This window comes from Mesoplodon densirostris, chromosome 16 (genome assembly GCF_025265405.1).
Source record: "Mesoplodon densirostris isolate mMesDen1 chromosome 16, mMesDen1 primary haplotype, whole genome shotgun sequence".
Classification (NCBI taxonomy): domain Eukaryota; kingdom Metazoa; phylum Chordata; class Mammalia; order Artiodactyla; family Ziphiidae; genus Mesoplodon; species Mesoplodon densirostris.
Window position 1 is genome coordinate 44,044,993 of NC_082676.1, and position 69,418 is coordinate 44,114,410.

The window sequence follows — 69,418 nt, forward strand, 5'->3', positions numbered from 1 at the left end:
CGGGGAGTCTTACCCACTGGACCACCAGGGAAGTCCCTATGTCTTTCTTAGATTGACTACTGATTAAATTTTGGTGACACTTTCCATGGCAGCATTGATGAAGTTTTTGGCACTCAGTGTCCAGCAGTGTGAACTGTCTCTGCACAGCTGGCCCACAGAATGGTTTGTTTCTGGCGGTACCAGAGATCCTGCGAGCTACCTAAGATTCACAATTGCGTATCTTTTTAAAGCTAGTTAAAGGGAGTTCTGCTCTTTGCAAAGAACTGTGACTAATACACATACTGAGCTCCTGTTACGTGCCAGACTCTAGGCTGGCACAATCCTCTGTTGCTTTACCTAAACTTCATAAAGATCATTTAAGGTACAAATTATTATACAGTTTACACCTGAAAAAACCTGAGATTCAAAAGGACACAATTCATTCTACAAATATTTATTAAAGGCCTACTGTGTGCCAGCCACTGGGAATAGAGTATTGAACAAAATAGTGCCCCACAACTATAAAAAGAATGGCATATTGTATTTTAAATGTCCCCTTACCAAAATAAGAGGCACAGTACAGCAGCTGTCTGGAGAGAAAGACCTCCATCCAGGCAGGCCTCGTTTTAAATATAGAAACCCCCTAAAAATAGCCACCCACGTTACAGACTCAACAGGTGATTGGCGGGAACAGAGGGGAGGAGAACCGAGGCCTCAGTGAAGGAGAAGGAAAGGACGGTGCCGTTTGTCCCCAGCTTCTCTCACCGACATGGCTTTGCCTCTGGGGTCCTTGGGTCGCGGCTTGGCCAGTGCAGCCAAGGGAGACCACGGAGGGACAGGAGGTGAGTTGCAGCCAGGACCTGACCCTGCGGCTTCCTGACCTTGTCCATCTGTCCCCCACTCCTGCCTCTAGGACGTTCCAGGGTCCTGGCGACGCCGCCCCCTCCCGCCCAGTCCGTCTCTCTCTCAGCCCTGCCTTTCCCCGCTGCAGCCCGCACCTGGCGCCTCCTGACCTTCGCGCTGGCGCTCCCGAGCGTGGCCCTCTGCACCCTCAACTCCTGGCTCCACTCGGGCCACCGTGAGCGCCCAGAGTTCATCCCCTACCATCACCTCCGGATCCGCACCAAGGTACACTGGCCCGCGCGGGCGCGAGCGAGGGGGTGCGGGGGACCCCCAGGCTGACGCCTCACTCCCCCCTCCCTCTCTCCACAGCCCTACTCCTGGGGAGACGGCAACCACACTCTTTTCCACAATCCCCGGGTCAACCCTCTGCCCACGGGCTACGAAAAGCCTTGAGTTCTTGGCCGATGCCCCCAGACACAATAAAAGTGTGGAAGCTGCGTGTGGCCGCGGGCTCCGTGGGGACCACGGGGCGGGGCGTCCATGGCTAGAGCTGGGCTCGCGCGCAAAGTGCAGTGGGCGCTCCACGTGCTCTTCCGGAGACCTTGACTTGGTAGGGACTCGAGGGAACAGTCTCGATGGACAGGTAGGAGAGGGCCCCTCCCCTCTCACCTATTAATAATTAGGGCTGTAGGCTGTAAAGGGCTTTAACATACACTGACTTCTCACAGTAACTCTGGGAACAAGATCTAAGTTTGGTTCCACCTTCTCCAGAGGAGGAATTTGAGATTCTCAGAGATTAAGTGACTTAAATTCAGGCAGCTCGTCGGAGGCCCGGTGGAGACTCAGGGCTGCAGATCCTGGGGTACCACTCTTTTCCTGACACACATTCAGGGCCTCTGTGATTTCCCGCTGTCTAGAGACAATTGTGATTTCAAACACAGGATCTACAGCCCTCTGTGTAGATCTTCATGACCTAATTCTGGATTTGGAATATTTTGGTCATTCTCTATGACCACCTTTAATGGGTCTTCTGTATTAGTTGGGGGAAATTAGATGCTCCCTTTCTGGAAGCCTGGTTCTCCTAGTTTTGGGGGACCCCATTCACAGGGGATGTTGGTTCAGACAAGCTCTGGACATTTCATTCACCTCCTAGGACAGTCAGCTCACTTGCCATTGCCAAGGAGCCTGATGCCTAAGCTGAAACCCATGACCAACACACACACACACACACACACAGGGAGAGAGAGAGAGAGAGAGAGAGAGAGCTTATTTTGCCCTCCTCTCCTAAAACTACTCACAGCACCATTAAGAAAAGATGCTCACAGGCCCCAGTCACCTGAGAAAGAGAGAGCATTTTCTGTACCCACAAGCCACCCCTCCCCCCTTACTAGAACAGCATTCAGGTCCCTAGATTAGAGCTCTTTCATACAAGGAAATTGTGTTATAAACATCCTCATTTAATGTGACAGTTATTATACATATGAGAATTCATGCTGGCATCATGCCCGCTTCTGTAAAAAGTGGGTCATCACTGAAGAAGTCTGGTAGATATGTAAAAATATAAAAACCTTTCAATGCCTTGGGAAGATGACTTAGCACCTGGCAAGTTGCTCAGGCCAGTCCAGATCTACACGGAAGTTATTCCCATGGAAGTCAGCCCATGGGGGTAGAGATAAATGGGAAAGTGGATTCTTAGGACAAAGGTTGATTGGGGGCCTCACAGCTGAGATACTCCCCATTGAATGTGGCACTGTCTTCAGTGTTGTCACCCATCATTTCTTTGTATTGACGTTTGAAGAAGCCACACTATGAGGGGAAATAAATCAGAAAATCTGGATCAGAGGGCAGGGTAGGAAGTTGGGAGTAGGAAGAAGCTGAGACAGAAGAAGGAAACCAAACTGACTTGTATTTGTGTGCCAGAACACTTATGTGAACAACATATATCACATACTGAGTGTCTTCTCTGTGCCCAGCTCAGTAGCTGTACACATCATCCATAGCAGAAAAGCAAAGATTCTGCATACCCTGGCCTCATGTTTGTCTCATTTCAGTCACTCTATGATGTAGGCATTATTTCATTTCGAAAATGATGAAAGAGCCTCAGAGAGGTTGAGCAACTTGCCTGACATTATACAGCAAGTAAGAGCCAAAATGTGTACCCGGACCTGCCTGGCTTCACTGTCTGAGTTTTTCCTGCTATACCATCCTGTCTGTGGGAGGGCCAGGGCTGGATGCTGGTGGTGTCAAGAGTGAGATGAAAGCACTCACCTTGTACAGTGTAGCTGTGATGAGAGCCAGAAGCAGCAGTCCTCCCACAGAGCTGCCCACAATGAGGGGGATAGGGTTATAGACCTCATACTCTTCTAGCACCATCTCCACCTGATTTGGGGATCAGAAAGTATCAGGCCTCTTGCTGTTCCAGACTCCTCCCAGTTTCCCAATCTTTAACTCCCTCCCTTTCTTCATCAGGCTCTGCTCCAAGGGGTGAGATACAGAAGCACTCATGGGCTTAGGAACAGTTGCCTGCCTAGGGACCTCCATCCTTCCTCCCTCCAGGCTTGCAAGCCCCCCACCCAGCATCACAGATTTAGCATCAGGAGCCCTCTGATCAGCCTGGTCACTGCCTACCACATGGTCACTACCTGGGCTCTCAAAAATGCCTCCTGTCCTTGAAGCTGGGAATACACGGATCTGTTGAAAATGATTTCAGCCACACTCACGACCAATGTCTTCTTCTGCAAAGTCTGCAAAAAAGAAGGGGAGGGCTGGGAACTAGCTCTGGGGAGGGCTCGGGGTTAGAGAAACACCCTGGCTTGAGGTGAGCACAGACACATCAGGCCCCACCTGAGTCTGGGAAGGGACACACCTGGCTGGCCCAACCAAAGCTGAGGTTGCCCTTCAGAATAAAGTCAAGTTCCTCCTGGACGTGGAAGGAGGGGATGTCACAGTGGAACCTCAGGCAGTCAGCAATGGAGCAGTCCTGGGGACAGGAGAGGAATGAAACTGAGGAGGGTCTTCACTTAAGGAGGAACCACAAGAGAAAATGAAATCTATCATATTTGGGGTGGGGAATAGATGGACAATCACAGAACGTAAACATGGTGATACAGCTAACAGTACATTTCCCTGGATCCCCCAGCTCCTAGCTCATTCAACGGTGCTGGGATCTTTCTCACCAGCACGAGACTGCTTGGAATCTGGGTCTGGAAGTCAGGTTGCTGGGGAGGTTCCCTCTCTGACACACAGGGGAGACTCTAGGAAGAGAGAGGAATGCCATAGAATGATCCACAGTCCACTGGTGAGAGGGTGTGAGGCACCGTGCGATCAGACCCTGGAGAGTGACAGAAGGCAGGCAGGCACCTGTGAAGGGGCCACCATAGCCACGTCCCACACAGCCACACCTTTCAGCAGGACTGGGACCCAGAAATGAATGCTGATGGCCAGATCTCTCTGACTCAGGTTATTCACCTGCAGAAAATAGAGACAAAACATTACTGTGGTCCCTGGAGCATCCCAAATCCCCCTCCCCCTTTCCTGGCTTCAGCCCTCGACTCCTCTCCATCCTTGCCCACCAGCTTCCTACGTTCACATGGGAGGGACAGACGTGGATATTCCCTGGCCTCTCACACGATATCGATGCTCGGCTTCTTTTCTGCTCTTCTGGTCAGAAGCTGAAAATTTGAAGTACTTGGTGGATTCTTCCTGCCTGGAGAGAGAGAGGGCTTGTTGGTGAAAAACACACCTGGGACCATCCTCAGTTGCACACCAGCCTGCTGCTGAGGCCTCTGTTGGGCCCAGCAGATGACCCAGGGGAGAGATGATGGTCCCCCTGTGACTGTGCAGCCTCAGCTTCAGCTCCTCTCCTTCGTGGCCTTTTCCCTCATCCTGCAGAACTGCTAGCTTGTCCCTTGAGACCCCGGCCCTTTCCTCTCCCCATGACTTTGCTCAAGCTCTTTTTTTTCCTGCTTGGAATGTCCTTACCCACTCCCCTTCTGGAAATTTTCACTTAAAGTCCCAACCTGAACATGACCTCTCATGATGGCTGAACATTTCCCATGGGAAAAAGCCGTTCCCATTGCTTTCTCTACTAGGTACACGGTTGGCCTCCCATAATGCTTGCAGAGGCAGCTGCCAGAGCAAATAAACCTAAGGGGACTTGAGGGAACCAAGGCCTGGAGATGGGGTGCAAGCCCTTCCATAATGGGAATGAAGAAAATAGATCCAGCTCTCCTGGGACAGTTAAGTAATTGGGAGGAAAGATGGTGTGTGGACACAAGCCCACAGAGTGGACATAAATGTCCCAGGCTGCAGGTGGCTTTCTTTCCATCCATCCATCCATCCGTCCATCCATCCATGGCCTCCTTTAGTCAACATTCATCATCTGCCAGGCTGTGTGCTTGACTCTAGAGATTCAACTGTTAATAAACCATAATCCCTGTCTTCCCAGGGTTTAACATCTAAGGGCTCAGTGGAATCAGGCAAACAAGCAGAGGGACCTGCAGGTTTCACCAGTAACTAGTAGTACAGAAGCCAGGCCAGCCCTACAGAAACTCCATGGGCCCCGCAGTTTTCCCACCAATGTGATTGTCAGCTTGGTGATTAAGCATATAGGCCAGACCACCTGGGTTCACATCTCAGGTCCACCGCTTCCTACCTGAGTAACTTAAGGCAAATTCCTTAACCTCTCTGGTCCCCTGTAGTTTTTTCCTCTTGAAAACGGAGATGCTAACAATAATTCCTGTAACAGACTTGTGATGAGGTTTGTAGCAGTGCCATGAATATTAAAATCTATTTTTCCACTTAGTATACTAGCCTTCCTCGCTGCTCCCCATCCTACCCCTTTCTCTCTCTGCTTCAGTTTTCCCACCTTAAAATCTTCCAGTTCTAAACCTCTTTTCAAATTTGAGTAAATCACTCAGCTTCTCCAATCCTTGGAGAAGCATGTAGTATATGGCCATGGGCACAGCTCTGGAGCCAAACCACCTGGGTTTGATTCCTTGTTCTGCCACTTACCAGCTGAATGACAGGGGTAAAAACCTCTGGACTTCCTTGTTGGCAAAAAGGTGTATAACAATAACTATATCGGGACTTCCCTGGTGGTGCAGTGGTTAAGAATCCGCCTGCCAGTGCAGGGGACACGGGTTCGAGCCCTGGTCCAGGAGGATCCCACATGCCGCGGAGCAGTTAAGCCCGTGCACCACAACTACTGAGCCAGCGCTCTAGAGCCTGCGAGCCACCACTACTGAGCCCACGTGCCACAGCTACTGAAGCCCGCGTGCCTGGGCCCTGTGCTCCGCAACATTAGAAGCCACCGCAGTAAGAAGCCCGCGCTCTGCAACGAAGAGTAGCCCCCGCTCGCCGCAACTAGAGGGAGCCCGTGTGCAGCAACGAAGACCCAACACAGCCAAAAATAAATAAATAAATTTACAATATCACAGAGCTAATAGAGTGGTTAAATAAATGTAAATACCTGTAAAGTGCTTAAAACAAGGCCTGGCATATCGTATGACTGTAAGCTCTTATTGTAAATTTCAGTGTTTTCCCACGGATAGAAGGGGAAATTCACACATGGAATTTGGAAGGGCAATGACACTGCCTGAACCCCCTCTCTAGTTCCCCTAAAAATTAGCACAGCAGCAGCAGCAGCAAACTCTGTCCCATGGCAATATTATAAGCTTCTGATCAACTCTAAAGCCTCTGGAATTTAGCCAGGTGGGTGGGGCTCCTTGTCCTGCTCCCAGCCTGGCCCCTTCCCCAACCTTTAGAACCCAGAGCAGCAGCCCTACAGTTGCCTTTCCTGTAGCCTGCTGAGCCCTGGGCTCTTAAAAACCGTCCCAACAGTTTCTCACATCTCTGCTCTCCTCTGACTTTTGTGAAAACCTGACCTTCTCTTCACTCTGTGTGGTGACAGACCATATCCTGTTGGGCACAAGCTCCCCACTTCAGAGTGCTCAGAAAAGCCTCAGTCTTAATCTAGTAGCTTCAATTCAGCGTATTCGTGTTTAGCACAAAGGCTGGAATTGGCTTCATGTTAAAGAAGCCTGTATCTTGGAGAGAGAGAAGAGGATACACAGTGGTGACAAGGTATGTGTGTCCCACCAGCAGGTCAGTTCGTCAGAGAAGAACCAAGAATTGTGGGATATGGTGCTATGGTATAAATATATGGCTGGTCACAAGAATCGCCATGTGGGGAATCAGAGTGGCTAGCTTAGATACCCATCCTCAAAAGAGCAGGCTGGCCTGCAGGGGGAGGTACTAGGCTTGGGGGAAGGTCCAAGGGGAGGGCCAGGGATTAAGTACCTGCTGATCACTGTGTAGACAGCATATTTCACTGGGAGCTCCAGCTGGAAGGTAGTGTTGTTGGATGTAGGCTTATTATTTTCACTGGAGGGAGAGAGGGGTGACTGGTTGGGAAGGAATCCAGGAGAGGAGTTTCTGGCTGGGGCATGAAAAAGGAGAGGAAGGGACACACCATATGTGGCCGGGGCTCACCTGTTTGCATTGGCCCTCAAAAGCAACTTGTCTCCCAGGGTGGCCTTGTAGGAGACATCAAATGTGACTATGAAGGTGGCCTGAGGGAGGAAGAAAGAAGGGTTGGGGATAGGGAAGGCCATGGTGGAGTGAGGGAAGGAAATGGGCCAGGACGAGGGAGAAGAGTGATGAGGATTGGGGGAAGCTCTGACCTTAGTGCCCTCTTGGAAGATGGGGTGGTTGATGCTACAGCTGCTGCTCCTCAGGCCCTCATTCCCAGTGGGCACTGCCTCACATGCCAGGCGCAGGGGACGCTGATGGGGTTGCTTCCAGAGGAGGAGAATGAATTTTTAAAAATTTACCCACATGTATATATGGGCTTGATGTATAAGAGTGGTGGCATTGCAAAGCAGTAGGGGAAATGACAAGTTTTAAGTAAATGGTCCTGGGAAAATTGGCCCATACGAAACAAACAAACAAACAAATACTGGATCCCTACCTCACTCCATACATTAGAATAAATCCTGACTGGATTAAAGACTCAAATGTGAAAAGGCAAAATTAGAAATATTTTAGAAGATAATATAAGGGAATGTCTTTATATATAACCTTGGAGTAGGGATATATTTCTTAAACATGATACACACATAAAACACAAATACAAAGGAAAATTTTGATAAAAATCAACCACAACCAAATTTAGACCATCTATTTATTAAAAGACGCTATAAAGAGACTGAAAAGACAAGCAGTAGGAATGGAAAAGATATTTGAACACATATAACTGGAAGAGGACGAGTAACCAGAATATGCAAAGAGATCTTACAACTCAAAGAGAAAAAATGGACAACTCAGTAGAAAATTAAGAAAAAGAGTTGGACAGGCACTTCCTAAAAGAAGAAATCCAAACAACCAAGAAGTCCAAATGAAGAGTTGCTCAACCTCATTAGAGAAATACAAATTAAAACTGCAAGAAATATCGTTACTCACCCACCAGATCAACAAAAATTTAAAAGTCTGACAATGCCAAGTGTTGGGGTAGATGTAAAGCCACAGGAACTCTCATACGTTGCTGATGGAAGTGTAAATAGGTGAAAATGGTTTGGTTTTACTTAGTAAAATTGAAGATACACACAGCCAATGATCCAACAATTCCACATGTGGTATATACTTTCCAAATATTATGTGTAGGGGCACCAGGATACATGTTCAAGAATAGTCATGGCCAAAATCAAAACAACTCAAATGACCATCGATCATCGGATGGGTAAATAAATTGTGATTTAGTCATGCAAAGGGATTCTAAATAGCAGTGAAAATATTCCATAGCCACAAGCAACAACATGGATGAATTTCACAAGCATAATATTGAAGAAAAGAAGAAAGACACAAAACATACAACATTGTTATCACTTATATTTGGAATCTAAAAAATGAAACAAATGAATGAATATAACAAAACAGAAACAGACTCACAGATCTAGAGAATAAACTAGTGGTTACCAGTGGGGAGAAGAAGCGGGGCAGGAGCAAGATACAGGTCGTGGTTTAAGAGGTACAAACTACTGTGTATAAAATAAATAACATACAAGGATATATTATACAGCACAGGGAATATAGCCAATATTTTATAATAATTTTAAATGGAGTATAATGTATAAAATATTGAATCACTATGTCGTACACCTGAAACTAATATAAGATTGTAAATCAACTATAATTTAAAACTTGCAGGAAAAAAGGAGCATACAACATGTCTCCATTCATATAAAGTTCAAATATTGGCAAAACCCAACAGCATTATCTAGAGATGTATTTATGGGTGGTAAAACTATAAAGAAATACAAGGAATTGATCATTGCAAAGTCAGAATAGTGATTACCTTTGGGAAGAGTGTGAGATTAGGATGAGGAAAGGCACATAGTGAAAGGGCTTCTGGAGGTGCTAGCAGTGCTTTATTTCTTGACCTGGATGTTAACTGCATAGACTTTTGCTTAATAGTTAGTCATTAAACTATACATATGCCTTATGCACTTGTGTGTGTGTGTGTGTTTATATTTCATTATAGAAGAAATTAAGAGGAATCTATTATAACCCAGAGCAGGAGAAAGGTCCCAGCCACTAGAGCCCAAGGGAGCTGTTTACCTGGATTCTTAACACTCGTCGATAGGACAGCCCTGCTGGATAGTAGAAGCTGATCACAGTTCCATAGGAATCCTCACCCTCATTCCACACGGTCACTGTCACATTGAGCTCCAGGGAGCTCCCCACCACCAGGGTCTGCAGGCTGAACGAGGAAGGACAAGAGTGGGACAGAGACTCAAGGAAGTAGATTGGAATTGAATCAGGGGTAGGGCCAGGGCTGTGGGAACTCATGAGCTACAGGCTGATAACCTTCCAATCAAAAGCATTTCTTTGTTAGAAGGAGAGCCAAAGGGAAACATAAGGACTTCTTATCCTATGAGGATGGGAGACCCAAAAGCTTGAGTGTCTGGCTATGAAAGTAGATAGAGCTCACTCACCCTGAGAAGCTGAGGCTGACACTCAGGTCCCCTTCGCAGAGGTGATCTTGCCCACAGTTCTTCTCAAAGGGGAGCTGCAGCAAAACAGAATATTCTCTTCCCATCCATGTCTTAATCCATCTCCAATCCCCTCATTAGGAGCACTCATCGACATTGAGTATTAGCACCCACCCTGCACCCAGCACCTGTGCTAAACACTGGCAAGTAGGGTAATGAGGGAGGGGCAGTTAGAATATAAAGGGAAGATAGGACAAGATCCTTGGCTTCAAGGAACAGAAAGCTTAGCTGAGGAGTCAAATCCAACTCACACTGGAACAACCATTCAACAAACATTATAGGTTGTCAATAATGGGACAGGTTCTGGGTCAGGAAAGGTGGGAACTACAGGTGAATTAGACATGGTTCTTGCACTCAAGGAACCTTCAATACCAAAGGAGCCACAGAAGTAGACACAGATTGCTATGAGTCCACTCACCTGATATTTGGCATGACATCACCATGACACAACAGGAGGCCAGAGAAGAGGTGACAGATGCTGAGTGTAGTGTTCAAAAGAGAGGGAGATCAGACTGGGGCTTTGGGGACTAGAGGAGATCTTTGAGGTGGGGAGAAGGCAACGTTTTCCAAAGAAGAAATATGGCATGTGGGAAGGATATAAAAATCAACTGCCAAACAGTGTCTTAATCTGTTTATTATGTGCCCTTACTAGGAATGCTATGAGCAGTTCCAGGTACCTATGATCACTTGACAGTGCCTCCTCTGAAAGAATAAGGGAATTGTAATGTGAAAATGGAAGGAAGGAAGGAAAGAAGGAAGGAAGGGAGGAGGGAAGGAAGGGAAGGAAAGAAGGAAGGAGGGAAAGAAGGAAGGAAGGGAAGGAAGGAAGGAAGGAAGGAAGGAGGGAAAGAAGGAAGGAAGGGAAGGAAGGAAGGGAAGGAAGGAAGGAAGGGAAGGAAGGAAGGAAGGGAAGGAAGGAAGGGAGGAAAGGAAGGAAGGAGGGAAAGAAGGAAGGAAGGGAAGGAAGGAAGGAAGGAAGGGAAGGAAGGAAGGAAGGGAGGGAGGAAGGAAGGAAGGAAGGAAGGAAGAAAGGAAGATGACATGGACAAAGGCACAGAGATAGAAATGAGAAAAGTTGGGAAGGGTCTGCAGAATGAGAACCAGAGTTTATGTTGGGGTGAAGTGGATAACCAGCTGGGATGTGTGTAGGAATCCAAGCTGGGCAGGGCTGTGGGAACTGGGTGGAAGCATTTTAGATTTGAAGTGGTTGCTGGGAGCCACCATAGGCTCTTAAGCACATGGAGACACAGTGAAAGTCAGCACATCCCCGGGACTTCATTGGAAGACTCACAGAAGCAGTGAAGCGGTCCTGCGAGTCCACAGCCAGCACAGGGCGTAGGTTCTGAGATGAGGAGATGGGCTCCCCAACCAGGGAGAAGTTGAGTCGCAGGATGATGGGGTTCGCCACGTCCTCCACACAGTCCTGAGGGAGAAGGGGCATTCAAGAACTCGCTCTCCTCCTTACTTGCTACTACTACTCGAGCTTCTCCTCCACTGCATCCATGCCCCGCTGTCCAGACAGCACCCCATCCACGCTGTGGAGCCAGGTTCCCCAGGCCCAACTTTCCCCTCTCCAGCTGCAGGCTCCCACCCTTCCCATCTCACTCAGCAGGGAGTGGAGATGCCAGAGGCTAGCCTTGGACTCCTTCCTCCCTCTCCCTTTCCCAGAACCCAACGTCCTCACTGGTAGAAGCAGCTTCATGGTGTCACAGTGCTCTCCCAGCCCTAGGGTTTTTCTTCGGGTCAAAGTCCAGTTCTTGGTCTCACCAAAAATGGCACGAGAAATCAGACGACCTGGGTCCAATGCCAGATCGTACACGACAGAGCTTCGGACGTCACCTGAAGCAGAAGGGGGAATGGAAGACAGAAAGTGAGAGAAGCGCAAATGTTCTGTTTTCATTGTTTCATGCAATAAAGACTTGCTGAGCACTTTCTGTGGGCCATGAACTGTACCAGGTGCTGGGGATACGTGTGGGGAAGGTGGAGAATTATGGTCCCTGCCCTCATAAGCTCACAGCCTAGAAACAGAGACCAGTACGTAGGACATAACATCACAGCGAGATCCATGCAAGGGTGGGATCCTCAGTGGTACCCAGGAGGGCTTGTTAACTCAGACTGGGGGTCAGAGATGCTTTTCCTGGATGGGCCTTGTCTGAGCTCCGACCTGGAGGATGAACAGGAGTCAGGTGAAAAGCAGGGAGGGGAAAATCCCAGACTCTGGGAATAGTGGCTAAGACCAGAAGGGAGAGGGAGGTTGGCACATTAATTAAAAAGGAGTTCCCTGGAGGTCCAGTGGTTAGGACTCTGCACTTTCTCTGCTGAGGGCCTGGGTTCAATTCCTGATGGGGGAAGTGAGATCCCGCAAGCCATGTGGCCAGGCCAAAAAAAAAAAAAAATGTGTATGGCGTAGGGGGGAAGGGGACAAGGTGAGGCTAGAAAGGCAGAGAGGGACCAAATCATAGGGTCATTGTGGGCAAAACTTCTGGTCTTTATAAATGCAAGAAGGGGGTGGTTGAGGGGTGTTAAGCAGTGTTTAGGACCAATCGCTGTAGTTCCCTGTGGAGAGTGGAGGGGGCGTGCAAGAATAGCCCTGGGCACATCTCAGAGTGGGTGGGAAGGAGAAGCCATGTCCTTGAGGAAGGCGGTGGAGAGGGCAGACCTCAGATGTGTCCTGGAGACAGAACCTAGAGGCCCAGGTGTGGGAAGAGAGAGGGAGGAGGATAGCTGGGTGGACATGGAGGTGAGATTTGGGTTCCTGAGCTCATTCCGTCCTGAGGATATAGGGCTGGGGGCCTCTCGGGGACAGTGAGGGTCTGGGTCTACCAGGAGGAAACTCACCTAGCTGGTCCTGTGAGCTTTTGTGGATAGTAAGACAGACTGTGGCGTCCCCAGCTTCCAGGGCGGTGGGCAGCTCTTCCCAGCACTGGTACACAGACTTTGTCACCTCCGGCGGCGTGAATCTCATAGCCACCTCCACATTCAGCACCGGCAAGCTCCTGAGGGTGCATGAGGGGCTGAGGATGGGCCTCTGGCCCCCAGAAGGAGAACAAGGGAGGGGGCAGCTTAGTGAATCAGACACAAGGGGCAGGCAAGGGGGGAGTAAGGGAGTTGTCACCTGAGCAGCAGCACGTGTCCCTGGGCCCCAATGGCCAGGTCCACCAGTCCATCCTGGGTGAGGTCCTGACCTCCGCTCAGTGAACGCCCAAAATATTGGAGCCTGGGAGAGAGCTGGGAGCCTGCAATCCGCTGGTCAGGGAAGGACAAAAGAAGTGCAAGTCAAGGAAAGGGGATTGGAAAGGTTGGAGAAGATTTGGAAAGGACACTGAGTAGAGAAGTTGAAGAGCGGGGAGGAGTGGAGAGCAAGCAAAGTGAGGATCCCACAGTCCACAGGCAGAGAGGGGAACACTTTTGGTCCAATGAGGACCACGAAGGTGCAGGTTAATGACAAAATCAAAGCATAATGATGGGAGCATAATAGATTCATTTATTCATCGTTTACACGTTGATTCATAAATTACGTATGTTCATTCATAAATATTTGAGGAATGGAGTGCTTAGTGCTCTCACTGAGTTATCTTTACAAGAAGCCAATAGAATTTGCTCATCCTTTCATAGAAGGAAACCAAGGCTCACAGAGGCTAAATCGGTCACTTGCCTGAGGCCACGCAGCTCACAGGGCTGGTCAGGCATTTGACCTGGGGCCTGTGCTCTCTTAACTACTAAGCTGCCCACACAGTTTGAAGTCTGGAGTCAAAGGAGAGAAAAGAGAATTTGTGCTTAGCTGGGCCTGGGGGAATTAAACCACTAAAAGGAGGAAGGGAATGGTCACTGCCGAGGCCAGTGACAGGTGGCGGCATCAGGTGAATTGACGACAGGGGGGAGGGGGAGGAGGTGAACAGAAGAGGCTGAAGGCAGAGGGGCCTCACCTGGCTGTGGGCGGGGCTGATCCCCAGTCCCGAGGTTCCGTGAAACAGGTAGACAGCACCCCGGTTCTCCTGCTCTCCCGGGGCCCCGATGGCCACGTCCGTCAGCCTGTCCCCGTTCACATCCCCCAGAACCGTCAGAGCTGCCCCAAAGCGGCCCCAGGGGTGGCCTTGCTCCCCTCGCAGGACAGCACCACACTGCCACTTAGCCCTCTGCAGAACAAAAACAGTGTCAGGTCCCACCCCAGGCGACCCCTCCACACCCAGACCCCACCCAGCCCGGGTCTCATCAGCCACTCACCCCGCGGGGAAAGGGGCACACGGACACCTGGCCCCCCCGGCTCTGCTCATAGTAATGGGGGGCCCCGATGAGGACCAGGTCGGAGTTGCCATCTCTGTCCACGTCCACGGAGCTGAGGGAGCCCCCGAAGTAGGAGCCGATCTGGAGGGCAGAGCGTGGAGTCATCCTGCCTACCCCTGCACCCGCTCTGGGCCAGGTCCCGCCTCCCCCCAGATACCAGCCCCTCCCTGCTGGGCCCCGCATCCCCTTCATCTCCCTCTCTGCCCCTGGAGAGCCTCCTCCACACCCAACCTGTGTCCCTGTGACTTCAGCCTTCGGCCTCCATTGCCCGGACACCTGGGTGAAGATGACAACCTTCCCGGTGTGCTGATGGCGGGGGGCCCCCAGGACCAGGCTGTGTACCCCCTTCCAAACGGCCAGCTCTGTGGAGTAACCTAGGGGGACCAGGCCTCAGCACAGAGGCTTCCACTCCCCACCCACGGGCCCCTGCTCTTCCCAGGCAGCCCGTCTCCCGCCCGGCCCTCCGACCACAGCCTTGCCTCACCCAGGTAAGAGTCACTCATGTCCGCGTGCTCCTGAGACATGTTGATGAAGGTGGGGCTCCTATTTGGGGGGTACAGGAAGGCACCTCCAGACCAGCTGAAGCTCCCCACAGCCCCCAGAACTGGTCCATCCTGGGAGGAAAGGATTCCAGGGCTGAGCAGGTGGGAAGAAGAAGAGGATAGCCTATTCCGAAGCAATGGCTGCCAATGGTTCCACCCATCGTGTGGAATTCTCTTTGCTCTCCCCTAGCTCTCACCAGCAGCCTCCGTGTCCCTGATTCCTACATCTCTCAGTCCGTCCCCACTGCCGCCATCACGGTCACCCCAGCGCCTCTCACCCACTGCCCTTCCTGCCTCCTAGCTTGCTTTCCTCTGTTTCATCTACTGCCCCAGAGTTGGGTTTCTTCCAACCCAAACGTGCAGCCACCATCCTGCTGACAAACCAAGGTGGCTCACTGTCCCCAAGCTCCTGAGGGTGGCATTTAGGATCCTTCCCAATCGAGCCTGTGGAGTGACACTCTGTTCCAAAATACACCAAGCCTCTGGCCTGGACACTCCTGTCTCCTCTTTCTGGGACGCAGCTCATCTCTCTGGAAGAGTCAACCTCTAAGCCACCTCTGCGAGGTCTTCCTTGGCTCCCTCAGGGAGCGATTGGCATTTCCTCCTCTGAATGCCTATTGCCTTTTCAAACTTCTGATTATGGCTAATTTAGGACATATACAAAAGTCGAAAGAAATGTATAATGAACCCATAAGAACCCGTGACCCAGCGTCAGTGATTAACTCATGACAAACCTTGTTCCACGTCTACGTCCCCCTCAATTGCCCTCAAAATTATTCTGAAGCAAATCCCTCTGGATATTTTGAACACACATCTACTTTCAGACAATTGTGTGTCTATATTGTCACTTCTTTGGTCTGCATGGGCTGGTCTTTCCCATCTCTCCCACCCTCTCTCCATGCTGCCCCTAGCTCACTCTGCTCCAGCTGTGCTGGCCCTTCTATCTCTCTAGTGCAGTAACCTTGTTCCTGACTCAGGACCTTTGCACTTGCTTTTTCCTCTACCTGGAGCAATCTGTCACCGTATGTTTCCAGGCCTCACCCTTTCTCATCATTCAGCTTCAGCTGTTACTCCTTAGGCCTCCTCTGACACCTCTCTTTCTCTATCCCAATGCTTAGCACAATCTGAAAGTCTTTCATTTGTTTGTTGTTTGTCACCTCCTCCCACTAGTTATGCGATCCAGGAGAGCAGGAACCTCCCCTATCCTGTTCTCTGTACCTACATACACTGCCTGTGTGTCTCTCCTGGACTAGGTGGTGAGCTTGAGGACAAGGTCTGCGTTCTTGTTTATTCTGGTTCCCAGCTCCCAACACAGGGCTGGTGCCTGATACTCGTTAATCAAGCACACACTCCACTCACCGTTGTGAGGATGGAACTGAAGCCTTCTTGAGACATCTCGTGCTGGAAGGAGCTACTTTTCTTTGACTGCGTTCCTGTGGGGAAACAGGTCAGTCAGGCTCCCGGAGACCTTGAGACCATGAAGATTCAGAGCAGAAAGAGGAGAATGAGGTCTGGGGCTTGGGTTCTGGGGAACAATTTGGGGTGAGGTATGAGCCGGGATGAACCTTCAGGACTGAGGGGCACAACTGGGTCACGACTCTTTCAATTCCGAGACCCAAGGTCACTTCCCATTTACCCTCGACTGCAAAGATCTTCTCCTGCAGCTGCTTCTGGATGTTGCTGAGTGCCACAAAGTTGTCCACCTTGAACACGTGGTCCTCCGAAGGCACTGAGCCAATGATGTTCAGCTCCTGCCTGGCAGTGGGATCCTGGAAAGCATCTCCCACCTGTGGCAGAGAGGCAGCTGAGGAGGAGGAGCCCGCCAGCCCTTCTGCCTGGGGGAGGTGCAGGCTGAGTCTGGGGGAGCCATGAGGAAGGGGACGTACCCCAATGGCATAGCGGATGATGTTGGCTCTGTCTGCCTGGGGGATGACATCGCTGTATTTCAGGGGGTCTTTATATTTCTGCCCATCTGTGATGACAATGAGGATCTTCTTGGCAGTTTTACGGGCCCCATTCTTACTGTGAAATAGTTCTTTCCTATCGAGGAAGAAAAGGTGGGGTGACTCTACTGAGATTCTGGGAGGAAATCATTTGCAGCACTAGAAGCTCCTCTGGAAAGACTGGGGAGTCCTGGCACCCTGAGACTCAGGTATGTTAAGACATGGATACATACTGACAATAATTAGTGAGACTGAGAACAAAGGTACTCATATTCCTTGTTGCTAAAGTTCCATCCACTACAGAACCTCATTCCCAGGAGGCAACAAGGCAAGTTACTTCACCTCTCTGTGCCTTTGCTTCTCTCCATGCAAGATGAGAGCAATAATTGTGCCATAGCTGGTCTCCAAAGATGGCCCCCAGTGAGCCACCCGTATTGAACCTGGCCTGTGACTCCCTTTAATCAGCAGCATGCAGCAGAAGTGACCCTGTGCCAGTTATGGGCCTAAGAAACCTTGGTAGCTTTTGCACTTTGCAGAGCCCTGAGCCGCCATGAGAGAAGTCTAGTCAACCTGTTAGAGGCACCCCATGGAGCAGCCACATGAAGAGAGAGGCCCAGCCATCCCAGCTGAGCCCAGCCTTCCAGCCAATCCTGCCAAGGCAGCAGCCATGTGAATGAAGCTCTCATAGTCCAGCCTCAGATGCCACATGGCCACAACCACATGAGAGACCCCACCTGAGAAGAGCTGAGCCCCAGGATCATAAAAAGTAGTAACAAAAGGGGTGTCATTTAAGCCACTAAATTTGGGAGTGGTTTGTCAGGCAGCAGTAAATAACTGAGACAAATAGTATCAGGTTATTCTGAGGGTCAAATGAGGTGAAGCTTTTCCAACAGTGACTGGCCTATAGGTAAGCATTAATTCTATGGTAGCTATTACGAATGATTAAAAATTAAACATATGATTAAATGATTAAAAATGTAACATATATGTTCATGAAGTTCTACAAACTCAGAATAAACACACACACACCCATATGCACCAAATAACATACACATGCCAAATATAATACTGAAGCAACCTAAATGTCTCGTGTTAGGGAAGGGGTTTAGCAAATCATGACCCAGCCCCTTGGTGGAAAACTACACAGCCATTTCAAAGGAAAACAATAAAAGCTGTAAAGAAGCATGGAACAGGTTTATGTAACAGATGGAAAAAAATGGCAGTATGAAAATAGTTTCTGCCCTGATTGTGACTATATAAAATATGTCTAAATAAAGACAAGGATGGAAATGACACTGTGCTTTTTTTTTTTTTTTTTGCGGTACGCGGGCCTCTCACTGCTGTGGCCTCTCCCATTGCAGAGCACAGGCTCCGGACGCGCAGGCTCAGCGGCCATGGCTCACGGGCCCAGCCGCTCTGCGGCATGTGAGATCCTCCCGGACCAGGGCACGAACTCGTGTCCCCTGCATTGGCAGGCGGACTCTCAACCACCACGCCACCAGGGAAGCCCGACACTGTGCTTTTTGAGAGTAGGATTTATTTATTCATTTGTACTTATTCTTTCTTGTTGCCAAAATACTGTGAGATGGTTGGCTAGAGAAACTGTAGGTAATGCTTCTTTTTTTTTTTTCCAAAACTTTCCTTAGTGTTATTGCCTTTTTGTCTTTTTTGTAATGAAACTTCTAAAAGGAAAAAACAAAAACAAAAACACAGCAACAACCCAGTCAGTGGCAGAGCTGGGCTTGGCTCTAGGGAGCAGGGAGGTGATGGGAGAGGATGGATGTTGATGAGAACCACCCCATCGCCCACTGCTGGGAGGAGCTTTAGGGACTGGGAAAGATGCCCCTCCTGTGTGACTTTCAACTCAAGGGACAGAGGTTTTCTTCCTGGTTGTCCAGTCCCAACAGGTCAGTGTTCAAGGCAGAAAAGCCACCCAAAAGTAAAGAGAGTGCCTTTGGACAGATCATCCCTTTTTCAATATTTCTCCAGCACCATCCCCAGGGCAGTGCCCAAAGGTGTGCAGGAAGTCAAGGATCCCAGACATTCTACCCAGTGTTTTCCAATGGGAACCACACATTCCACTGTGGTCCCACCACCTAAGCCATTTTCTTCCTGGACCACCTAGCCCCCAGTGCTGGGCAGGCACATGGTACATAGAGACTTGAATGGATGAGGGATGAGAGGATGCAGGGATGAAGGGAGCTGAGTGGAGAGAAAGGCACAAAGAAGACACTTGGCAATAATTCCTGAGTCCCTTCCAGGAAGGTAAAGAGGAGCTGCACCGTTTTTTGGAGAAAATCCCCAACCATTTCTCTCGCACTTCTTGTGCGGAAACACCTCACTCATGTTATCTCGCTTAATCCTTATAACCAAGTTGTGAGTTTTTCCTCATTGGACAGTTTCCTGAGACTTAGAAAGAGTCAGTAACTCCAAGGGTGGCCCAGGTAGCTAGCGGAGAGCCAGGATGGGAACCGAGAAGCAAAGCCCAGGTGGGCTCAGGGTCCAGCCAAGCCAAAGCCAGGCAAAGGGGAAACACGCTGCAGAGGAGTCCCGCCCTAGATCAGGGGATCACAATGAGCGATTGGACCAGAAACACTCCAGGGAGGACTCTGCCAGCAGCCCCCTCGCTCCCCTGTGAGCCCCTTTTCCCAGAGCCTCCCTCAGCCTCTAAGAAGGGCTGTGCAGACCCAGCAGGTGGTAGCAGTGAGGTAGCAGGTCATTCCCAGGCAGCATGGGGCGGAGCTTACACCACTGTCTGGATGCCTGTGGCTGTGAACGTCAGGCCACTCAGTTGGACGATGGGATCCACCAGGCTCTGAGGGCTCCGGCTGGTCTGAAATTGGCTGAAGGTGAAGTGGGTCCTCAGAAGGTTTGAGTATTGCATCAGCGAGAACTGTGAAGGCCAAGAAGAGGGCCCTGGGGCTCAGGAGTTGTTTTTTAAGAAGTTTTTTATTTTGGAATAATTTTGTATTTACAAACCATGTTCCATGTGGTTTTGAGGCCCGACAAATATATACTGAGACCCAGAAAAAAATAAATGGCCCCAAAAGAAAACTGGAAAATCAAAACCAAATAATGTTTCTTTCATAGTTTACAAAGAATAGCCTTGCCAACCACAGTATTTGTTAAACTTAGATTTTTTTTAAAAAATTTATAATAATGAAATCAATTTGTAGGTTATATTTCCTTGCTTCTCAAGAATTTATATATATATATGTATATATATATATGTATATATATATATATATACGTACACACACACACACACTGATTACTGGGAAATAAAATAAGATAAAGAAATTGTGAGTTACATGGAAAACATAATAAAGAAATCATCATTTGACCAAGTTACCTTCAGTCAAATTTCACAGTAAGATGATTTGATAATCCTTTCAATGTATTTAAACGGCAAAAACATTGTATTTCCTGTGGCATGTGGGGACATAGTACATGTGATGGGGGTACCTCCTCAGGTTAGGGCTCAAATCGGCCCTGCACTGGGACCATACCTTGACCTTGGACCCTGGCCTCCTCATGGCACAAGTCCACTGAGCCAGCCCCCAGCGATGCCAGGGCCCCTCCCAGGTTGGCCTTCCCAAAGGTAGACCCTCCCTGATCCCAATCCCCAGGCCTCAGGGGCCCAGCCTTCACCAGTGTGTCAGTGGCCTTGAACTGGTCCATCACAGCTCTGACAAAGTTCTTCATCCGTTTAAAGTCATTTCGGTCAATGCTGCCAGAGCCATCAATCAGGAAAACAACGTCTATCTCTTGATTTGGACACTCTGCAGAGAGAGAGGGAGGAATCAGAAATGCATGGGCAGGTCCCAGCCACTTCCTGGGATCCAGAAACCCTTTCTGCTCCACAGAGCCAGGGGGCCATCCTTGGCGTAGGGATGCCAAGGCCCCCTGGCCCACCCAGTTTCTGACACCCTCCACTGAGGAGGTCCAAATCTGTTGCCCAAGCCCCTTCTCCCTTCAGCAGAATCCCTGTTGCTCCCCTCCTTCCACAAGGCCTACAAAAGGGGAGGAAGAAGTAGAGGGTGGGGCCCGGGTGGGTTCCTCACTCATTTAGTCAACAAATATTTATTGAATACACCACCAGGGATACTGTGGGGCACAGTGGAAGGCAATTTAGCGAAGTGGTTCAGAATGTGCATCCTGGAGCCAGCATGCCTGGGCTCGAATCCCACTTCTGCCCACCTCTTAGTGGTGAATGCAGGCAAGTTACATAACTTCACTGGGCTTCAGTTTTCCCCATCTGTAAAATGGGTAATAGTAGTGCCTACCACATGGGATTATTGCAAAGATAAAAAGAATGAATATGTACATAAAGTACTTAAGACAGGGCCTGGCACCCCATAAGGGGTAGCTGTTATCACCATCATCACCACATGCCAGGCATTGTTCTAGGCCCAAGGACACACCTGCAGCGGGTGCTAAAATGTGCCACCAAGACCTGTCCCCCATCAGGATGGAGGTACTCATTCCCAGCTGCAGGAAGTTGGCTGTTGATGGCTCCCAGCAGAGTTCCTCCCTAAGTGTCACCCGACTCAAAAGGGAGGTGCTGGGGCTTCCCTGGTGGCACAGTGGTTGAGAGTCCGCCTGCCGATGCAGGGGACACAGGTTCGTGCCCCGGTCCGGGAAGATCCCACATGCCGCAGAGCGGCTAGGCCCGTGAGCCATGGCCGCTGAGCCTGCACGTCCGGAGCCTGTGCTCTGCAGCAGGAGGGACCACAACGCTGAGAGGCCCGCCTACTGCAAAAAAAAAAAAAAAAAAAAAAAAAAAGGAGGTGCCTTGCCCAAGGTCACCTCCTGCTCCTGCGGGCAACACATATCTGACCATGCTCTGAGCTCTCCGTGGGGCAGCTGAGGCCTCTCACAGTGCATCCTCTCCATCTGCCAAGTCCTGCTTCCCTCACACTCTCATAAGGGTTGCTCCCGAGAACATTCCCAGGTGAGCCTCAGAGTCTATCTCTGGGGAAGTCTGATTAAAGACCATAGCTTTAAAAAAGATCTCGTCCCTGCCCTTGTGGAGTCCACACCATAATGGAAAGACACATCATACGTAAATGAACAAATAAAACATTTCAGGTTGTCCCCAGACTTACGTAGGGGCTTGTGGCCTGCATGCAAAGCCCGGTTGATGCCTCCACCGGCACCCCACATCCTGTGTTGGTCCCAGGGTGCTGGGAGATCAGACCACCACAGCTCTGAGGTGTGATGCTGAGCCATGGTACCCTGCCTCAGGGCACTGAAGCAAAAATGCCTTCTCCCATCTCCTCACTCCTCACCCATCCCCCCTACTCAACCAACATCACCAATGCCCAGAAGAAATGGAAGATCACTTCCCTCCCTGCTTCCTTGAAGACCAGGAAATCCAGCCACCGACACAGCAGGCTGAGAAGCCCTCAGGTGCTCCCCTTCTCACCCTTGATCTGTCCCCAACAGCTGGCGTTCCCTGCCACCACGTCTTATACTTGGGCCCACATTTTTAGCTGCATCACAAAACCACCCTCACATGCTCTCTCAGACTAGGCCTGGGGCCAGCACCCTCGCAATGTTACTTCTGTTTCTTGCTTCTTTTATTGCATCCACTGGGCTTCCCAAAGCAGGCAGCTGGCTGTAGCTGAATGGCCTTCTGAAAAAGAACTGAGCCAATCAGGCAAGGTTGGCTCAAGCTCTGGGCTCCGCCACTTCCTAAAGTGGAAACTCACCTCTCTGAGCCTCAGTTTTCTCTATAAAATGGGGATCATCCTGGCCTCCACAGGGATCTTGAGAGGATGCTATAAGGTGATGCACACCCGGAACCCAGTACGCAGTACTGCCTGGCACACAGTCCTGCCAAATCTATTCAAACCTGCCTCGTCTGGACCAGTTTTACACATCTGTGTCCCATTTTGATCAGGCATCCCACCTCATGAGCCCCAGAAACATCTAGGAAAAGACATTTACCATCTAGTAAATGTCTGGCTGCACAGACATCCCAGGTGGGGTATGGTACCCACAAGAGTCTTTTCCACTCTCTCTGTCCCCTCTATAGACTCTGCTCTCACAATTTGGTCTGGGGGCTCTTTCTGCTGCTGTTTTACTTTCTGCTAAAAGCCCACCAAGGCTGGCATCATGGTTTCTCTGGTCTAAATCATGCCTTGAGTGGTCCCTGGATCTCATTTGGGGCCCATTATTCTCTCTGATGCCAAGATGGGGCAGTTTATCTGTATCTTCCTCCTAGACGGAATACATGGTCTTCAGCTAGAAAATCAGTCATAATGGCGATCACATACATGTGCCAGAAAGGAGTCTAAGCACTTTATGTGTATTAAATTTTTTAATCCTAATAGCCACCTCGATTATTAAGCTCCATTTTACCAATGAGGAAACTAAGGCCCAGGGAAAGAAGCCACTTGCCCAAGGACACAGAAGATGAACTTGTAAAGACAGACTTTCAGAGAGAAGCCACGGCAAGGCCTCCAGTCACCATTCTCTGTGGATGACATCAGTGCTGCAAAACTGTGCCTCACACTCCCCATGGCCAGGTCATTTGCTCCCCTTGGAAGGGGAAGAGTGAGTCTGGGGGGGTCCTGGCAGTTCAGCAGTGAATGACCCAGGACTGCTTCCCTCTTGGATTCTTGGATCTATCGTCCTCACCACACACTTTCACCCCCCCAAGGCCCTTCCTCTGGAAACCAGGAGGCATCCCTGTACCTGTTGGCAAATGTAGGGTCCTCATGCCTCCTGCAAGAGCTGGACTCCCTCCTGCCCCATCAGAGCCATTACCGCTTGGCTGGCTTAGGGCTCCTGCCATGAGCTACCCCTCCTGCCAGGCCAGACCATGCTCCCAGCCCCTCCTGTGCTTGCCGAGGCCTCTGGGAAGGGGCCTGCACACAGGAGGCCCAAGAGGCCGAGACCCAGGCTTCATGCTCTGCACGCATGAGCAGTGCCAGCACGTGCTCCACACGGAACTGCTATCTCTAGGGGACCTACCTGGCAGGGTGGCGGGGACTGTCTGGATGATCTGCAGGTGGGAGCCCAGCAGGAGGCAAACGCCTTTTGCATACATGTTCTCCCCACAGGCTCTGTGCATGGTCGGGCCGCAGGCCTGGGGACAGAGGCCTGTGTGGGCGAGGGGGCCCCCAGAACAGTTCCCCTCCTTCTCGCCTAGCCCCAGCCTCCTCTGGCCCCTGTTCTTCCCTTGAGACCCTCCTGGCACCCAGAAACACTCACCAGCAGCCAGGAGAGATCGGTGGAGGCCACCAGGGACAGGCCCAAGGACGTGTTCACGGCCTCTGGGGGTGCTGAGAGGTCAGACACACAGGGTCACACTCAAGGGCACACCCTCGTTTGGGGGGACAGTCTGAGCAGGAGGCTGAGGAGGGGGCGGTCTGGTGTAGGAGGGTTGAAGGCCCTGATTCCTGGGGCGAGTCACTCACTATTCAGCAAGATGGGCTGACACAAGCCGGTGGCAGCCAGGCAGTCGTACAAACGTCCTGTTTTGTTGACTGCGACCACCTCCAGGGGGGCTCCCACCACGAGTCTGGAGGCACAACCAGGACAGACAGTCACAGGAGGGGTTGGGGCACAAGGCGCTTCGGGTGAAGAAGTGTCACGGGGAAGTGAGACTTCATGAGGGGAGCTCTTGGCTTCTGCCACGTGTGAGGCTATTAAAAATCAGGGCCCGAGTCTAACCCACGTATGCTGAAAGGCCGTGCTGGGCTTTTTGTTTATTTATTTGTGTATGTGTGTGTGTATACATAAATATATGTGTGTTTGTGTATACAAATGGTTTGGGGGGTTGTGTGTGTGTGTGTGTTTTAACATTCACCCAAAATAATACTATTCAGAACAAAAACAGCATTTCCTAACCACAGGTCAGTGCAATTTTTTCCCTTGGAGCCATCATTCTGAGCCACCCAAGAAATAGGTCGCCTCAAATAGAAAAAATGGAAAAATGTCCCGAAGCTTTTGAAACCAAATAGATAATTCTGTAATTAAATGGACAATTTAAATATAAGATAAACAATTTAAATTGGACCATTTTAAGCAGCTGTATCAGAAGCCACATCTATATCTGCAGTCATATAAATGCAACCATTTATTTGCAAAATTCCTTGAAAGGAGAGAATTTTTTAATTTGGAAAAATGTTCTCACTACCAACAACCTCGCTACTCAGATGAGGAAACTAGACAAATACTAGTGTACTTTAACTAATTAGCCAAGCAAGTCTTGTTAAATTGTCATTTAAAGATTCCTTCTAGAGAGCCATTTCTTTATGGAAACCTGAAATCCCTGTTTGTCTAAGGCTTGAGGATGAAACTGAATCAGATGGCTGGAGATGTAGCCGTTTGGGACCTGCTGGCACAAATGCGTGAATAAACTTTTAGTCTTAGACTATTTATCTGCATGTTTTTCTTCACCTCATTCCTTAGACGTGGGCTCACTCTTCTCGTATTTGGGTAACAACTCAGCAGAAACGAGGAAAAACAGTAACTTTGTAGCAATCAGAATATCATCCAATATATATGATTTACTTTACTGTAAATACTGGTGAACAGCGGTCAATCAAGAGTTTTATATTCATTTAAAAAAAAAAATAGGGCCCCAACACAAATTGGTGGTGATGGTAAGTGGGACAGAGGTTCTCTCTGGATTTGTTCAGTGTTGTGTGATCAGGAGAGTCCCAAGGGAACCCAGGCGAGAGGGGCCTGGAGAGGTTCTACATCTTGATCTAGGTGGTGTTTACCTGGGTACACACATAAGAAAAATTCATTGAGTTGGATTTTGGATTTGTGCATTTCAGTCTCTGTGTTATATTTCAACACAAACGAACAAAGAAAAAATAAAACTCTGGCGCCTGGCACTTGCTTCCACATTCCCAGCCTGCCAGCAGGGTGAGGAAGGAGGAGGGATGTACATTTAGAACTCAGTGACTTCTGTGTGCTCCCTCTTGGCCAAGTGAACTGTCCTGTGCTCTCAGGCTCATTGCCAATGCCACCTCCTCTGTGAAGTCTTCCTGGAATTCCCTCCTGGGTTTGAGGTCTCCCTTTTTCTGCCTCCCAGACTTTGGTTATGCTTGCATCACACTGTGACTTCAACTCCTTGGGTCCCTGTCTCTGGGACCCAAGAATGTGCACTTCTGGAGGCAGGGCAGGTACATAATTTGCTGGTCCCAGTGCAAAATAAAACTGCGGGGTCTCTTGTTCTTGGAAAGTTTTTCCCCCTTTCTTCTGCAGTGCCTCCCTCTCTGCCTGTCCTGGTGTTTCCTATTTGCTATTTGGTGTCACACTCCTTCATGCACGGGGATCCTCACAGGGCCAGCACAGACCCTTAAGGACTGGGCAGGCTGGGCACGGCTGACCCTGTCCTTGCCCAGCTCATGCCAGGGGTCAGTAGTCAGTGGTGTCATGTACAGGCTTCTCGCCCATGCTGCCCTTCCTCCAGGGAACCTCCTGGGCTGCCACATGCAGCCACCTGCCTGCAGGCCAAGGGGGTGGAGCTGGGGAAGTGGGCGGAGCCTACCTAGATCTGCCAAACTGGACCACGCTCTGCCCAAAGCTGGCTCCATCCTCTTGGAAGACCATGGGCTCCTCCACATCCAAGTTGAATCCATGATAAGAAGCCAGGACTGAGGAATTCGGGCAGGGGAGGTGAAAGGGACAGTCAGAGAAGCCCCTTCTCCTCTGGACCCCTGACTTCTTGGGGTCTTGATACCCACCCCACATAGCCTTGGTTCCCCACCTGCCCAGGAGAAGGGCATTCTTTCCTTCTTTGTTTCCTGGTTGCCTTCTGTGTGGTTCCCATCTCTCACCCTCCATCAAAAATAGTCAAATCACAGTGCAACGGGCAACCATCCAGAGAAATGTCCCCTCATGGACACTTCAAATACATCCACAATCTGAAATTAGGCCAGTCACCTCCTGATAGCTTAGATCAGGAATGTTCTTTAAAGATAAAGTGACCGTACATTTACTGTCTAAACTGGGATCTTCTGAGAGTGGAAGGGGCACCATTAATAATTACACCAGGGATATTGGGACTGCCCCCAGGTCATCCACTTAAAAACTGTCGTGCCCCATCTTCTCGTTACGCAGAGACCCTAAGATCCAGATTGGGGAACAGACTTAGAATTCTGAGATTAATTATTTGTCATTATGTGTTCTCCATGTCCCCGTCCCTGGTGCCAAGCTCTAGGAGGGCAAGGACTACTACATCTCTCTTGTCTTGGTGCCTGGGACAGTGCCTGGCCCTTAGCAGGTGACTTTAGTATTTGAACTGCACAGCAAGTCACTGGCACAGCCAGGAATCTAATTCACTCTCACCAACCTTGACTCATCAACGTCCCCCTTCCCAAAGGCTAAGCTAGAAAGCCTCAGGGAAGACCCCCTACATTTCAAGAGCTTTTTCCTGCAAGCAATTGCGGCGGTGGGGGGGGGGCGGTTTGGAAAAAGCCCTCCCCATTCCTCCACATTCCTCCTAGAAGGCCCAGCTGTCTCTGGATTGAGGAGTTGACTCCAACCCCAAGAGTAGGGAAGCTTTAAGGAGGTCAGGCACCAGGCCAGGCAGTGACAGGGAGGGTCCAGACACCTGAACCCTGGGGTTCTGGGAAGAGGCTAGATGTTTAGGATGCTGGGACCCTGCTGCAGCCACACGCAGGGGAGCCTCACATCCTATGTCTTCCTCACAAAGGGTGATTCTGTTCCTGAAAGTGGCCCCTGTGATCTGACAAGTAACAGGATACCAAGGCACTCAGACCCAGGTGCCTCAGAAGCCGGGCAGGTGACATCAAAGAGTGAAGTTGGGGATGGTGGTATGAGCACCAGGGAATCAAGTGGGGTAGTCATTCCCAGGCTCAGGTACCCAGAGCAGCCAGACCTTCTCATTTCTCAAGAAAAGCTGGAAATCGGGATTTGGGGGTGAAATCTGATTTTCAACTGACACCCAAGTGATTTTTTAAATGACACACGAATGTGGTCCTGATACTGTTGTCAACTTCTGGACTGTTCTCTTGGCAGCAGTGGGACAGCCTGCCTGAAATCAAGACTTGGGGGACATGCAGGGCCAAGGAGGTGCTGTCCAAAGTCTTCCGCTGCCTCATGGCTTCCCCTCCCAGGGGCGCTGGGGCAGACTCCCTTCACTCACAGCACCCACTCCAGGGCGCGCACGGGAGGGAGGGGGGCCATGGGAAAGGTGGAGAGCAGCTCATCCTCCACCCAAGCGTAACTCATGAGCCCACTTCCCTCAGCTTTGCTCAGCTCCCGCCCCTCCCCAGATTTCAGGCCATTCCTCCCTCCAAGCCAGACTGGATACCAGGCCTCTCCCCTTCCCTCAGCTCCTCCTGAGAGCTGAACAAGACCCCACCACAGGGCTTCTCCCAGCCTTGAGGAACCCCACTCACCAGCCAGGAGCAGCACAACTCCAAAGGCCATCCCCGAGCAGTGCATCAGAGAAAAAGAGGGCCAGGCAGCAGAGCACTGAAGGGTGCTCCGAGTCTCAGGGAGAGTTAAAATAATGACTCAGGGCTTGACGTGGCAGGAGGAAGGCTCAGTGAGGAAGTACTTGGTTAATTATAGAAAGTCAGGGGCCAGAGGCCAAAGGCACCTTGGTGAAAAGCCCCCATACTCTCCCACCACCACCATCTCCGGGGGTCTGACTTCCTTCTCCAGGGCCTGGCTATCCCAGAAGACTACCCTCCCCCAGCCCTTGAGACCTACTTGATGCCCAGGGTCCTTCTAGCTCTCTGGGGCCTCAGGAGTCAGGCTGCATATGAGAGGAAGGGGCAGAACAGAGAGGTGGAGAGGCCTCACTGCGTAGACATGAACCTGGACAGGAGCACACCACCGCCTCAGAGGGCACTTGTCGGGGGCAGGGCATGGGTGAGCGTGTTGTTTAAAGAATGGACAACCAAGCTGGTAAATTCATACACTGAACTTACCAGTCAGCAATAAAAGAGAACAGACTACAGATAGGGGTAACAACATGGATGAATTTCAACTTTGTCATAAGTGAAAGACGCCAGGCACCAGATTGCATAATATATGAGTCCTTTCATATGAACAGGTGAAATTAATCTGCGAAGGTAGAAAGCAGAAGAGTGATGGCCTCTGGCAGGGAGGGAACTTGTAAAGTGTTAAATTTAACATTCAACACACTTAATATTTTAACACTTGTTAAATCGGGGAAGGGTAAATAAATGGGTGGTTGTTATTTATTCTCTGTAATTTTCTGTGTATGTGTGTTTGTGTGTGTGCGTGTGTTTGAAGTATAGTTGACTTACAATGTTGTGTTAGTTTCAGGTGTAAAGCAAAGTGATTCAGTTATACATATACATATATTTTTTCATATTCTTTTCCCTTATAGGTTATTACAAAATATTGGCTATAGTTCCCTGTGCTATACAGTAGGTCCTTGTTGGTTATCTACTTTATATATAGTAGGGTGTATATGTTAATCCCAAACTCCTAATTTATCGCTTTCCCCCCTTTCCCCTTTGGTAACCATATCTGTGTGTTTTAAATATTCCACAGTTATGCATAAATGAATGTCTCTCAAAAGCATGAAAAAAGGTCCAACGTATAAAAGCCAAGGAATAGACTTAGAAAGCTAGAATTTGTGACAAAAATCCCTAACTATGGCATACTATGTTAAATATATATGTGACAGGCATTTGAAACACTTAAAATGTAGATTCAATGTCAAGCACAGTGGTCCCCCCCACCCTTGGTTTTGATTTCCACGAAAATATGAAATAAAAACTTTCAGAAATAATTCATATGTTTTAAATTGTGCACCTTTCTGAGTAACGTGACGGGCTCTCCCACCATCTAATCCAGCCCACGCAGGACGTGAAGCATCGCTTTGTCCAGTGTATCTTGCCTGTTAGTCACTTAGTAGCCGGCTCAGCTATCAGGTTGACTGTTGAGGTATTCCAGTGCTTGTGTTCAAGTGACCTTTATTTTACTTAATAATGGCCCCAATGCAAGAGCAGTGACACTGGCAATTCAGATGTGCCAAAGGGAAGCTGTAAAGTGCTTCCTTTAAGTGAAAAGGTGAAAGTTCTCGACTGACTAAGGAAAGAAAACAAATCGTATGCTGAGGCTGCTAAGATCTACAATAAGAAATTGTGAAGAAGGAAAAAGAAATTTGTGTTAGTTTTGCTGTTGCACCGCCAACTGCAAAAGTTACAGCCACAGGGTGTGTTAAGTGCTTAGTTAAGATGGAAAAGGCATTTACATTTTTTTCCAACTATATTTTCTTTATAAAAGCTAGGTTTCAAATAAAATGACTCTGAAGGGCTTAAAGGTAAGAAATTGATAAGTGCAAACAAAGAATGTAAGTTCTGCTACCCTAAGACAAAGCATTAAAATGGTACAAAAATAATCATGAAGATGAAAAGTATAAGCCACAATAAAGAGATTACATTCATTTTTGTGGGATAAATTACATCACAGTAAACATTAATCACTGGGGAAAAAAGGCATTAAATTTTAATAATAAGATTCTGGGAGAGAGAGAGAGAGACCACATTCACATAACTTTTATTACAGTAAACTGTTAAGATTGTTCTATTTTATTATTAGTTACTGTTGTTAATCTCTCTTTTTTGATGGCAATAAAATATGATATTTCATTTACATTGCATGATAAATGGTTAACATCCTTAGTCATAAATGAGTTCTTAGAACCAGTAACAAAGACACTGATATTCCAAATGAAATAACACAAGTGACTAGTGAGGATTAGCATATATGAAGATGACTGAGCTGAACAATAACAGAAGAAAAGCAATTTCTCTGTAACATCATATTACCAAAGATTAAAAATCTAACATTTTGTCCAGTTTTAGGAAAGAGACCCACATAAACTCTGGGGGAAAAGATTGATGAGGTCCCATCTATATAGTAGGGAGAAATGTTGTTAATCTCTTACTGGGCCTAATTTACAATTTAAACTTTATCATACTTATGTAAGTATAGAAAAAAAAACATATATATAGGACTCAGAACCATCCGAGGTTTCAGGCGTCCACTGGGGGTCTTGGAAAACACCCCCCACAGATACGGGGACTCCTGCATAGACAATATGAAATAGTTTTCTAAACAAAAATTTTAGCTTCATTTACTTGAGCTGACATTTAACAGACAGAAGAAATTAGACTCTGAGAAGGGCATCTGGTGATACCCAGTAGGAAATGCAGCTGAAGATTGTGATTGCTGACTTTGAGGCTGACTTACCTACTTCCTGCAAAGACTGTTGAGGCCAAGTTGAGCAATAGCTTTCTTCCTCTTGTTCTAAGGGGTCAGTAGCAAAGAGTACCCCGTCATCAGTTCTGTGCATCTGGGAACTTCTCTCTGTGTTTGGAACCACAAGATGATTTTTTGACGATTCTACTTAATCCAAAAATTTAAAGCTCTCTTCATTTTCTCCATCTTCACCACACCTCATCTTTTAGAAACACTCTTGAATGATATCACATTTTATACGTAATCTTTACTTTCAGACTTCTCTTCACAAGCAAGGCTTGAGGCTAACTAACTTTTGGCTGTTTCAGCAACTGTAAAATTTCCAACTTTGCCTCAGTTGTATTATCACTTGTATCCACACAAGTTTTTTGTTTTCCACTCAGTTTTGAAGAACACTAAGGGCGAATGGCAAAAAGATATTCAAATATTTGTGAAAACCACGTGTTGCCATGACAGTGTCTTTCTGCCAGGCAGGATGTTGAAGATACCAAGATAGTGAGAGATAAAGGTAATTATGTTAATGAGGCAACTTTTGGAAAGCAACTAAATATGGGGGCTGGTGGCCAGGAGAGCCAACCACGTGATTAGGGGTTTGGCACTTTCAGCCCCACCCTTTAACCTCTTTTTTTTTTTTTTTAATTAATTAATTTATTTTTTATTTTTTAATTTTTTGCTTTATAACAAATTTAATCAGTTATACATATACATATGTTCCCATATCCCCTCCCTTTTGAGTCTCCCTCCCACCCTCCCTATCCCACCCCTCCAGGCAGTCACAAAGCACCGAGCTGATCTCCCTGTGCTATGCAGCTGCTTCCCACTAGCTATCTACCTTACGTTTGGTAGTGTATATATGTCCATGCCGCTCTTTCACTTTGTCACAGCTTACCCTTCCCCCTCCCCATATCCTCAAGTCCATTCTCTAGTAGGTCTGTGTCTGTATTCCTGTCTTACCCCTATGTTCTTCATGACATTTTTTTTCTTAAATTCCATATATATGTGTCAGCATACAGTATTTGTCTTTCTCTTTCTGACTTACTTCACTCTGTATGACAGACTCTAGGTCCATCCACCTCATTACAAATAGCTCAATTTCATTTCTTTTTATGGCTGAGTAATATTCCATTGTATATATGTGCCACATCTTCTTTACCCATTCATCCGATGATGGACACTTAGGTTGTTTCCATCTCCAGGCTATTGTAAATAGGGCTGCTATGAACATTTTGGTACATGTCTCTTCTTGAATTATGGTTTTCTCAGGGTATATGCCCAGTAGTGGGATTGCTGAGTCATATGGTAGTTCTATTTGTAGTTTTTTAAGGAACCTCCATACCGTTCTCCATAGTGGCTGTACCAATTCACATTCCCACCAGCAGTGCAAGAGTGTTCCCTTTTTTCCACACCCTCTCCAGCATTTATTGTTTCTAGATTTCTTGATGATGGCCATTCTGACTGGTGTGAGATGATATCTCATTGTAGTTTTGATTTGCATTTCTCTAATGAGTAAAGATGTTGAGCATCCTTTCATGTGTTTGTTGGCAGTCTGTATATCTTCTGTGGAGAAATGTCTATTTAGGTCTTCTGCCCATTTTTGGATTGGGTTGTTTGTTTTTTTGTTATTGAGCTGCATGAGCTGCTTATAAATTTTGGAGATTAATCCTTTGTCAGTTGCTTCATTTGCAAATATTTTCTCCCATTCTGAGGGTTGTCTTTTGGTCTTGTTTATGGTTTCCTTGGCTGTGCAAAAGCTTTTAAGTTTCATTAGGTCCCATGTGTTTATTTTTGTCTTTATTTCCATTTCTCTAGGAGGTGGGTCAAAAAAGGATCTTGCTGTGATTTATGTCATAGAGTGTTCTGCCTATGTTTTCCTCTAAGAGTTTGATAGTGTCTGGCCTTACATTTAGGTCTTTAATCCATTTTGAGCTTATTTTTGTGTATGGTGTTAGGGAGTGATCTAATCTCATACTTTTACATGTCCCTATCCAGTTTTCCCAGCACCACTTATTGAAGAGACTGTCCTTTCTCCACTGTACATTCCTGCCTCCTTTATCAAAGATAAGGTGACCATATGTGTGTGGGTTTATCTCTGGGCTTTCTATCCTGTTCCATTGATCTATCTTTCTGTTTTTGTGCCAGTACCATACTGTCTTGATTACTGTAGCTTTGTAGTATAGTCTGAAGTCAGGGAGCCTGATTCCTCCAGCTCCATTTTTTGTTCTCAAGATTGCTTTGGCTATTCGGGGTCTTTTGTGTTTCCATACAAATTGCGAAATTTTTTGCTCTAGTTCTGTGAAAAATGCCAGGGGTAGTTTGATAGGGATTGCATTGAATCTGTAGATTGCTTTGGGTAGTAGAGTCATTTTCACAATGTTGATTCTTCCAATCCAAGAACATGGTACATCTCTCCATCTATTTGTATCATCTTTAATTTCTTTCATCAGTGTCTCATAATTTTCTGCATACAGGTCTTTTGTCTCCTTAGGTAGGTTTATTCCTAGATATTTTATTCTTTTTGTTGCAATGGTAAATGGGAGTGTTTCCTTGATTTCACTTTCAGATTTTTCATCATTAGTATATAGGAATGCCAGAGATTTCTGTGCATTAATTTTGTATCCTGCTACTTTACCAAATTCATTGATTAGCTCTATTAGTTTTCTGGTAGCATCTTTAGGATTCTCTATGTATAGTATCATGTCATCTGCAAACAGTGACAGTTTTACTTTTGGAAAGCAACTAAATATGGGGGCTGGTGGCCAGGAGAGCCAACCACGTGATTAGGGGTTTGGCACTTTCAGCCCCACCCTTCAACCTCTTGAGGGGGAGAAGGGCTGGAGATTGAGTCCAATCACTAATGGCCATGATTTAATCAATCATGGTTACCAAGGGGGGGAAGGGGGAATGGGATGAATTGGGAGATTGGAATTGACATATATACCCTATTGATACTATGTATAAAATAGATAACAAATGAGAACCTAATGTATAGCACAGGGAACTCTACTCAGTGCTCTGTGGTGACCTAAATGGGAAGGAAATCTAAAAAAGAGGGGGAAAATAAATAAATAAATAAGAGGGGATATATGTATATGTATAACTGATTCACTTTGCTGTACAACAAAAACTAACACAACATTGTAAAGCAACTATACTCCAATAAAAATTAATTTCAAAAATGATGCCTATGTAATTAAGCCTCCATAAAACCCCAAATGGATGGGGTTTGGAGAGCAGAGTGGCCCTTTCAGAAAAGTCATGCCCTTTCCCCACACCTTACATCTCTTCCATCTACCTGTCTCTGAGTTCTATCCTTTTATAATAAACTGGCAATCTAGTAAGTAAAATGTTTCTCTGAGTTCTGTGAGCTGGAGCAAATTAATGGAACCAAAGGAAAGGTGTCGTTGAAACCTCCAATCAATAGACAGTCAGAAGCACAGGTGATAACCTGGGCTTGCAGTCGGTGTCTGAAGTGGGGGTGGGAGGCGGTCTTGTAGAACTGTGCCCTTAACCTGTGGGATCTGATGCTATCTCCAGATAGATAGTGTCGGAATTGAGTTGAACTGTAGGACACCCAGCTGGTGTCAGAAAATTCCTTGGTGGTGGGGAAAATCTCAAACACAATCCATTGCTTGGAATTGGGATGTTCAACATCATTAATTGGTGTCAGGAGTGGGGTAAGCTAGAAAGGCCCTGGCTCATGGCAACAGGTGGTTTAAGAAGAAAAAGGTAAAAGGGCAAGGAAAGACAAACCCTTGATCCCTGGATGGCATTCATCCTATGAAACTACAACTATGCTGCAATCTATTACTAAAGGTAAAATTTACTAAATAAAGTTTAGAAATAATAGTAGCCCAACTCCCAGGGAGTTGGCTATTGAATCTATAAGGAAATGCAAAATAATAAGCATGCTAAACATACAGTCCCTTGATGATTATTATCCATAATAGATAAAATGAAATTAAAAGAAAGTGTGGGTTGGGCCTTGATGCTAAACCAACCTCAGATTTAGGTGAGTCTGAGCTATGGCCACTAGCCTCAAAGACATACCTAAAGGAAAAAACTGTGCAGGATGTTAAGAACAACAGGCCCGGGGAATTCCCTGGGAATTCCCTGGCGGTCCAGTAGTTAAGATTCTGTGCATTTACTGCAGGGGGCGCAGGGTCGATCCCTGGTTGGGGAACTAAGATCCCATCTGTATCTCCCAGGCCATTGCTAAATGGGGGGTAACATTTCAGACTGCTGGATTTGTCATCAAAAACTCTGATCTGTCCATTATGCTAGAGAACCCCTGGTCCCTTTCCCTGTCTCTGGTTAACAACACAAGCTTGGAGAACTTTGCATCCAGGCTTTATGCAAAGAAAAGGACACAAAACAAGGGTCATAAAAAATTAAAAATTGAATTAAAAATAATTGTCTACATACCCCTAACATTTTGTTGGCCTTCATAACTGTCACGTTTCCAGTTCTGAGCCATAGATTCAAATGGAAATTATCAGGAGGCATTCATGATTCAAAATTAGCTCCCTTTACTAGATTTCTACTTCCCTGGTTATGCATAAGTGCAAATGAGGAACCTCTCCTTAACTATTGAAAATATTACAGAATCTGCTGCAATAGCAATAGCTGCCCAACAAAAATCCTTATACTCTCTGGCCAAAGTTGTAGAGGGTTTTTTTCCCCAAAGTTGTTCTTGATAATAGGGTAGCCCTTGATTACCTTTTAGCTGAGGAATGAAGTATGTGTTCCATGGCCAACACCACCTGTTGCACCTGGATTGACACTTCTGGGAAAGTTGACACTAAATTACATAAGATCACTGAGCAAGCCACTTGGCTTAAAAAGATGACTCCTTCAGCAGGGTCATCTTTGACTTATTTGATTTTGATTGGTTTGGGTCTTAGGAACCATAGTCCAAAGTGCACTCCAGACACTGGGGATTGTCCTGCTTATTTATAATCTTAACACTCTCCGAGGTGCATTGTATTCTCTCAAAAGCTTTAAATGCATGGTTACAGCTGCTAACCACCAAGCAAATGATCTCCCTAAGACTGAGACATCTAAAAAAGAAGAAAGAGAATGACTGACTTAAAGATTGTAAACTTGAAGCTGTGACCTGTAAATATCACAGGGATTAAGCAAAACTGTTATGACCTATGGACACTACACAAAGGACTGACAAAAATTGGAGAACTTCAGAGCAGTAGCTGAGAGTGGCACTAATGCCTTAAAATTTTTATCACATCTTTCAGCTAAGCATAGAGTCTGATCAAAAGGGGAGAATCATTAAAAAGGAACAATAGGCCCAAAATGGAGTCGCTTGTGCTAAGCCCCACATCCGCAAACCAAGACTTAACACCTAACCTAATTGCAGTTTCAACATTTCCCAGGAGTGTGGTTTTAACCAGTCGGTCTGGAATTTTCTGGTCAGCACCAGTGAAGTGCCACATGGGCCCTTCCCATCCCCCAGAGGAAGACGACATAATCCACTCTCTGCCTAGAAAAGCCTTCCTTTTAGTACAGCTCCTCAGAGCTCCTCTCTACTTGCTAGATGGGATGTTGCCCAAATCATGAATGGTTCAGTAAAGACAATTAGATCTTTAAAACATTCAGTTGAGGGACTTCCCTGGTGGTCCAGTGGTTACAACTCTGCACTCCCAACACTGGGGGCCCAGGTTCAATCCCTGGTCAGGGAACAAGATCCCGTGTGCTGCAACTAAGACCTGGTGCAGCCAAATAAATAAATAAATAATAAAATTTATTCAGTTGAAAAAAAATTTTTTAAACAAGGGACAACAGAAAGTACCTCTAAGATCCCTGATCATGAAGAAGGTAGTCAATGTGAAGGAAGGGCAAAACCAAGCAACTATTAAAATCAGGGAGTAGAGTATGAAGGAGTTGTTTCATTTTGTGAATTGATATTATCAGCTTCCTGAGGAAACTTTACCAAAATGGATTGTGAGAGTAATTAATTTGGGGACTGGTCTCTGGTTGAGTGCTGCAGAGTAGAAGAGCATGTTTGGGTTGATACAGGACACACAGCTCACTATAGAACAATCACAGATGGCTATATGTGATCCAGACACACACGAGGTTATTCCTGAGGGCTTAGCCAGCCTGGTGGACTGGAGAAAACATCCATTAACCCTGAGAAGGGAGATTGCCCATCACCCCCTATGAATGCCAAGTGGAACACCCCAAATGAAGCAGCTGATATGCTTCATATGTAAGCCATGTGGGACGGGCTTTGTGATGACTGAGATATTTACCTGATGAATATGCCCATTACCCAGCACATGGTAAATGCTGTGGTTAATGGGTCCCCTTTCACAAAGGCACCCCATATAACCCTATTGTTGCAAAACCAAAAAACAGTGCAGGAAGCTTTATCAAATTTCCTGACTCAGCTTCCCCTCATAGGTCTTACAGATGTAACCAAGCAAAGGGCTCATGTACCCACAGCGCAGAAAGCCAAACTGTGACAGCAGGCATTTGCAGTAAGGTAAGGATTTATTGCAGGGTGCCAAGAAAGGGAATGGGAGACAAGCCTCAGATCCACTCCAACTTGATCTTTGAACTAAAGGTTTTTGGGGGTTTTTTTAAGGTGAGGAACAAAGAGGCTGGGATTAATCATTTCTTATGACATTTCTTAATCATAGTTTTGGAAGTCAAGATGTCTCTGGTGTACGATTCTCTGACCAGGTGGTCCATGACTTGGGAGTCTGTGATCTTATCTTACCCTGAAGAAACAACCTGAGTTTGTACATTAATGATGATATCTATAAGAGCAATTTTAGTACATTAACGACTTTATCGACAACAGCAAAATTTTAGTCATCTGACTCTGGTTGGCTAGTGTTCAGTTAACACAGAATTGAGGTTAGAGGGGACAAGAAGGGGAATAAAGTTTTGCATAAAGGGATTAATCATGAACTCAGTAAGGGAACTTGGTTTTAGGAGAACTCAGTTTCACAGATGGTAATAAAAACATTAAGTTAATTAACAAGAGAATGCAAAGAGGCCAAGGGGAGACTCAAAGGACTTCCCAACAGAGTGGAAATTTTTAAATGGTTATTAAGAAATAAGGTGAATAAGCAAATATTGATAGGAGCAAAACAAAGAGGAAACAGAAAGGGGAGAGTCATGAGACCCGTCCCAGCAGGAGGGAAATTTTTAGATGATTTTGGAGAAATTGAAAAAGTCAGCAGCTATATTTGTCTAGAAACATTAAACATAATTTTTTCCATTTGTACAGGGCTAATGCACTGTATTAAATAGGTAACGTCTTATCTACATGGGTTTGATTACAGAAACTAATAAAGTATTCTCTAAATAATGAAAGAAAAAAAAAGAAAAGTAAAGGTCAGAATGCAGAAATTACAATGAGAAACCTGACCAGTCATCGTTTGGGACAGTGGTTAGATTAATCCGGTTAAAGACTGACAAAAGCGCCTTGTTTCAGTCCCTCACTGGTGACCAAAATACTTTGACACAAGAGTGGGCAAAGTGGTCAGAGGGTCGAGAAAAGTTTCCAGGACTCCTTGATACAGAAGCCACACCTATAGGTGAAGCCCCTACATGGGCAACAATTAGATCGAGAGAATGTAAACATGTAATGATTGATAGGATTATGAAAGTTGGAATGCTTAAACAGGCTATACGTAAAGAATTTGTGTCTCCTTTTATGGGAATGGATATTATCTTTGGCTGTTGAACACTTCCCCTACCCAGTATTGCAAACCAAAACCTCTGGATGAAGTCCTAATGGAGGCTACAGCTAGAAATGTAAGGTAAAAGTTTGTAGGAAGATTGATATGTTCCAACAGTCTTTATAGTGGTTGTATTTCTTTTACTTGGTTGTATTATGGGGGTGGACATCTACTCTCACAGGGGAATATTTCCCCTACCTAGTATTGTGTAAAACAGAAGGCATGTAAATCCGCCCTTCAAGCAATGCTAATTGGACATGCTAAATGGGAATCAGGAAGATTCCCTGAGCTCACACATTGTAGAATAGAAGCTGGAGTGTTGGTGGGCACAAATTCTCCCTGTGATAACCTTATGTGAGATAGCCGTGCATGGAGCAGAGGCTGGGATACATGGCAAAAGTCTATGAGCAATGCCTACTGGGACTTAGGACTAGAGAGTTGAAACACTCTAATGAAGATGGCGGTGCCCAGAAGAGTTCCATAGTAAAATGGAAATTGCTTATATAGGGTCTTATTTTGGGGAGAATGCAAGGAGGACATAGATACCAGCAGGGAGCCTTTTCCCCCCTAAGACTGATTCTGGAACTGTGTGAGGAGTTGATGGATTCTATTGTCACTTGGTCAGTGTCCTATAAACAACTCTCCACTGACAGACAAAGAGCTACTTGGTTTGTAGATGGCAGTTCCAAGGTAAATGGACAACATTCTGATTGGAAGGCCACCGATCTGATTGAAGGAGGTAAAAAGAGATCAGCCTGGTGTGCTGAATTGCATGCTGTTTTCCTAGCAGTGATGGAAGAGTTGAACAGTGGTAAAAGCCCCTACGTTTGGGTTTTTAATGACTCATGGGCAGTGGCCAATGCCCAGTCCATTTGGTCAGGTGGGAGGTTAATGGAAACCTGACCTATTAAAGGGATGCACATAAGGGGCGCAACCCTATGGAAATCGGAGGAGTGCATTAAATTAGGACATGTCTACGCCCATCAGAACTCCCTTCCAGGTTTGGAAAGTGACTGGAATTAACAAGCAGACATTCCCACATGCTCTCTCTTTTTCTTTTTTTAAATAAATAAATTTATTTATTTATTTATGGCTGCACTGGGTCTTTGTTGCTGTGCTTGGACTTTCTCTCGTTGCAGCCAGCATGGGCTACCCTTCGTTGCAGCGCACGGGCTTCTTATCGCGGTGGCTTCTCTTGTTGCAGAGCACAGGCTCTAGGCACGCAGGCTTCAGTAGTTGTGGCACGCAGGCTCTAGAGCACAGGCTCAGTAGTTGTGGCGCACAGGTTTAGTTGCTGCGCGGCATGTGGGATCTTCCCAGACCAGGGCTCGAACACATATCCCCTGCATTGGCAGGTGGATTCTTAACCACTGCTCTGCCAAGAAAGTCCCCCCACATGCTCTCTTGAGATGGCCCCTTGGGTCCAGAAATGAGGGGACATGGGGGCACTGCAGCAATGCAGAGATGGGCTGAATCTAGACGTGTTCCTTTTGCACCTGTTCAATAACAAAAATTCAAACAAGTAAATTTTTTTTTTTTCGGTACGCGGGCCTCTCACTGTTGTGGCTTCTCCCGTTGCGGAGCACAGGCTCCGGACGTGCAGGCCCAGCAGCCATGGCTCACGGGCCCAGCCGCTCCGCAGCATGTGGGATCTTCCCAGACCAGGGCTTGAACACATATCCCTTGCATCGGCAGGCGGACCCTCAACCACTGCGCCACCAGGGAAGCCCCAAACAAGTAAATTTTAAAGATCTAATTGGCTTTATAAAATGATTCATGAATTGGGCAGCATCTCATCTAGCAATAGAAAGGAGCTCCATCAACCTGCAGAAAAGCAAAGGTCTTTAAAGGCAGAGAGGGAACAGAAAAAAGGAAATTATCAGCAAAGTAAGCATTCTTTTAGGCAAGGTCCTCCTTCTAAGCGGGAATGGAAGGAGTTTATCAGCAGATTTCTTCCTTGTGCTGCCCAGGAAATTCCAGGTTTGCTGGCTAAAGGTCGCATTCCTGGGGAAGATTGAAACTGTAATTAGTTATGTGTTAAGTCTTGGTTTGCTGACATGGGAACCTAACAAGTTACTCCATTTGGGAACCATTGTCTCCTTTTAATCACACTCTCTAAGGTACAAAATGTCAATAAGAACTGTACTGTCTTCCAGCAAAAGAGACAGAGACTGCAGGTGGTTAGAGACTGCAGATTCCCTGGTGGGAAGGCCCTGAACACAGCTAGACTGATTCTCGTAGCCCTGGGGGCTGCAGATGGATCCTGACAGGAATAGACACTGACTCTGGAATGGGCTTTGCTTACTTGGTGGTAGATGCAAATGCTTAGAGCATGACGAAAGAACTGGAAGAGAAGATATTACACTAATATGGATGGCTAACCGTCATTTCTTCAGACCAAGGAACTCACTCAAGAGCCTATAATGTCCAACAATGGGCAGAGAGATATCCTCCTTGGAGTACTAGTTTGATAGAGAATTGGAACTGACAGTTAAAGCATTGGTTGTCTAAAACAGAGTGGGGGTGGGGATAAAGGCATGAAAAGCTGGCTTACATGCCTTCACAAGTGAGTACTCACATCCAACACAAAAACGAGTGGGGCTAAAAGATTATCCCCACTGGTTAGATGTCTCCGTTTTTTTGGTGGATCTGTTACAGAACTGAACTTGAGTCTGCTCACCCGCTACACAGCAAAGCCAGTCTACTGGTTATGGTGAAGGAATATTGCAGGGCACCAAGCAAGGAGAATGGGCAGCTCATGCTCAAAAGACCTGAGCTCCCCAGTGGCTTTCAGGGAAGGGTTTTTAAAGGTAACACTTGGCGTGAGGGGTGCAGCTCCTGCACTTTCTTCTGATTGGTTGGTGGTGAGGTAACAGGGTGATGTTTCTGAAATCTTAATCATCAACCTTCTGGTTGCAGCCAGTGTGGGATCTACGTGCTTGTAGTCAGCATGTAGTTAACATCCTCCACCTGGGTAAGGGTCTTAGTTTCTGCAGAACAACGCAAAGACATGTATCAGATCATTATGTATGTTCCTTGAGGGGGAACTAGGACTCTGTATTATCACTGAACTATTGTTTAAGCTATCGTTACTTTTCTTGCTTGACTACTTTTCCTTTGTAGCTGCATTCCCTCACTTCCCTAATTAGCAACTGCTTGAGTCTGCTCTTTGAAGCTCAGGGAAATCTTAGGAGATGAAAGCTTTCTTTCTACAAACAAGAAATGAGGGACTCAGAGGGGCTTTTGTACTTGGGAAGGCCCCCCAGGATCCTGCTTGGTTTCACATTTGGGGAAGGGAGGTTAGGGAAGGTGCTGTTATTCTCTCTTCCTTGCATCACTTCAACTTTTTTTTCTTTCCTCCCCTTCTTGATGCAGTGGTTATAAGACCAGGGCTGGGGCCTCCCTGGTGGCGCAGTGGTTAAGAGTCCGCCTGCCGATGCAGGGGATACGGGTTCGTGCCCCGGTCTGGGAGGATCCCATGTGCCGCGGAGCGGCTGGGCCCGTGAGCCATGGCCGCTGGGCCTGCGCGTCCGGAGCCTGTGCTCCGCAACGGGAGAGGCCACAACAGTGAGAGGCCCACATACCGCAAAAAAAAAAAAAAAAAAAAAAGACCAGGGCTGCAACTTCAAAGGCAGGAAATGGGGGTGATTCCTAAGCAAGAAACTCTGACTGTGTTTTTACCCTTTATGTTGGAATTCCTAAGGGCCTGATGGGGCAGGACATACCTTCACCCCATCTGACAAAATTGGGGCTAACAATAAATACAACTATATTTCCTGGTGGTAAAGATAGCCCACCAGTTCTGCGCCTGTGTGACCTTATGTTTTCTGAATAGAAGTGGATTGAAGGGGAGGCATTTTCTACACCAGTGCTGCTGCCTGCAATCTCGACCAGCACAGTGGCCAAACTTAATGTCTCTTCCAAAGGTGGAAAAGTTTGGGTATAAAAGGAGAGAAGGCAAAATAGTAGTTCCGGGTAAAGGAATGAATAAATGGGTTATGTAACAAGGAAAATCTAATATTACATTAACACCTCCAAAGGGGCTCAGAGCAAGAGATGATGTTGTCTCTTAGCTCAATTATACCAAAGGCCTGAAAGGGTGAAGTCACATATTGCTGACTCCACTTCTGCTTTTGGAGCCTCACAATATTAAATGGAAGCCTGAAAACCTGAGTGGCCTCATCCTGATAGGCTTTTTCGTACCATAGGACGATGGACTGGATCATTATCAGTAGCTGATAGTTATTAATAGGGATTCTAGTAATATACCAGTACTTCTGACTTTTCTGGTTGTTTTACTATAAGAGAGCCATGTTGGAAGACCAGCGGTTGGACTGCGATATTATGATTTACAATAAGAAATATATATTTGGTCATGGCCCCTGGCACAGAGCTTCTAAAACTCTTGGAATTCAGTGATGTGAGTGGTAAAGGTATCTTTTGTTATGTTAATGAGGACTTTTGGAAAGCATCTAAGGATGGGAGCTTGTTGCCAGTAGAGTGAACCAAGTGATTACAGGGTTGGAATTTTCAGCCCCACCGAGAGGGGAGAGGGGCTGGAGATTGAGTTCAAGCGCCACTGGCCAATGATTTAATCTACATGCCCCTGTAATGAAGCCTCTATAAAAATTCAAAAGGACGGAATTTGGAGAGCATCCAGGTTGAACACTTGGAGATTTGGGTAGACTGATGCACTCAGAGAGGTCGAACCCTGTACCCTTTCCCCAAACCTTGCCCCCTCTTCCATCTGGCTGTTGCTGAGTTACATCCTTTTATATTAAACCAGTAATCCAGTGAGTAAAATGTTTCTCTGAATTCTGTGAGCCACTCTAGCAAAATTAAGCAAACCTAAGGCGGGGGGTATGGTGGGACCGTCTAATCTAGAGCCAGCTGGTCAGACGCACAGGTGATTGCCTGGATTTGCAATCCGTGTCTGAAGTGATGGCAAGGAGCAGACTTGTAGGACTGAGCCCTTCACCTGTGGAATCTGATGCTCTCTCTGGGTAGTGTCAGAATTGAGTTAAATTGCAGGACACCCAGCTGGTGTCCGAGAATTGCTTAGTGATATGGAAAACCACACCCACACCCACACACACACACACACACCCACCCACACACACACACACACACATGTACACACACCATTCAAACTGGGGTGCTCAGAACCGTCAAAGCTATACTTAAAAAATAATTAAACAAGGGTGCACCTGCCCCCCCCATGCATGGAGCTGTGGAGCTGTCGAACTTTGGGGGCCCAGCCTAGGGCAGTGCTGCAGGGCCACTGATCCCTAGTGCTCTTATTGACTCTATGTATGGACCACCCACCCTCCAGCCCGGGGCTGCTTAGACCTGGTTGCCTTCATGGAGGAATCCTCCCCAGCAGGGCAGAGATGGGTGCTGGAACCTTAATTTCTCAGCCTCCTGGGATTCGGCCAGCCAATGCTCTCTGTCTCAAATACTGTGCTGTGAGTTGTTTCAATAAAGAGCCCCCAGGGCTGAAAAAAATAATTAAACAACACATTTAATATTCTCTTCAAATCAGTGTGAGGGAGGAAATTTTTGCAACCTTTCACCAGAATGATCTGGGCTTGCCTCAGTAACAGAGGCATGAACACAGGTCCCCACAGCTTAATTTCCACATCCGGTGGGTTTTTTCTTCTTTCTCCTATTTATTTTGATTGAACAAGAAAATCCTAATTCGAAACTATAGGTCAATAGAATGGCTGCATGTGTTGACAGCTGTGCATGATAATTCTAGATTTCCAGCTAAAACATGAACACCTAAAGTCATGAAAAAGTCTCTCAGATGATTTTTATTTTTATTTTATTATTTATTTATTTATTTTGGCTGTGCCGGGTCTTATTGCAACACTTGGGATCTAGTTCCCCAACCAGGGATTGAACCTGGGTCCCCTACATTGGGAGTGTGGAGTCTTACCCACTGGATCACCAGGGAAGTCCCTCTCAGATGACTTTTAGAGTTTCATCAGGTGCTAAGTTGATGAACATTCCAAAGAGGGGAGCTTGAGTGCTGGGATTTAGGAAGAGTAGCACATGGATTCCTAGCTCTGTCTTTGATTGCATTTCCTCAGACTCTGTGCTCTGCTACAGCGTTAAGATGTAGTTTTGAATCATGCCTACCACTATATTATTTGTTATTTGTTTTTCTCTGATGAGTAAAGAACATCTTGAAGTCGGGGCAAACACAAAAGTTCGTAACACAATTTGGTCTTAAGAAATTCCAGTGGCTTTTCCTTCACCTTGAAAATTGTGATATTTTGGCCTTAGACAGGTTTAAGCTATTTAAGATACTAAATAATATATTGCTGACATGTGAAACTTGAACAAACTACTTGAAATTTTAAAACTGGGTTTATGGTCATCATCAGAGTCTGATAAAAATGCTTTGTCTCATTAGCCATTTAAAAATCCCATGGAATTACAATGGAATGCTACTCTACAATAAAAAGGAATGAAGTATTGGTACCCACAACAATATGGGTGAATCTCAAAATCATTATCCTGAGAGAAAGAAGCCTAACAAAAATTAGCAGATCCTGTATGATTCCATTTACAGAAAATCTTTTAAAAATGCAAAACTAACATATAAGGACAAAAAGAAAATCAGTGGTTGCTTGAGATTAAAAAGAAGCATAAAGTTGGGAAAACTGGATCTCTACATGCAAAAGAGTGAGGTTGAACCCTTACCATATACCCTTACCATACACAAAAATTAACTCAAAATGTATCAAAGACCTAAACGTAAGAGCTAAATTATAAAACCCTTACAAGAAAAATAGGGGAAACTGGATTCATGAAAAGTTCATGAAATTGGATCTTGCAATGATTTCACGGATATGACACTGGAAGCATATTAACAAAAGAAAAATAGATAAACTGAACCACATCGAAATTAACTTCTGTGCATCAAAGGACACAGTCAACAGAGTGAAAAGATAGAATGGGAGAAAACATTTGCAAATGTATATCTGATAAAGAGGGAATATCCAGAATACACAAAGAACTCTTACAACTCATCAACAACAACAGAAAAACCCCATTTAAAAATAGACAAAGGACATGTATATACAAAGATATACAAATAGCTAACAAGCTTATGAAAAGATGCTCAACATCACTAATAATTAGCGAAAGGCAAAGCAACACCAGAATGAGATACCACCTCACACTCTTTAGGATGTATATTATCTAAAAAAGAACCCCACAGGGCTTCCCTGGTGGCGCAGTGGTTGAGAGTCTGCCTGCCGATGCAGGGGACACGGGTTCGTGCCCCAGTTCGGGAAGATCCCACATGCCGCGGAGCGGCTGGGCCCGTGAGCCGTGGCTGCTGAGCCTGCGCGTCTGGAGCCTGTGCTCCACAACGGGAGAGGCCACAACAGTGAGAGGCCCGTGTACAGCAAAAAAAAAAAAAAAAAAAAGAACCCCACATAAAAAACATAAAATAACACGTGTTGGCAAGGGTATGGAGGAATTGGAACCACTGGCATTGTTGGTAAATATGTAAAATGGTGCAACTGCTATGGAAACACTATGGTGGTTCCTCAAATAATTAAAACAGAATCACCATATGATCTAGCAATTCTACTTCTGGCTATATACTGAAAGCAGGATCTCGAGATATTTGTACACCCATATTTCTAGCAGTATTATTCACAATAGCCAAAAATGTCCATCGATGGATAAATAAAATGAGATATATATATAATGGAATATTATTCAGCCTTAAAAAGGAAAGAAATTCTGACAGCGGCTACATGGATGAAGCTCAAGTACATTATGCTAAGTGAGATAAGCCAATCACAAAAAAACAAACACTGTTTTGACTCCACTTATGGGAGGTGCCTAGGGTAGTCAAATTCACAGCTATAGAAAGTAAAATGGTGGTTGCCAGAGGCTGGGGAGTGGCGGGGTATGGGGAGTTGTTGTTGGGTATAGACATTTGACTGTGCAGGATGAAAAGAGTTCTAGAGACGGATGGTGGTGATGGCTGCACAGAAGAGGGAAAGCACCTGACAGTACTGAACTTTACACTTAAAAACAGAGGGTAAAATTTACCTTACACGCATTTTACCACGACTTAAAGTAATAATAAAATCTCAAGTGACTGTATTTCTCCCTGACGTTACTTTAATATGAAATAATTACCCATCTCTCCACACAGCACTGTAAAGATGAACACCCAGTGGCCATGATTTGGTCAGATTCACAATTCTCTCTTTTTCCTTCAGCACTGAATCAAGGTTGAAAGGCGACTTGTTAACTGGCCCCGTTCTCTGCGAATCAAGTGTAGGTAGACCAGCCTCTTCCGGCCAGCACTCCATCAGGAGTGATCCTACCCCTTTTTCTGTCACCCACAGGATGAACTTTAATTACAAACAACCAAATCTCATTTTCTGTTACTCAGGTTTTCAGCGATAAACAAAAATTTATCAAGGACTTCTCTCCCATAAATGCACTGCCAAAAAGCTTGCGGCTGCACTTCCCTGGTGGTGCAGTGGTTAAGAATCCGCCTGCCAATGCAGGGAACATGGGTTCAAGCCCTGGTCTGGGAAGATCCTACATGCTGTGGAGCAACTAAGCCCGTGCGCCACAGCTACTGAAGCCCGCGTCCCTAGAGCCAGTGCTCTGCAGCAAGAGAAGCCACCGCGATGAGAAGCCCGCGCACTGCAACGAAGAGTAGCCCCCTTTCTCTGCAACTAGAGAAAGTCCGCGCGCAGCAACAAAGACCCAACGCAACCAAAAATAAATAAATTTATTTAAAAAAAAAAAGCCCAGGGCTGATTCAGACTTGCCACATCAGTGAGTTCATCCAAGTGTAAAGTGATATGTTTTCTTGGCCACACACGAGTTAGTCATTGCTACTTCACTGCATGCCTTTGACATTACACCACGTGCAAGTGTTCTTTGATAAAAGTTTTGCCCACAGCTTATTCTTCAAGCATAACATTTGCCAGACACTGGGGGTGAAGCCTACCCAATAGCCACCAGCCATGCCAACTTGTGCCTGGCTGGCACAGCTATATCTATCACTAAGCCTGCAAAAGGCAGATATTCCTTTTCTCAGTGTCCCGTGTAGTCAGGGGATGGAATTTTTTTAATTGAAGTATAGTTAATGTACAGTATTATATAAGATACAAGTGTGCAATATAGTGATTCAAATTTTTTAAAGGTTATACTCCACTTATAGTTATAAAATATTGGCTATATTCCCTGTGCTACAATACATCCTTGTAGCTTATTTTATTTTATTTTTAAAATATTTATTTATTTATTTGGCTGCATCAGGTCTTAGTTGCAGCACACAGGATCTTTCATTGCAGCCTGCAGGCTCTTCGTTGTGGCACACAGGCTTCTCTCTAGTTGTGGCTCACGGGCTCCAGAGCGCTCGGGCTTAGTAGTTGGGGCACGTGGGCTTAGTTGCCCCGTGGCATGTGGGATCTTAGTTCCCTGACCAGGGATCGAACCCTCGTCCTCTACATTGGAAGGCGGATTCTTAACCACTGGACCACCAGGGAAGTCCCGTGGCTTATTTATTTTATGCATAATAGTTTGTACCTCTTAATCCCCTACGCCTGTATTGCCCCTTCCCCTTCCTTCTCCCCATGGGTAACCACTAGTTTGTTCTCTATATCTGTAAGTCCTTTTTGTTACATTCACTAGTTTATTTTTTAGATTCCACGTATAAGTGATATCATACAGTATTTGTCTTTCTCTGTCTGACTTATTTTACTAAGCCCAATACCCTCCAAGTCTATCCATATTTTTGCAAGAAGGGATGGAATTTGACTCAATCCTGGTCAGTGAGATCTAAGGGGGCATCATCTGAGGATCTATGGCAAAGATTTATCTCCCTGATACATAAAGATGTGAGGAGAAACTTGTTTGCAATCTCAAGAGCTAAAACCTGACACTGGCCCTGTACATGGAGGACAAGGAGAGACAGAAGAAAGAGGCAGACCACCCCAGATTGGCAGGTGGCAAGTATAACAAGCAAGGGAACTTACGTACGAGGCTTGCCTTGGGGGGCCACAAGATGAGTAGATCTCCACACCTGCCCGCCAGAATCTTAAAAGTTTATACAGAGGCCTTAAACTGGGTTTAGTCATGTATACTGTCCGGATGGTCTCAACAACACTGTACTCTCTCAAGGCTGCGTCGTTGAAATGGCTCCCACTGTGGGAACTGTGGGCAGAGAGTACACTACAAGAATAGAGGAGGGGGTCCAGCTCGTGGGTCAACCAGCTGTCACATCCTCTTGGTGACCTCCTCCAACACCCCACCCTTCATGACCAGGTGTTACAGTCTCACCCGGCCCCCTCTTCCACAATCAGTTCTGAGTGGTCAGCAAGGGGTCTCACTAGCGTGGAGGTGGTTTGTTGGGCGGCTGTCTGGTTGCACTGGAGGCAGATGCCACAACAGCCATAGAGGCACATGCAAGAGAAAACACAGATCAAGATAATGATTCTCAAAATAAGTAACAATTTTTCCCACCTAGAGTCCCATGATCTAAATCATTGATTTATTAAGCCCCTAGGCTGGGGTTGGATCACTCAAGGCAATCACTTGTGTCCTCATGTGGTTTAATAAAGATGGTCCATTAGCTGACTCATCAGGTGTGAACACACAACATCCTGTGCCTCCTTGAGAGGCAGCAATAACGTCCAAGGCCATCCTCTTTTGTAGGATGGCTTTTCTCACTAGACACATTTCAGTGCTTAGTAAGGATAGGCTTTGCCTGCTGTCATCAAAGTCTTGCTGGGTAAACTTAGTAAGGGCTTCTATGTGTGCTATGATGTCTTTCAGGCCAGTGGAGGGGACAAAGATGGAGGCCAAATGATCGTACCAGGGGAAAACAGAATGTGCTCATCTGGCCTTGAGGAGAGAGAGGTTGGCAGTTCTTGTTACTGTGGGTGGATTCTTCCCTGGGCTCAGGAAAACCCAGGGTGCAGCAACCCAACCACATGGCCAAGGATATGAGCCACACAACCACTAGGTCCTGTTCAGGGCCACCTAACAAGTATCTGGGGGGTGTGACCTGTCAGTGCCAAACCAATCGCTATCCTTTCATGTGACAGAATGACCACACAGTTCCAGTGATATCCATCCTATGTCCCAGGGTACACTTGGGTTGATTCTTTTTAGAGTGATTTTTCTGTTCCCAACATAGAGTTGCCCAGGTGCTCAAATGCCCACAACCCACGGTGCCCCACATGAACCCATCCCAAATCTGAGTGCAGCCACCCATGGCTCTGATGGTGGTATTTTTAGGACCCTTCCTGCCAGCAGTTTGATGGGCTGCCTCTGTAGTTTGACAGAAAAAGAGTACTCTTACCCAGTGCTATTGATCATGGGTGCCACAGGCCACAGTTCTGGATCATATTGGTGATATCAGATGAATTAAGAGTTCTAGTCCTACAAATATTATATGATATCACTTATATATGGAATCTAAAAAAAATACAAGTGAATTTATTTACAAAATAGAAACAGACTCACAGACAAAGAAAACAAACTTTTGGTTACCAAAGGGGGAAGAGGAGGGGGAGGGATAAATTAGGAGTTTGGGATTAACAGATACACACCACTATAAGTAAAATAGAAAAACAACAAGGATTTACTGTATAGCTCAGGGAACTATATTCAATATCTTGTAATAACCTATAATGGAAAAGAATATGAAAATATATATATATATAGCTGAATCATTTTGCTGTACACCTGAAACTAACACAATATTGTAAATCAACAATACTTCAAGAAAAAGAGAAAAAGAGTACTAGTCCCAGCTTGTTTTTCCTTAATGTACTTCTTTAGAGACTTCCAATCTCCTCCCTGGAGTGGTGATACCCACCACGCTAGTCCTGACAAGATGAGAGGGGCAGCTGCCCACATACCCAACAGAAGGATTGATTCCTTTGCCGGACATCAAGTGGGCCCACTGTAGAAAGGTATCTCCATCAGGTGCCCATCCATTACCGGACACCACAGGAGCAGCAGAAGTCTAACGTCAAAAAGACAGGTACGTAGTAGGAACTTGTATGGGGAGGTCTTCCCCTTCTATATGAACTACACCTGTGGCCTGACTCTTGGATGTTAATGTGGCTGCAGCTTTAGGAACTTGACCTGGTTGCGCTTCCAGGGAGGCAGACTGTCAGGCGTGAGGAGATGGACTGGGGGTGGGATATGCTGGACCAGGACCCCACCTTCTCCCCTCTTTCAATGGTGCGTGTTCCATTCCAGGTAGAGCGCATTTCAACCGGTCCGGCTTACAGCAGGACAATGGGATTCAGTGGAGAAGTAATCTATCCATCCCAGTGGGACATCCCATCACAAATTCCCATAGATAACACCTTTCCAGGCGTGATGGGGCTTGGTGTTCTCAGCAGCACAGCATGTTGATCCACGGCAATGTCTGTCTCTCATGACTTCCATACCTTTAAGGCATTGGGTGTCTCGGCAGGGGGTCCCCAGTCTGGCAAATGGGGCAACAGACCCTACTGGTTGTCATCCAAACGTATTAAAGGCTGGGACAGTACTTTAGTCCACTCAGCCAAGGTGGTTTTACCTGATGGTAATTTTCTTTTTTTTTTTTTTTTCGGTACGTGGGCTTCTCACTGTTGTGGCCTCTCCCGTTGCGGAGCACAGGCTCCAGACACGCAGGCTCAGCAGCCATGGCTCACGGGCCCAGCCGCTCTGCGGCATGTGGGATCCTCCCAGACCGGGGCACGAACCCATGTCCCCTGCATCGGCAGGCGGACTCTCAACCACTGTGCCACCAGGGAAGCCCCTACCTGTTAGTAATTTAATCTGCTGCTTTAATATTTCATTCTTCCTTTCTACCAACGCTGCTGCCTGCGGCTTATAGGGGAGAGGGAACCTCCATTCAATGTCATGTTCCTTTACCCAGTCTTGCATTTCATGACCGTTGAAATGTGACCCCCCATCACTGTCTACACGATGAGGGTACCTGGCCATGGTACTCAGCTTCTCTGATGCCCTAACTGCAGCCTGGTTTGTGCGGCAACAGGTGAAAGCTTGAGTCAGACCAGACGCAGTGTCCACACAAACCAAGCCATGTTTAGAGCCCTCACTCAGAGGGAGCCGGCCAATATACTCAATTTGCCAATCCCTCACCAGTTGGAAACTCCAGTGGATGGCCCCAGACTCCTTTGGCAGTTGCCCTGGTTACTGTTTAGAACCTACAGGACATGCTGTTACTGCATTAGCCAAGTCACTGTATTTCAAGGGCAATCCAGCATCCTTGGCAATGTACCGTCCCACTTGGGCACCATAACTGAAGGGTTCGTTGTTAGGGCTCACATCCGGGCTACAGCATCAGCTTCCTCGTTGCCAAGGGTGTTGGCGCCCTCTGAGCCGGGACATGGAGGACAGTGAGGACTGACTCATGACTCAGGCTCTTGCAGGTAAACCCAAATGTCTTTCCACAAATCCTGACCCCACAAGTGCTTATTTATGATCATCCATCCGCCCCTCAGCTTCCCATTTTCTAAGCTGTAAGGTTAATCCCTTTAGAGCAGCCCAACTGTAAGCGCAAAGCGTTAACGGCCAGAGCTCATGACTGATCACCAGGAAAACCCCTCTTGAGTTCAGCCCACTGGTAGCTGTGGTTCATTCCTGTTTCCCTCCAGATGGTGTCAGTGTTGGGCTGAACTGCAGTCCCTGTAGATGGGTCACCCCAGCCAGACCCATCTGTATACCAGACATCAGCAGGCATCTCCCCCACTCCCTCCTTACAGGCCACAGGGGCAGGATTGGGGGCAGGAGAATTTGGAGGACAGGGTGTCCCTCTGCTGCAGACGGGCGAGCCCTTTTGTCAGCGTGAGAGTTAGCACCAGGCAGAGGTGGGTCGGTGACACATGTTGTCAACCTGCCCCTCAATAGGAAGGGAGATTCTTACCATGATTGCTGTTCCTTCACGAGAGACTCCACTTGGACGAGCGCTGTGTGCACAGCTAGGAGCTCGTGCTATATGCAGGTTTATTGGGTTTCTACACCCTTCTAGAACTGGGACCAAAATCCTAGGGGTACTCCCTCCTGTTGTCTCTGAGACTGTGCCAAATTCATACCGCCCAGAGTCACAGACGCATCTAACTCCAATGGTAGTCCTGCTTGGGGGATGCCTAGAACTTTAACCTGCTTCACTAGTGTCTTGCCTTCTCAAAGGCGGCTTGTTGCTCTGATCCTCAGTACCACACGTGCCCTTCCTTTATCAGGCAGTGTAAGGGACGAAGGCACTGTGCAGGGTGAGGAATACAAGTCCTCCAAACCCCAAATCCTACAGACACTTGTGCTTCCTTCCCATTCTTAGGGGTTGGATAGGCTCGCACCTCATCCATCACAGCTTCTGGGACGGTGTGCCCCTTACCCCAACAAAGGAGTCCCCAGAACTTTACAGCAGTGCCTGGGCCTTGAATTCTCTGTGGGATCACCACCCATCCTCTCCCTCACACATGTTCCAGCAAAGTCTGCAGAGTGTCCTGAGCAGAGGCAAGTCTTCCTATGTTAATATTCTATCATCAGTGCAATGGGCCCGTTTTACTAACGTGGGGAAGGAGAACAGGAACAGGTCTCGGGCTACCATCCCGTGACATACGGTGGGGCTGTGCAGGTAGACTTGGGGATCACTAGAAAGGTTCACTGTTGCCCCTCCCACGTGAAGGCAAATTGATCTTGAGACTCAGTGGCCAGGGGTCTACCAGACCTCTTGTGTGAAGGTCTTTTATATGCCTTTATGTACTCTGTGTGTTCCTGTTACTTGCAGCAAAAAGCAATCTTCTGTGGAGACATTAACCTCACTGCTGGTTCTGTAAGCTTCTTGGAAATTATGTGACTTGCACATGCTTTTGCTATCAAAGCAACTTTGATTTATGCCACTGGAGTTTTTCTGTCTTCTCTGTCTTCAATGATAAAATTAATTGATTTTAGATGGGAAAGTGATATGTTGCAGTCATTCTAACTAACCTCTGTTGCTTTATGTGAGAGGTCATTATACTTTGTTTGAAAATGACACAAAAGCTTTGATAGTTTCATGGTATGATTTGACAAAGTTTCATAATGGACAACAGCCTAGGAACAAACAGATACCTGACCCAATAAAATCCAATTTTCAGATGGTATATTTTCTAGATAGATTTTAATTTTTTGGCTCATAATCACTCATCCCAGCGTTCATGCATCCTTATACTCAATGTGCACTAGAAACTCGTTCAGTACTGATTTTGATGACATTATTCTAAGTTGCAGCAATTATGTTTTATTGATTTAATCAAACTTTTATGCTTCAATGAATAATTTTTGAGCCATTGATCCTTTTTTTGATTTGGAGATAGAATACAATTAGATAGCAATCCTGAAAAAATGCAAATATAATGCAGGGAAGCAATAAAACATGAAGGAAAAGTATGTAAAAATAGCACCCATTGCCTGCATGTTAGTCAAGAGCCCCCTGAAGTCCTTGGAGTCCAGGGACAAGCTTTAGGAACACAATTATTAAGGGTATAACAGGATTTCGTGAAAGTCACCAGGTTCAGATGTGTGAGATGTGTGGGTTTAAAACTGTTTCCTGCTTTTTTTTTCCCTCTAAAACATAGCACTTAGGAGACCACTGGAGACCGCCAGAGGTTCGTGGAGCACCTTTTGAGAAATAATACTCTAAAGCCCAATCCTCATAAAGTCTAAATGGAGCCCAGCTTGAGACAATTTCATCAAAATTGGTCCTTCTGAGTTCGCAAAACTTCCAAATCCTAAAGGGTTTTGGACACTATGATGGATGGGGGAGATAGTTTTGGGACAGAAGGGGATACAGTTGACCATGTCACCTCAAGTCACATGATTAACTGCCTCCCCTTCCGCTTTTCTAACTAAAATGTCCACGTGGCCCAGGCACCTCGGTTGTGGCAGCAGTGGGATCTCTCCAGGGCAGGGAATGGCCTGCTGTGTGTTGACTCCCAGGTCAGCACCAGGCACCACTTTGAGCGTTATGCTGAGATGGGTGGCATGATAATAAGAATGACCTTATTGGGGGCAGCACATCTCTGATAGAGGACTTCAAAGTGCTCTCCAATCACTAACCATATGCAGACAATGTTCCATTCAATACATCCCAGGGTTTTTAAGAAACATCTGTGTATTAGTTCACAAGCTGAAGAGTTCAGAAGTTACACTGCGAGTAATGGGAAGCCACTGAAGATGGATGAGGATGAGAGCCTGGTTCAGAACTGTATTTTAGGAAGACCATCGGTGGTTAGTGGAGGAAGGGAGACTGGAACCTCAGGCTATTGTCCATCTATTTCTAGGTAGAAATTCCAAGTCAAGTCCTCAGGAGAGGCATGTCAGGGATCCTGTCCTGGGATTTCCAGTTGGAGCCTTGACAAGACCAATGGCCCTTCCCAGGCTAGGTGCTTTGTGCAAACACACTGCATCCTCCCAAAGAGAGAAAGCAGCCTGATGCCAGCCTCCCTCAGACGGAATGTTCTTCCCCAACAGGCCTGACTTGGGTGAAAGTAAGAAGGCCAGGGAACCTCTCAGGGGAGAGCAGGTCCAAAGGAGAGCAGGAGGTAGTTTCTTACTGGGCAACTTGGGGGTCTCCTGTCCCATTTTCTGGAGCAGTCTGTCCATTTGCTCCCTCCATCATTTCTTTGTACTGACGTTTGAAGAAGCCAACCTGTTGGGGAGGAAGGAGAAGAAAATCAGGAAGTCCAGTGGAAGAGAGGAAAAGAGATGATGGGGAGGGGGAGCAAGCACCATTTCTGGAACCCCCCTATGTTCCAGCACTGCACTAGGAACTTTATATAAATTGTGTCATTTAGACTTTGCCACAGTTCTGTGAGCTGGGTAGAACCACCTTCAGAATGAGAAGCTGAGACCGAGCATGGACCAAGCACATGCCAATGGTCAAGGAAAGAATCAGTGGTGGTGTCAACATCAAATCCAAGGCTGTGCTCTCATGTTCTAATTTGTGTTTAAGGGAAACATGTAAAGAGGTGGAGAAGAGTGAAAAAGAAATGGAGACAGATTAGAGGAGGCTTGAGAATCATATAGGACATGGGGTCAACTGGGGACTGGTTATGTCACAGGTGGGAAGGGATCTCTCACATGCAGTGACTTAGGAAGAATGTGTGCCTGACTCCATGGTGAGTCTTTCTTACACTGTAGAAAGTGTGGGACCAAATGCTGGCGGTGTCAGGAGTGGGATGAACATACTCACCTTGTACAGTATGGCTATGATGAGAGCCAGCAGCAGCAGTCCCCCCACAGAGCTGCCCACAATAATGGGGGTGGGGTTGTAGACCTCATACTTCTCCAGCACCAGCTCCATCTGGAGTGGAGATGACCCCATCAGAAAGTATCAGGACTCTTGCTATCCCAGACTCCTCCCAGGTCCCCTTTAACTCCCTCCCCTTCTTCATCAGGTTCTGCTCCAAGAAGTGAGATAGAGAAGGATTCATAGGCTAAGGGACAATTGTCCTGCCCAGGGACCTCCATCCTTCCTCTCTCCAGGCTTGCAAGCCCCACACTCAGCATCACAGATTTAGCTCTCTGACCAGCCTGGTCACTGCCTACCACACGGCCACTACCTGGGCTCTCAAAAATGCCTCCTGTCCTGGAAGCTGGGAATACACGGATCTGTTGAAAATGATTTCAGCTACACTCACAACCAACACCTTCTTCTGCAGTGTCTGCAAAAGAGAAGGGGAAGGCTGAGAACTAGCTCTGGGGAGGGCTCGGGGTTAGAGAAATGCCCTGGCTTGAGGTGGGCACAGACACATCAGGCCCCACCTGAGTCTGGGAGGGGACACACCTGGCTGACCCAGCCGAAGCTGAGATTGCCTTTCAGGATGAAGTCAAGTTCCTCCTGGATGCCGAAGGAGCGGATGTCACAGTGGAACCTCAGGCAGTCAGCAATGGAGCAGTCCTGGGGAAGAGAAGTGGCATCAGGCCAGAGAAAGGTGAGTTTGAAGGTAGAAGACAGCATTCAACTGTCTGATTTGAGGGGAGCAGCCACATCTGAGCTCAAGCAGGCTGTTCAGCAGACATCCATCTAATGTAACATGCATTCCTGAATTAAATTCCTCTGAAGTGTAGCTTCCAGTGGGGAACATCCCAGAGCCCTCTCACCAGGACAGGCTTCTTCTGAAAGTGGGTCAGGAAGTCAGACTCTGTGGGCACTGTTCTCTCTGAAGAGCACTGAATGGATGGGTTCTAGGAAAACGCACAGGGAGAAAGCATGTGATGGGGTCATCAGGGATTCATGAGGACCAAGAAATCCAGGGAGAGTGCATTAGTGGAGAAGCCATACAGTCTTTGAGTACCTGAGGGTGGAGGACTTCCATATCCTTCCACACGGTCAACCGGTTCAGTTCCACGGGCACTGAGAAGTCAATGCTGACAGGCAGGTCCCTCTGTCCCAGGTTGTTCACCTGCATGGAGGACAGTGAGGGCAAAGATCATGCTGAGCCCCACATCCCTCCCGAATCTCTGGCTCCTGGGCCCCTGCCCCAGCCCACGCTCCTGAGTCACCGTCACCTGCCTGGTATCTGTGCTGAGCCCTGCTGCTTTCCTCCTCCTCGGAGGCCGAGAAGTTGAGGTACTTGGTGGATTGTTCATGGCTGAGGGGAGAGGAGGCGTGGGCGGATGGGAAGTTCCATTAGGGCCTCCTAAGGAGGCTCTGGAGGCTCTCAAACACCCCAGCTTTGTCCTGGGGGCCGCTCAGAGTGCCCCGACCCACAGAATCACAACTGTAGAATACACGTGTAGAGTCACACACACCTAGGCATGTCATGTCCTGCTTGTGGGTCCCCTGCAAGCAGGTGTGATAACCCCGGTGCTCACACCAGCAAGCAAGCTCCAAGCTGGCAGGTGCCTGGGCTGCTGAGAGCCCCCAGTGTGCAGGTGTGAACGAGAGTGTGAAACCCTGGGCAGAAGGAGGTAATCCAAGGAGGCTCGTGGGTAGAACTAGCAGGGGAAGGTACCCAAGCTAAGCCATGTGGGCCTGTTTCACACCATGAGTGTGTGGATCTCACAAAGGCAGGGGCTTATGTCTGGTGTTGATTACACATAATAGGGGCTCAATAAACCTTTGTTGAATGACAAATGAATTTATGGAAAGTAACCACAGCACTGTGCCTGGAACATAGTAGATGCTAGGAAGGTATTTGTTGAAGGTATCTGCTCAAGCTCTTGGCTTGACTCCTTAGTGTCAAACACCGTGTGTACCCCTCCTTGGGCAGCATTTAAGCCCTTTTCCTTTCATCCAGCTTTTCCCTGATCCCCAGTCCCTGCAGCCAGCAGGTCATTTCCCCCGTCCTTCCCAAAGGAGACTGGGAAAAAGGGGAGGGGTGGTTCTAAAAGCCCTACAGAGTGTAAATCTGTTCCTTGTGGTGAGGAATTGTCCTGCCCAGATGCCAAGGCTTAAGCGCAATGCCATGGACACTTCAATGTTTAGCTGAAGCCTCCCCTGACAGGAGACACTAGCGTCCCCTCGCCCCCTTGAAAACTCAGGTAGCCTCAGGAGACAGAACCACAGGGAGGCCCCTGATGAGATTCTTCCTTGAATCAGGATAAACTTGCTCCCCAATAAGGCTGTAAGAACCTTGAAAACAGGGTCACATCTCGTATGTCTTAGGGAACCCGGGACGATCTTGAGGCTTTTAAGAAAGGCTTCTGAGGGCCTCCCTGGTGGCGCAAGTGGTTAAGAGTCCGCCTGCCGATGCAGGGGATACGGGTTCGTGCCCCGGTCTGGGAGGATCCCATATGCCGCGGAGCGGCTGGGCCCGTGAGCCATGGCCGCTGGGCCTGCGCATCCGGAGCCTGTGCTCCGCAACGGGAGAGGCCACAACAGTGAGAGGCCCACATACCGCAAAAAGAAAAAAAAAAAAAAAAAAAGAAAGGCTTCTGATAACTGAAGCCTCTGTTAAATGTAGGATGTAATGATAATAATATCACAATTACTATTGTCATCAATAACCCACAATAAACACTCGATGATTGATTAGTAAGTGCTGCTAACAGTGTCATCTACCGATTGAGAAGGTGGTGATAAAACTTAAATATCACAGATGTTCAGCTGCTGCAGAGTGAGAATTCCCCGAGCCCCACAGAGTGATGGAGGAGGAGCCCTTGGAGGTCGTGGCGTGGCACCTGCTGATCATGGTGTACACGGCGTACTTCACCGGGAGCTCCAGCCGGAAGGTGGTCTTGCTCATCTTGGGGGTGTTATTTTCACTGGAAAAGGAGGAGGATCCCAGCTGGCAAGTTCCCCAGAGGAGGAAGCTGAGTGGGAGGTAGCACTGCCCTGGGCCTGGCCCAGCTCACCTGCTCACATTGGCTGCAAGAAGCAGCCGGTCTCCCAGCATGGCCATGGGGGAGACGTCAAAGGTGGCCCTGAAGGTGATCTGAGGAAGAGGTAGGAATGGGGTAGGGGGGAGGTCACCGAGGAGTAGGACGGGGGGTGGGTAGGGGAGTAGGGGGTGCAGAAGCAAGGCTCACCTGGGCGCCCTCATGGAAGATTAGGTGGTTGATGCTACAGGTGGTGCTGAGGGTGCCCTGGCTCCCGGTGGGGGCACTGTCACAGGTCAGGCACAGGGCACATGACTGCAGCTGGTTCTAAGGAAGCACAGGTGAACCAAGGCCAGTGAGCATTTGCTAGTGTTCCAATGAGACTCCATAAAGTACTCACAGTTTCCTGGAATCTACCTTAAGGTTATATTTCTTTTAAAAAATCTTTAAACACTATCTGGTCAAACTTCTTCCTAATGTAGAAATCCCAGATTTATTAGCATTTCTTCCTTTTTTAAAAAAAATCTTTATTGGAGTATAATTGCTTTTCTTCTTTTTTATTTATGGTTCTTTTTAAAAGGTTGTACTATGAAAATTTCAAATATACTCAAAAGTGGAGAGACTAGGTAAATCTACCTCATGTCCCCATCACGCAGCTTAAATTACCAACATTTTTCTACTCTTGTTTTATTCAGCTGTTCTCCACTCTCTTTTTCTTTTTTTCTTTTCCTGATTAATTTAAAGCATATTCCTAACATCACATACTTTCATCTTGAAAGACTTCAATGTGTATCACCAACAGACAAGGGTATTTTTTAACATAAGACAAGACTCAACAAATCATACTCAACAAAAGCTGATCCCTAAGATCAGCTAATATCCAGGTCATGCTCTGTCTTCCTAGATGGTCTCCAAAAATGTTACATTACAGTTCATTTTTAAACACATTATCCAACAATGGTCCACACATGGCATCTGGTTGATGTGTCTAGAAGTACCTCCAGTGATAGGATGTTCACCCCTCACACAGCTGGAGTTTGCCATTCTTAGTGTATTTCTTCATGCATTGATCAAAATATGCTCCCATTGGGAAGACTAGCTTAAGAGAGACATGGGAGACCAACCAAACATTATGTGCAGACCTAGTTAAGATGTTCGTTCAAATAAACCAGTTAAAAAATATTTTTGAGACAATTAAGGAAATTTGATTATGGTCTAAATACCAAGGCATCATTCATTTCATTGGGTGTGATAATGGCTATGGGGTCACGTAAGTTGTCCCTACTGTCCATAACAGTGAAATAGGAAGGTGTGTGATGACAGGATGTCTGGGATTGGTTTTAAAATATTTGAGTAAAGGGAAAAAAAAACAGGTGACATAAATGTGGTGAAATGTTGATCATTGTTGAATCTGGGTGATAATTTTGGGGGAGGTTTGTTGAACTACCCTCTTCTTTTGTAAATGTTTAACATAATTTTTCATAATAAAATTTTTGTTAAAAATCTGTTTCTCTTTGACTCCCTGTGGTCCTAGTTCTGTCCTCTAGAACAGGGATTGCTATATGACAGCCCAGCACCAACTTTTATAAATAAAGTTTTATTGGCACACAGCCATGCTCATTCATACACATATTGTCAATGGCTGCTTTCACCTTACATCAGCAGAGCTGAGAAGATGTGAAGACACTCTGTGGCCCACAAAGCTGAAATATTTACTATCTAGCCCTTTATAGATAAAGTATGCCAAGCTCTGATCTAGAGTAACCAATAAATCCAACTCCTTTTTCTACAGAGCAGTATTTTATTTTATTTTACTTACTTTTAATTTAATTTTATTTTATATTTTCCATGCTGCACAGCTTGAGGGATCTTAGTTTCCCAGCCAGGGATTGAACCCGGGCCACGGCAGTGAGAGCACCAAGTCCTAACCACTGGACCACCAGGGAATTCCCCAGAACAGTGTTTTAAAGTATTTGAAGGCCGAATCATCAAAAAATCTACAAACAACAAATGCTGGAGAGGGTGTGGATAAAAGGGAACCCTTTTGCACTGTTGGTGGGAATGTAAATTGATACAGCCACTATGGAGAACGGTATGGAGGTTCCTTAAAAACTAAAAATAGAACTACCATATGACCCAGCAATCCCACTACTGGGCATATACCCTGAGAAAACCATAATTCAAAAAGAGTCGTGTACCACAATGTTCATTGCAGCTCTATTTACGATAGCTAGGACATGGATGCAATCTAAGTGTCCATCAACAGATGAATGGATAAGAAGATGTGGCACATATATACAATGGAATATTACTCAGCCATAAAAAGAAACAAAATTGAGTTATTTGCAGTGAGGTGGATGGATGTAGAGTCTGTCATACAGACTGAAGTAAGTCAGAAAGAGAAAAACAAATACCGTATGCTAACACATATATATGGAATCTAAAAAAACAAAAAATGGTTATGAAGAACCTAGAGGCAGGACAGGAATAAAGACGCAGATGTAGGGAATGGACTTGAGGACACAGAGAGGGGGAAGGGTAAGCTGGGACGAAGTGAAAGAGTGGCATGGACTTATATATATGTTACAAATTTTAAAATACATAGGTAGCAGGAATCAGCTGCATAGCACAGGGAGACCAGCTCGGTGCTTTGTGACCACCTAGAGGGCTGGGATAGGGAGGGTGGGAGGGAGAAGCAAGAGGGAGGAGATATGGGGCTATATGTATATGTATAACTGATTCACTTTGTTATAAAGCAGAAACTAACTCACCATTGTAAAGCAATTATACTCCAATAAAGATGTTAAAAAAATAAAATAAAATAAAGTATTTGAAGGCCGAGATATGTTTTCCTTTAAAAGAGAAATATTGATATGATGTGGAATACAAAGAAATGTAAGGCAGGGTCCTTGCTCTCTTCACATTAGCAGCCTCCTGGGAATTCATTCCTAATGGTCACTCTTAAAATGCCAAGCCCAGAGTTGAACACAGAATGAGCCAATGCATGCCCCAGCCAACACAACCACATCCATCAAACCACGATCAGCCCAGCCCTCTTGGCTTACAAGAGGCTGTTAAACAATGGAAGCCCTGCCTGAGCCTTGAACCCAGCACAGGAGTCTCTGCTGATCCCCCGCCATCAGCCTTTCCTTCCCCAGAGAGGACAATACCTGGCCCCCTGCCACACGTCGATAAGATAGCCCCGGCGGGTAGAAGAAGGTGATTGTGGTTCCATAGGAGTCCTCGCCATCATTCCAGACTCTCACTTCCAAGTTCAGCTCCAGGTTACTCCCCACAATCAGGGACTTCAAGCTGGGTGTTGGGGTAGAGGGGAAGAGGTGATTCTGTGACTGAGGCTGGAAATGGTGTGGGGATGAAACACAGAGTAGGAAAGCGGGGGAGAGATGGGGACAGGATGTCTGGGTCCAGAGCACTGGGTAGAGATGTTAGGGACAGCCAGGGGCAGGAGTTCTGAGTTCCAGGAAGGGGGCTGGGGGACCAGGGGAGGTCTGAGGGGCTGGACGCTCACCCTGAGACCCCAAAGGAGATGCCGAGGTCGTCCTGGCAGACATGATCAGCACCACAGTTCTTCTCAAAGGGGAGCTGAGAGTGAAGGGAAAGCAGGGTTTTCCCCAAGATCTGGAGTCCACACCCTCCACCCTCTCTGGAAGAGCCCAGCACCAGGACTCACAGAGGTCATGAAGTATCTCTGGGCATCCACTGCCAGCATAGGCTGGAGGTTTCCAGAGCCAGAGATAGGCTTGCCCACTAGGGAGAAGTTGAGACGCAAGATGATGGGGGTCACCGAGTCCTCCACACAGGCCTGGCGAACGGACATTGGAGGGAGAAGTTGGTTAAGAAAAGTACCGTCGCAGCTACTAGCTGGGTCCCGTCTCCTCATCCGTAAAATGGAGTAACAGTGGTACCTATCCACCCCCCATAAATGCTCATCCATAGGATTCTGCATGCAGAACCCCTGCTGTGGTTGTCCTTGGTCTTGAACATCCTTCCCGCAGCCTCCCACAGGCTCACTCACTCTATTCAGGGTCTCCCCAAACTGCTCCCGGTGACCTCCCAACACCCTCTCTGTCCTCTCCCCAGCTTTATCTCTCTTCATAGCCTTCATCACTACCTGACATCTATTATTTAGGAATCTGATCACTTTTGATCTTCTCACAGAGCTCCCCCTGGGCATGATTGTTTTGTCCACTGTGGTGTCCCTGGTGACAAGGACAGGGCCTGTCTCAGAGGAGGAGTTGGATAAAAGAATCCCATCCCCATCGCCCCATGGCTCTCCGAAGCAGCCGTACTCTTTTTCCTGAAATCCAGCCGTGTAGCCTCTGGCAGATGCAGCCAACCTCATCCATCCATTCACTCACTCACTCCACCAACATGTGTCAAGTACCTCAAGTACCTCCTGCATTCCGTGTGCCATGCTGGGGCGGAGCGAGGACCAGAACACACCCATTCTTTCCCTGCCCAGCCCCCTGCCAGCCTCAGAATTTCCTCTCTTCCCAGGACTCTGAGGTCCCCTCACCGGCAGGAGCAACCTCACAGGCTCGCAGTGCTGTGTCAGCCCCAGGTCTCGAACACGAGTCAGATTCCGAGTCCTTGTCTCCTCGAAGACAGCACGAGGACTCAGGCGGCCAGGGTCAAGGGCTAGGTCAAAGGTCACAACGCTTTGGAGGTTAGCTGTAGGGGAAAGCAGGGGATAGAAAAGGCTGAGAGAGTGAGGAACCTCCCAGATGGGCAAGGGGCAAGGTAGGAGACAGGAGTCCTGGGCTTGGAGACTCCCAGGGTCAGGGCATTCTGGTCAGAGGGGAAATAACTCACCCAACCGGTTCTTGGGACTTTGAGACACACGAAGGCAGACAATGGCCTCACCCAGAGACTGGGCAAATGCCGGCTGCTGGCGGCACTCATACACAGACCTGGTGATCTCTGGAGGTGTGATGTGCATGTTTGCCCACACCCTAAGCACAGGTCTGGTCCTGCGGGCAGAACACTGAGCTGAGGACAGGCCCTTGGTCCTGGGAGGACAACCTGGGAGGGCAGGTAGGGAGGCTGGTGTCCTAGGCAGACCCAGGACCACCCGGGGAGTGTCTGGGGAAGGCTGTTCTCACCTGAGCAGCAGTGCGTACCCCCAGGCCCCCACAGCCAAGTCCACCAGTCCATCCATGGTGAGGTCCTGACCCCCGCTCAGCGACTGCCCAAAATACTGGAGGCTGGGGGAGAACTGGGCGCCTGTGATCCGCTGGCCAGAGAGGAAGAGGCAAGTCAGGTTGGGGGGTGATGGAAACAAGCTGGACAGAAGAACGAGAGGAGCAGGGAGTTGGGGGTATGGGAGACAGAACGAAGGGGTGAGCGGTAAAAAGACATCTCCAAGAAGTGCCTAAAGAGAGAGGTGGGGATGGGAAAATGGTGACTAGAGACAAGGGAAGGTTTCTAGAACGTAAATGAAGAAGTGGAGATGGAAAGACTGGCCTGGTGACCTGAGTTTTGTTCACTCACTCAGCTAGTTAGTCTTGGGTTTTGATTTTGGCTCCTTCACTTATGAGCCATGGGACCTTAGGTCAGGAGTCAGTCTTTCTGTGCCTGTTTCCTCATCCCTCAGCTGGGATAATAACACCTCAGAGAATTAAATGAATTAATTCACGGAGTTCTTAGAACCACACCTGACGTATGGTCACTAGTCAGTAACTTACTATTATGAGTATCAAAGCTCCAGCCCTACCCTCCACATTGCAGATGGTGCCAAGGCCATAGGGCCTTTAAGAGGCCAATTCCAGACTTGAAATCAGACTCTCTGACCTCATGCCCAAGACCCCTTTTTGCTCTCTGTAGCCACCCTGTCTCTTCAGAAGACAAGGTGGGACCAGGTCGGGATGGGGAGGGGCTGCATCCATATGCAGATTCTACGCTCCTGGACCACCTGCCCTGTGGGTCCCTCCCCTTTTATTTCCATGGCTCCTGTAACGACCAGTCCCTTTAAGAATATACCCTTTAAATCTCTGGGCACTGATGGGACTGGCAGACATTGAGAGTAGTAATAATAAAATGAAAGAGAAATTTACCAGTTACAAAGGAAGAGGGGGTAGAAATAGTACAAACACAGCCAGACAGCCTTGTATGCAGGAGAACTTATCTCACCACCATGTCATCCCCATGCCCCTCATTTTCCTCTACACCCCAGCCCCTGACAACCACTAATCTACTTTCTGTCTTTATGGATTTACCTATTCTGGACATTTCGTGTAAATAGAATCATACAATATGTGGTCCTTTGGGTCTGGCTTCTTTCACTTAGCATAGTGTTTTCAAGGTTCATCCATATTGTAGCATGTGTCAGTGTTTCGTTCCTTTCATGGCTGAATAATATTCCATTGTATGGGTATACCACATTTTATTTATCTGTTCCATCAGTTGATGGGCATTTGGGTTATTTCCACCTTTTGGTTATTATAAATAATGCTAATATAAACAATCACGTATAACTTTTTTGGTATGGTCGTGTTTTTAATTCTCTTGGGTGGAACTGCCAGGTCATACAGTAACTCTGTGTTTAACCTTTTGAGGAGCTGTTTTCCAAAGTAGCTGCATCATTTTACATTCCCACCAGCAGTGGATGAGAGTGCCAGATATTCCACACCCTCACCAACACTTGTCATCTGTCTGTCTGATTCTAGCCATCCTAGTGGATGTGAAGTGGTTTTGATTTCCTGATGACTGGTAACTAATGATGTTGAACATCTTTTCATGTGCGTATTCGTCCTTTGTATATCATCTTTGAAGAAAAGTCTTTTCAGATCCTTTCCTTATTTTTTAATTGGGGCTTCCTTAACTTTTGCCAGGGGAAGCAGCCCTCCCTTCTCAGGGAACCCTGCCCCCTTGGGTGAAAGGCTCCTGCCTATGGGCATTGGGCAGGATTACTGACGGCAGGAGAGAATAAAGTCATGGCATCCAGGGAGATGAAGGGGTGAGTGGACAGGCAGACTGAGGCCACCAGAACTAAACTGACTGGCAAAGGGAGGCTCCAAGAGATGGAGCATTGGGTTAGAGTCAGGAGGTTGGAACCTCCCTCATCATCATTCTTGATCCACTATAAACCTTGGACAAGTCAAGGCACTTATCTTCTCCATGCCCCAGATTTCATCTCTAAAATGAGTTTGCTAATGCCTGGCCTGTGTACAGTGTAAAACTACTGGGGGACTAAAAGGCTTGGGTGGAGAACCCCCTCAAGTATCAAGTCACCATGTAAAGCAGGGAACGTATCAATGTTTCCATTTCTCAACTTCCACAGATTTTGCTTGCTGTCTACTAGGTGCTCAGTGCTGGACAAAAGAGATAAGGGAAAAAAGAATTTTCCACGCAGCAGTGTCAAAGACAGGGAAAAGCCTGGAGGAGGTTGCTGTGGCAACAGCCACCGACAGTGACTGGGCCTCACCTGGCTGTGGGCGGGGCTGATCCCCAGTCCTGAGGTTCCGTGAAACAGGTAGACAGCACCCCGGTTCTCCTGCTCTCCCGGGGCCCCGATGGCCACGTCCGTCAGCCTGTCCCCGTTCACATCCCCCAGAGCCGTCAGAGCTGCCCCAAAGCGGCCCCAGGGGTGGCCTTGCTCCCCTCGCAGGACAGCACCACACTGCCACTTAGCCCTCTGCAGAACAAAAACAGTGTCAGGTCCCACCCCAGGCGACCCCTCCACACCCAGACCCCGCCCAGCCCGGGTCTCATCAGCCACTCACCCCGCGGGGAAAGGGGCACACGGACACCTGGCCCCCCCGGCTCTGCTCATAGTAATGGGGGGCCCCGATGAGGACCAGGTCGGAGCTGCCATCTCTGTCCACGTCCACGGAGCTGAGGGAGGCCCCGAAGTAGGAGCCGATCTGGAGGGCAGAGCGTGGAGTCATCCTGCCTACCCCTGCACCCGCTCTGGGCCAGGTCCCGCCTCCCCCCAGATACCAGCCCCTCCCTGCTGGGCCCCGCACCCACTTCATCTCCCTCTCTGCCCCTGGAGAGCCTCCTCCACACCCAACCTGTGTCCCTGTGACTTCAGCCTTCGGCCTCCATTGCCCGGACACCTGGGTGAAGATGACAACCTTCCCGGTGTGCTGATGGCGGGGGGCCCCCAGGACCAGGCTGTGTACCCCCTTCCAAACGGCCAGCTCTGTGGAGTAACCTGAGGGGACCAGGCCTCAGCACAGAGGCTTCCACTCCCCACCCACGGGCCCCTGCTCTTCCCAGGCAGCCCGTCTCCCGCCCGGCCCTCCGACCACAGCCTTGCCTCACCCAGGTAAGAGTCACTCATGTCCGCGTGCTCCTGAGACATGTTGATGAAGGTGGGGCTCCTATTTAGGGGGTACAGGAAGGCACCTCCAGACCAGCTGAAGCTCCCCACAGCCCCCAGGACTGGTCCATCCTGGGAGGAAAGGATTCCAGAACAGGTGGGAAGAAGAAGATAGCCTATTCCAAAACAATGGCTGCCAATGGTTCCGCCCACTCGCCTGATACTCACTCTTGCCTTCCTTCCGCCCATCTCTGCCCCACCCTACATCAGTGGCCTGAAAGGGGCCCCACTCACAGGCATGAACACAGCACTGAAGCCCTCCTGGGACATCTCCAGTTCGAAGGAACCGCTGCTTATGGTCTGCGTACCTGGGGAAAGGCATGACACCTAGGATCCATGGGGAAAGACAGGCTTTGCCAGGTTCAAGAAGGATCTCAGCTTTAAGAAGATCTCATTTTGGAGACTAATACCCAAAGGGAAAGACTGGCCCATGACATAGGGGTCCAGGTTCTAGAAGGAAAAACATTTATGGGTGAGGGTTTCTGAAGTGAGTAGTTCCATCTCTGACTTACCCTCAATGGCAAAGATCTTCTCTTTCAGTTGGTTTTGAATGTCTCTCAAAGCATCAAAGTTCTCCACTCTAAATATATGTTCATGGGAGGGCTTCGATGCGATGTCCTTTAATTCTTGCCAGGAATGTATATTTTGAAAAGCCAATCCCACCTGTCCCCAGCAAAGACCAATTCAGTGAAAATAATCATAACTATAATATGCCTGCTGGATGCTGGGACCCTCGAATAACCCTGCAAGGTTAATATTATTACACCCAGTGTACAGGCAAGAAAAATGAGGCACAGACAGCCTCATCAAGGAGCTTAGGGAAAGGATGAGGATACCCCAGGCTGAAACAGAGTTTTCATCCTGAAGTAGAAGCTGAGAGAGCTGGGGTTTCTGTCCTTGAAAGGGAAGGTGGCTTAAGAGGATGAGAGGGGAGGAGGAAGTGGGAGGGCATCCCCACATCCTACCCCAATTGCATAGCGGATGATGCCAGCAGCCTCAGCACCGGGAATGACATCCTTGTAATCCAGAGGGTCATTTTCTTTCCGCCCATCAGTGATGACGATGAGGATTTTGGAGGCATCTTTTCGGGCCCCATATAAGGCACTGAACAGCTGTTCTCTGTAAGAGAAGATGAGGGTCCAGAGGCCAGTGAACAGAGCTGCTGCTTAGCCTCTGATGCCTTTGTGAGAACAAGGAGATGCCACTTCCTCTGTGATGCCCCCGTCCCACCCAGAGGCCCCCGGCTTGGTGAGGAGACCACAGGCTGAACTCCAGTACCCATCTCTCCCTTCCTCTTGGAGACAGATGCGGCCCAAAGGAAGACCCAGATGCTTTGGGCGAAGACCTGGGAGGAGTCAGGACTCACGTGACCTTCCTGATGGCTGTGGCCGTGTACGTGAGCCCATTCAGCTTCTGTACGGAGTTCAGCAGGCTTAGTGGGTTTGAGCTGGTTGCGAAAGCTTTGAAAGTGAAGTGCACCTGGAACTTGTGGGAGAACTGCACCAGGGAGAACTGGAGAACCACACAGGGCTGGGGGCCGGGCCAAGGCACCAGAACCCTGGGGTTCCTCCCACAAGCTTCCCCTGGGGAGGGGAGGGCGAGGGGGCGGCTGCACCCTTTCCTTCCCTCCCCTGAGAGCACACCTGGGAGCTGGGACTCTGGAACTGGCTCATCATAACCTTCACGAATTTCAGCATTTTGGCAAAATCGGTGGAGGAGATGCTGCCTGAACCGTCGATCAGGAAGGCAATATCCTGCTCCTGCCTCGGGCACTCTGGAGAAGGAGGTGGCACCAGTCCCCCGAGGGACACTCCCAAAGCCAGGGCCTCCTGGCCACGGGAACCCACCCTCCCAGGGGCTGCCCTAATTCCTGCCTAGAGCAGGGCCCTTTGGTCTCCTGAAGTCTCTAAAGAGGACATATCTGTGATTCAGCTGCTCACACCTGGTTGATAAAAAAGTAACAATTCCTCCAATCCAGATGGTGAGAGGCTGGGGGCCCCTCCTTCTTCCTCAGCTGTCCGTGCCCCGCCCCCTGACCCTACCCCACCTTCTCCCCCAACATGCCCACCATCCAGCACTAAAAGGACCTTGTTCCAGCCCCTGGCCCGGTACACCCCCAGTTGGTCAGCGCCAAACTGTACTTGTGTTAAATATTTTTAATGTCATCCCTGGC

General features: G+C 47.5%; 3 protein-coding genes across 4 annotated transcripts in view; 1 reads left to right on the forward strand and 2 right to left on the reverse strand.

Moving 5' to 3' along the window:
• Positions 1-748: 748 nt before the first annotated feature.
• Positions 749-1,275, forward strand: LOC132476683 (cytochrome c oxidase subunit 6A2, mitochondrial). Its single transcript, XM_060078802.1, has 3 exons — positions 749-821; positions 971-1,107; positions 1,192-1,275. Exons 1-3 carry the CDS (start codon positions 749-751, stop codon positions 1,273-1,275), a joined length of 294 nt encoding a protein of 97 aa, XP_059934785.1.
• Positions 1,276-2,514: 1,239 nt separating this feature from the next.
• Positions 2,515-28,077, reverse strand: ITGAD (integrin subunit alpha D). The gene is made up of 30 exons (XM_060077790.1): positions 28,032-28,077; positions 26,156-26,261; positions 24,069-24,172; positions 23,863-23,933; positions 23,623-23,737; positions 20,293-20,423; positions 19,389-19,534; positions 16,585-16,738; positions 16,335-16,485; positions 16,058-16,131; positions 14,641-14,770; positions 14,388-14,530; positions 14,097-14,237; positions 13,799-14,008; positions 12,988-13,118; positions 12,711-12,868; positions 11,557-11,711; positions 11,164-11,295; positions 9,816-9,889; positions 9,439-9,580; positions 7,506-7,619; positions 7,315-7,394; positions 7,123-7,206; positions 4,450-4,528; positions 4,183-4,290; positions 3,999-4,076; positions 3,689-3,802; positions 3,465-3,566; positions 3,091-3,201; positions 2,515-2,628 (listed from the first exon to the last, which is right to left on the reverse strand). Exons 1-30 carry the CDS (start codon positions 28,075-28,077, stop codon positions 2,515-2,517), a joined length of 3,498 nt encoding a protein of 1,165 aa, XP_059933773.1.
• A 25,867-nt stretch (positions 28,078-53,944) lies between these two features.
• LOC132476076 (integrin alpha-X-like) overlaps positions 53,945-69,418 on the reverse strand; it is a 19,157-nt gene continuing 3,683 nt past the window's right edge. The window contains exons 6-30 of one of the 2 annotated variants that reach the window (XM_060077792.1): positions 68,889-69,019; positions 68,612-68,757; positions 68,211-68,364; positions 67,758-67,908; positions 67,480-67,553; positions 67,188-67,317; positions 66,935-67,077; positions 66,644-66,784; positions 66,346-66,555; positions 64,025-64,155; positions 63,735-63,892; positions 63,439-63,593; positions 62,593-62,724; positions 62,431-62,504; positions 62,072-62,213; positions 59,112-59,228; positions 58,938-59,017; positions 58,764-58,847; positions 57,154-57,232; positions 56,936-57,043; positions 56,742-56,825; positions 56,425-56,538; positions 56,201-56,302; positions 55,831-55,941; positions 53,945-55,287 (exon numbers count right to left, since the gene is read on the reverse strand). In XM_060077792.1, coding sequence (XP_059933775.1) covers positions 55,189-55,287; positions 55,831-55,941; positions 56,201-56,302; positions 56,425-56,538; positions 56,742-56,825; positions 56,936-57,043; positions 57,154-57,232; positions 58,764-58,847; positions 58,938-59,017; positions 59,112-59,228; positions 62,072-62,213; positions 62,431-62,504; positions 62,593-62,724; positions 63,439-63,593; positions 63,735-63,892; positions 64,025-64,155; positions 66,346-66,555; positions 66,644-66,784; positions 66,935-67,077; positions 67,188-67,317; positions 67,480-67,553; positions 67,758-67,908; positions 68,211-68,364; positions 68,612-68,757; positions 68,889-69,019 — 3,050 coding nt within the window. In that variant the 3' untranslated portion in view covers positions 53,945-55,188. Of the gene's footprint in view, positions 55,288-55,830; positions 55,942-56,200; positions 56,303-56,424; positions 56,539-56,741; positions 56,826-56,935; positions 57,044-57,153; positions 57,233-58,597; positions 58,848-58,937; positions 59,018-59,111; positions 59,229-62,071; positions 62,214-62,430; positions 62,505-62,592; positions 62,725-63,438; positions 63,594-63,734; positions 63,893-64,024; positions 64,156-66,345; positions 66,556-66,643; positions 66,785-66,934; positions 67,078-67,187; positions 67,318-67,479; positions 67,554-67,757; positions 67,909-68,210; positions 68,365-68,611; positions 68,758-68,888; positions 69,020-69,418 lie in introns of those variants that run through there. The other variant, XM_060077791.1, reaches the window with a different exon arrangement.

Bases quoted from the DNA above. Each gene is read 5' to 3' on its own strand.
- LOC132476683 (XM_060078802.1), top strand. From the start codon at position 749: ATGGCTTTGCCTCTGGGGTCCTTGGGTCGCGGCTTGGCCAGTGCAGCC. The intron at 822-970 runs GTGAGTTGCAGC...TCCCCGCTGCAG, and splicing joins AGACCACGGAGGGACAGGAG to CCCGCACCTGGCGCCTCCTG. The intron at 1,108-1,191 runs GTACACTGGCCC...CTCTCTCCACAG, and splicing joins ACCTCCGGATCCGCACCAAG to CCCTACTCCTGGGGAGACGG.
- ITGAD (XM_060077790.1), bottom strand. From the start codon at position 28,077: ATGCACTGCTCGGGGATGGCCTTTGGAGTTGTGCTGCTCCTGGCTG. The intron at 9,890-11,163 runs GTGAGTCTTCCA...GTTTTGCTGCAG, and splicing joins AGGACCGCTTCACTGCTTCT to CTCCCCTTTGAGAAGAACTG. The intron at 2,629-3,090 runs GTGAGTGCTTTC...TTCCCCTCATAG, and splicing joins TCACAGCTACACTGTACAAG to TGTGGCTTCTTCAAACGTCA.